Raw genomic sequence first — 72,089 nt, forward strand, 5'->3', positions numbered from 1 at the left:
ACAACTAGACTGCAGTTCCGAAACACAGTCCCCAAAGAACTAAAATCTGCATCTTTTTTCACTGCTATATACAGGTTAGCATACTCAGGTTGAAGAATTAATAATTAATCCCTAGTTGGGGGTAAGCTCCTCATTGAAGAGTGTATGGGGTATGCTCACATTTCCCCATCACTTGCAAAGGCAAATACATAACACAGCACAGATCAATCAAGTTATTAATAAATGCAAAATTAAACTTACACAGTATTTGAATTACTTTAAAAATAAATTTAAAAATCGCAATGCCTTACAGTTGTCTTTGGTGTGTGCCTAGTAACAGTTAGTGAATCGTGATTTTGTAAGGAGATAGCTCCCAATGGTTCTAACCAGACAACAGTTTTTAATTCTTTTGCTATCTTGTTAAACAACCCAAGACATTTTCTTTTATTTGCAGATTGCGAGATGGATCTAGTTATTGTTGCTTAACATCACCTACCAAACCCCAGGTGTCATGGAAATACCAAGCAATAGCAGCTCATAAAGCAACTGCTATTTCCAAATAATCTTAATGCTTTAACATAGAGCCCACAAACTAGCTTAACAGATTCCAGATATATAAAAATATTATGCTCCAGTATTCCCAACGTCCTATAATTGGTTAAGTGGTGAATGGGAGCGAGGGAGGCAAGATCACTTCTCTCTCTCTTGATATCTTGAGGAAATGACTGAGAAATCCCCAGAAGACCCACAAGAGAAAGGTTATGGCAAATTGAAAAACTATTGAAAGAATTGCTTCTAATTAAAAGCAGCTGTCTCTGTTGGCTGAGTGGTGTGCATTGTGTTCAAAATGATCGATTGGTTCCTGTGTCATGTTACTTTTACCGTTTGGGATGAGGGTGTAGCACTGGACCTCCAGTTGCATTGTGCCATATGGGTTAACTTTGTGAGCTTCCGCAGTTTCATACAATTTGTACAGGGTGTGGCTGAGTTAAGCCACTGTCAGTAGTATCTAAAATGTGCCTGTCTGCTTCACTGTAATGTCACTTATCACAGTGTAAGCATTATATCGTGCCCAGTAAAGGCATGTCATATTCATAACTTTTGAAACTTGAACTGTAATAAATGTAGAATTGCCTGGAATAAACTTTTCTTTTAAAAAAATGGATATGAAATATGCTGTAAAAGGTGACCAAGAGTCACCTGACGATCTGTGGATTCAAACTACCACAAAGGATACATTCCAAGCTCAGGAGGTGTCATTACCCATCTCTTGAGACCATCCAGAAGAGATTTCCTGACTTTTATGGGTCGTTCTGAAACCTAAGCGATGATTATCCCAAGCTGCCAGTATGAATGTCTGCAAACAATAGCCCAAGTTGCAGTTAATCCACTGAGGCTCAAGTGCATATTTAGGAAGGGGAACTGAGAGAAACCATATGATAGGGTAAACACGCTCATCTCCCTTTCTAATCTCCGAGTGCTGCTTACAAGATTGCAACAGTAACATTAGACAGGGCAATAACATCTACACCTTAAGACCTAGAAACTGCAACATTGTAAGGTCTCTAAGACTATTCCTGCTCAAGTTCACCGGACCGCATGGTATTGAGACTATAAACAACTAACTTTGTGGCCTGCAGAAAGTCCACCTCTTCGAGAGAATCCTGCAATGATTCTGATACATTACTTTGGTTATTGAATTCACTTAATTATGCTTCAGGAGTGAAGAAACCTCTTCTTAACCAAGCCTGCACCACCATGGAGGGAAGATCTCCAGAGGAGATGAATGAGGTCAGTGCTGGTCTGGAAAATATGATGTTGGCTGATGAGATCAATGCTTGCAGAAGGTAGCAGGAAGTGTCAAGAATTGGCATTCAGCCTCCGCAAGGTCATCCCTGTCTGCAGGTTTGATGATAATATTAGGTTTGGACCTGAGAGAAGCAGTGATGCAAGTTTAGTGTCAGGAAAACAGAGAAAATGAAATGACAATTCCAGGCCAGCAGATTGGAGTAGAAAGGATTAATGGACATCATACTAATAGCTAAAATGCATTATCAGCGATATCATGCCATGTGTCACTGGAACTTCAGAGAGGGATGGGTCTGGAAGGAACATCCTGCTATCCTATGTACATAGTTGCATATAATTAATAAATGTTTGGAAGTTCCAGGATTCCTTGTAACTCTGTTAAACACTCCCTGGGACCATTTATGATGTTACTTCACAGGACACAATGAAAAGATCAAGACAGAGTAAAATGCTAGATGGAGGGATCTGAATGAAATGAGAATTCAGAACACTGGAGAAAGGATTATTAGAATGGTGGGAAGACTCATGGCCTATAAAGTGGGTGCAGAGATGAAGACAACAGAAGAAAAGCTCAGTGTCTTGCCAAGATTAAAATTAAGCAAGATGGGGTTGTAAAGGAATGAAGCTGAGGCCTTTGCTGGGACAGATTGTTTTGGGTCAGAGAGGGGCATACCAGAGTGAAAACATTGCAAAGTTTGGGATTGGAAGGAGGGATGGGATCAGAGGACCATAAAGGGGAAGAAAGATCCAGAGTGGCGTTGTATCCAAGAGTTCTTGAAGCTTGTGACCCTTGACACCTGAAAGGAAGCAAATAAATGTTCTGTTAAATTGCCAGATAAGCTAAAGAATGAAATGAAACACTAGATCAAAACAGCTTTTAGATATAGTAGGCCCGATTTTACCATTGCGTCGCGCCTGTTTTCGGGCGCGAAAACTTGGTAAAGTTGGGCGTGAGGCGATTAGCGCGATCCGCGCCCACATCCGCACAGATGCCCACTTTACCGAGGCCCAAAAATGGCCGTGATCTGAACAGCGCTCGAAACGGGCACAACAACGATTTAAATGTATTTGCATGCATTTAAATTGAATTAATGGGCTGCCCGCCCAATCTGACCAGCACTTGCCCCACTACCATCACGTTCAGATTCAGTGCGAAACAGACATGCTCAGCAAAGGTCTGATTTGGGTGCTCAAGCTTCTGAAGAGGTACATTCAGAGCTTCCGGCGGCTCTTTAACTCAGATCAGTGGTGGGGTGGAGGAGGGGGAGTCAGGCCAGATCATTCTCTGGTAAGGCGGAGGCGGGGGGGGAAGGAGGGAGACCTGATCGTTCTCTGGTGAGGGGGGAGGGAGGTGGGTCAGATATATCTCTGGTGGGGGGAGGGAGGGAGGCCCGATCGCTCTCTGGTGGGGGGGGGGGGGGGTGGGGGGGAGGAGGGAGGCCTGATCATTCTCTGGTAGGGGGTGGGGGTGGGGGGAGGGAGGCCAGATGGATCTCTGGTTGGGGGTGCGGAGGGGGTTTCCGCTGCCGCTCTGCAGGCAATCGATGGGGGGGAAAGGGGGGGGCAGGGGGTCGCGATCGGTCTGGGTAGCAGTTGGGGTGGGTGGATAAGGGGGACAGTTATGTTGTGGGGATGGCGCGATATCCGTAGGGGCCATCACTCCCGCTTTTCGCTCCCAGGCCGCTTTATCCACTTTCTATGGCCCGGGAGCGATGTGACAGGGGTGCGTTTTTCAAGTTTTTTTTTCACTGCACATACGCAGTTCAAAACTCCAATCGGAGCTGCAGTGTTTCGGGCGCGATAAGCCCCGCCCACAGCATGATTCAGACTTGCGATTTTTTTTTTCAGGCTGAGTGCGCTTTGGGGCGCCTGAGGACAGGTTTCCAAGTCGTATCTGAATTGTGCCCAGATTCAGCACTTAGAATCAAAATGGTAAAATCGGGCCCAGTGAGTCAGTTCTGCTGAAAAGTGCGCGTGTAGCAGTGCTTGGAACTGAGCATGGATCACAGGATGCAATGGGTAATGGTTAAAGGAGTACTGAAAATCTCAGAATTTTCTGTAATCCTGAATGTATCTGAAAAATGAAGGGTGGAATAGGAGTTGGAATTTGTAGTGACTGGTCCCTTTAGGGGCACACATCGGGAGCGAGATGTGACCCAATCGCTCAATGAGGAACGAGTGCAGGGATCTTAGTGCAGAGCTGGGGCTTTTGCAGCCAGAGTAGATCGTAGAGCTGGATGCATTAACATTGTGAAAGTACTCTGTATACTCTGTATATATCTTCTTGTAAATAAGTCATTATAGTTTGTTATACCAACTGGTGGTCACCAATCCTTCAGTTACTACTTTGGCAATGCGGTAAGTCATGTGGGGAATTTTCAAAGACCGTTGTGGAAAAACTGCAAAGTGAATCAGTTTAATCGAAGCCTGAAAAAGAGGGAGCAGGAATGCCTCTCTATGAGAAGCTGGAAGCCTTTGATGCGACCACTGAGAACTGGGTACAGCACGTGAAACGGCTGCAGTACTTTTTCAGGGCTAATGGAAAAGAGGGGGAGAATAAGAAGAAAGTAATTTTATTTACCACGTGTAGAACCCAGACACATAACTTGATCCGAATCTTAACATCCCTGGATGCTCCCAACACGAAGACATCTGCAGAACGCATTGATCCAGTGATGGTGAGGGAACGGCGATATAGTTCCAAGTCAGGATGGTGTGAGACTTAGAGGGAACTTGCAGGTGCTGGTGTTCCCATGTATCTGCTCCCCTGCCTTTCTAGGTGGCAGAGGTTGATGGTTTGGAAGTTTCTGTCAAAGGAGCCTTGGTGAGTTGCTGCAATTTACCTTGTGTATGGTACACATTGCTGCCACTATGAGTCTGTGGTGGAGGGAGTGAACGTAGAATGTGGTGGATGTCACTCATCGGGCTGCTTTGTCCTGGAAGGTATTAAGTTTTTTGAATATTGTTGGAGCTGCACTCAACAGGCAAGTGGAGAGTACTCCATCGCACTCTGACTTGTGCCTTGTAGATGGTGAACAGGCTTTGGGTGTCAGGAGAGGTGAGCTACTTGCTGCATAATTCCCAGCTTCTGATCTGCTCTGGTAGCCACAGTATGTACATGGTTGGTCCAGTGCAGTTTCTGGTCAATGGTCACCCCAGGATGTTGATAGTGGGAGACTCAGCAATGGTAATGCCATTAAATGTCAAGGGCCGATGATTAGATTGTCCCTTGTTGGAGATGGTTATTGCCTGGCACATGAGTGACATGAACCTTACCTGCCTCTTGACTGCCCAAGCCTGGATATTGCACAGTAATGGCTTGCAGCCTGCATTATATCCTGCAGATGAGAATTAACCACTGATCACACCCATTTTCAGGGGTATCCAAATTAAATGCCTAAATGCTTTGTTAAAATTTGTTCTTGGGAACTTTGAGCCAATCAGAGCATATTGCGCGCTATAAAAAATAATTGTCCAAACAGCATTCCACTGTATAAGTATGAGGCATTTAAAACCTACGATGATATTTGAATTAGGTAAAGCTAATGGTTTGTTCCAATTAAGTTTTAGTTCTTTCATCAGAATCATATAATATTGTATTATCGATATATAACTTTCATAAACCGTTAATCCCATCTTTAAGAAACCAATACATGAAATTACAGGAAGGGATATATCGCTGTAAAATATTTTTCAGGCTAAAGATATTAGGGATTTACGTATCCCAAATTTGTGAATACCACAATGATGTTGGAGAATTTACAGACCTGTGAGTTGACTATTAAGAACATAGAACATGGATGAAAGAAAGCCTTTCAAGTCATCATGTCTGCACTTTCCAGAGATCATAAGACTATAAGAATTAGGAGCAGGGTAGATAATTTGGCCCATCAAGCAGCTCCACTTTTCAATAAGGCCATGGTTGATCTGATTGTGGCTACAACTTCACTTTCCTGCAAATTCCCCATAACACTTCATTCCTTTTTTGGATCAAAAATCCCTCTATCTCAGCCTCGAATATTCTCAATGACACAGCCTCCACTGCTTTCTGGATAAGAGAAATCCAAAGACTGACAACAGCTCTGGGATATAAAATTCCTTCTCATCTCTGTTTTAAGTTGCCCATCTGTAACCCCAAACATTAATTCCACAAATCCCGCTAACCTACACATCTTGGGACATTAAGGAGCAATTTGCCGTGGCCAACCAACCTAACCTGCACATCCTTGGAGTGCGGGAGGAAACCGGAGAACCCAGATGAAACCCACGCAGACATGGAGAGAACAAGCAAACTCCACACAGACAGTCATCTAAGACCAGAATTGAACCCAGATCACTGGTGCTGTGAGGCAGCAGTGCTACCATGCCGTCCACTAATGATAGACAGTTTTTTGGGAATTAGGAGGTGAGTTACTCACTGCAGGATTCTTGGCCTTTATATGGCTACTCCAGTTCCATTTCTGGTCAATGTTAACCCTCAAGATGTTGATAGTGTGGGGTTCCAGACTGATTCCTGGGTTGGCAGGTTGAACAGATTGATTCCTGGGATGGCAGATCTGTCATATGAGGAGAAACTAAATTGGTTAGGATTATATTTACTGGATTTTAGAAGGATGAGAGGGGATCTCATAGAAACTTATAAAATTCTAACAGGGTTAGACAGGGTAGATTCAGAAAGAATTTTCCCAATGGTGGGGGAGTCCAGAACTATGGGTCATTGTTTGAGGATAAGGGATAAACCTTTTAGAACTGAGATGAGGAGAAATTTCTTCACCCTGAGGGTGGTGAATGTGGGGAATTTACTCCCACAGAAGGTAGTTGAGGCCAAAACGTTGCGTGATTTCAAGAAGAATAATTAGATTTAACTCTTGGGGCTAAAGGGATCAAGGGAGATGGGGGGAAGGGGGGAGGAAATCAGGATATTGAATTTGATGATCAGCCATGATCAAGATGAATGTTGGAGCAGTCTCGAAGGGCTGAATGGCCTACTCCTGCTTCTAGTTTCTATGTTTCTATGCGTGAGGCCTTTAATTAATCCTGTCTCATTATACATTGCCAAGTTCAAAGTAGCCTGTTCCCTGTTTGGTTCTTCTGAGAAACTGCCCCAAATACACTCTATGAGCTCATCCTGCAGGTGGCCTGTGCCAATTTGATTCATCAGTCTATATGAAGATTAAAATCTCTGACAATTATTGCAGTACCTTTCTTACAAACTCTCATTATTTAGAAACATGGAAACATACAAAATAGGAACAGGAATAGGCCATTTTGCCCATTGAGCCTGCTCCACCATTCAATATAACCATGGCTGATCCTTTATCTCAACTCGTGCTCTCTCCCCATACCCCTTGACACCTTTAGTAATTAGAAATCGATCTATTTTTTCTCAAATATATTCAGTGACTTGGCTTCCACTGCCTTCTGTGGTAGAGAACTCCACAGGTTCACCACTCTCTGAGTGAAGGAATTTCTTCTAATCTCAGTCCTAAATGACCTACCCTGTATCTTGTGACCATGACCCTTTGTTCTTGAACCCCCAGCCAAGGGACACATCCTCCCTGCATCCAGCCTACCCAGCCCTGTCAGAATCTTATATGTTACAATTAGAGCCCTCTCATTCTGCTAAACAAAGGCGAATACAGGCCTACTAACCCAATCTTTCCTCACACAACAATCCTGCCAACCCAGGGATCAGTTTGGTGAATCTTTGCTGCAGTCCCTCAATGGCAAATATGCCTTTTTTTTAGGTAAGAAGACCAAAACTGCTCACATTACTCCAGGTGTGATCTCACCAAGGCCCCATACAGCTGCAGTAAGCAGCCAAGCTCCTGTATTCAAATCCTCTTGCAGTAAGCGCTAACATACTATTTGCCTTCCTAACTTGCTGCAACTGTATGCTTGCTTTCAATGACTGATGTACAAGGACACCTGGGTCTCTGTTACAGCAATATTTCTCAATCTATCACCATTTCTTGATTTATACTCTGTCCCATAGTGTAGCTTTGACAGAAGACCTATAAATCACTCCCTGGCGCTGTGAAACCTATTTCCTTTTCTATTTCTTATCTCTAACCAAACTGATTTTACATTTTGATTAAGCCAACCAAAATTATTTCCCACTACTGTACTGATACTGTAGTGTCAGTTTGGATGAAGGTCAGAAATAGCAAAGGAACGAAGTCACAGGTGGGACTGGTTGTAATTCATTTGACAATAGTTATAATATTGTCATTGCTTTATCAGTCTTTAGTAACAGAGATACCCCATCTCTGTTTTCTTTCTTTCTGTCCTTCCAAAACATATTTGCAACCATGTCTCTGCAATGTCTATCCTACACTCATTTAATTCTACCTGTGTTACCAATTCAACCACCTTGTTACAAATGCGGTATTTACTTAAAATAAAAACGGTTTATTTCTTTTTTTTACCCATTGTTCCCTACTTTGACCTTATTTGGTGGTGCACTCATACTTGTACACTCTGTCCCTTCCTGCCACACTGATTATCATTACCCATATTGTTACCCTGCATTATTATTTTATTCTTTCTCTTTAATTTTCCAAATCTCCCCTCGTGAACCTCCTCTCCCCCCCCCCCCCCCCCAACTATTTAGCTTGAAACCATCACTACTGCTAATTATAAGATTCCCCAATGCACTGGTCCCAGCACAGTTCCAGTGCAGGCATTCTCAACGGTACAGCTACCACTTTCCCCAACACTGGTTTCAGTGCTTCATGAGTCGAAACCCATTTCTCCCACACTAACCCTTGAGCCACACATTCAATTCTCATGACTCAGACAGTAATCAAAAGATTATTACCTTTGAGGTTCTTCCTTTTAATTTAGCCCACAGTCACTCATACTCTCTCAGCATGACCTCTTTCTTAGTCCCACCTATATCATTGGTACCCAGATGGGCCATGACAACTGAATCCTTCCCCTCCCACTCCAAGTTCCTCTCCAACCCTGACGAGATGTCCATAACCCTGGCACCAAGCAGACATCATGACCAAGCAGATAACGCAGCCTTTAAGACACACCTCTCTGCTATAGAGAAGATAATTTGTCCCATAACCATACTGTCTCCTTCGACAGCTGCATTCCTTTCTATGCCCAAGCTCCCCCCCAACCTCCACCCAACCTCCTGCAAACAACCACTTCTGGCTGAATGACTCCCTGCATGACAGTGCTATCGTCGGTTTGCTCATCATCCCGAGAGCCCCTGCTCTACTCTACACAAGCTGCAACCTGTTGGACAATTGCAAGGGTGGAGGCTCCTCCATTGCTTCCTTCTGGATATGCATACCTACCTTTCTTAAAGTCACACCTTCCCATCCCTGATCATGGACCAACTTTGGAGTGCCAGCCCAAGTGATGTCACTGCCTCCTTGAACAGAGTCCAGGAAAATTTCCCATCCCTGATACATTAAAATTTGAAGTTTAATTATGAATGTTACAAGTAAGCTTACATTAACACTGCAATGCAGTTACTGTGAAAATCCCTGAGTCGCCACTCTCCGGCGCCTGCTCGGGTACACTGAGGGAGAATTTAGCATGGCCAATGCACCTAACCGGCATGTCTTTCAGACTGTGGGAGGAAACTGAAGCACCCGGAGAAAACCCACACAGACATGGGGAGAACGTGCAAACTCTGCACAGACAGTGACCCAAGCTGGGAATTGAACCCGGGTCCCTGGCATTGTGAGACAGCAGTGCTAACCACTGTGCCACTGTGCTGCCCTTTAAACATTGCAGTGTTCAAAGTTTGGAACACAGCTAATCAACTTTGAGTTGAAGTCGCTCGAGACATGAACTGCAGATGTGATTGCAATGGATGCCACATGTATTCATCAATACCCACATACTACAGCTGCAACACATCTCCTGCCCTACCATTGTTACCGTGTTTTATTTAAAGAATTAAGTTTCAAGTTTAGAAATATCACTCAAGGCTTATCTGCGGTTATATTATGGAGTTTAATTATAAATTCAATAAAATACTTAAATCTCCCCAATGCCAGTGTAATGACTTCAATCAGGCCGTTGAGGTTGGCCAATTGGAATATGAACCCCTGATTAAGGAGTCAACTGATGAGCCAATTAGGGAATCTTTTCCTTGTATTTAAGGGGACAGCATGGTAGCACAGTGGTTAGCATTGCTGCTTCACAGCACCAGGGACCCGGGTTCGATTCCCGGCTTGGGTCACTGTCTGTGTGGAGTTTGCACATTCTCCCCGTGTCTGCATGGGTTTCCTCCACATGCTCCGGTTCCCTCTCACAGTCTGAAAGACGTGCTGGTTAGGTGCATTGACCCAAACAGGCACCGGAGTGTGGTGACTAGGGGAATTTCACAGTAATTTCGTTGCAGTGTTAAAGTAAGCTTTACTTGTGACAATAATAAATAAACTTTAACCGGGAGTGTCAGTTCCTCTGGCACTCCCGAAGGTAGACTGCTGACTGATAGCACTCTGTGTACTGCTGTTGGAATTGTAAATAAAGGGATTTTGGTGAAGGGACTTCCACCTCTGAAGACTTATTACAGTCAGTTTAAACTACTGACTGATCTTGGACAGAAAAAACTCAGAATTCTCCAATCACCTAACTACTCACCTAATTTATGTCACTGGGTTTCAGCTCTCAGGTCTCTTGGAACCATCATTTTTTGTAAAAGTCCAGAAGAGCACTTCCTCCCTCACTACACCAAGATCCTTACTAAACAAATTCCAAACCTGATAGAAGTCTACAAGATTATGAAGGGCATGGACAGAGTGGATAGTCAGAAGCTTTTTCTCAGGGTGGAAGAGTCAATTCCTAGGGGGCATAGGTTTAAGGTGCAAGGGGCAAGGTTTAAAGGAGATGTACGAAGCAAGAGGATGGTGGGTACCTGGAACTCGCTGCCGGGGGAGATGGTGGAAGCAGATACAATAGTGATTTTTAAGGGGTATCTGGACAAATACACGAATAGGATGGAAATAGAGGGATACGGTCCCCGGAAAGGTAGGGGGTTTTAGTTCAGCCAGGCAGGATACTCGGTGCAGGCTTGGAGGGCCGAAGGGCCTGTTCCTGTGCTGTAATTTTCTTTGTTCTTTGTTCAAAGTTAAGCACTCAGTCTCGTTGCATTCAATCTTCAGGTGCACCTTTGAGTGACTTACTTTGAGTGCATGCATCATCATAATTGAGCTCTTGGCAACCATTTAATTTGCAGAAATACATTCTGATCTCCACAAGTGGTCAAACAAAATTCTACATCCTCCCCTCATTCCCATACCTCCACCAACTTTTCTTCACCTTTCACCTGTTAAATAGAATTGCACACAATAAATACAATTCCTGAAGAAGTCAAGTCCCATCCAGTTTCTCACTTGAAGGAAAACAATCATGCAATGTCTCTTTTGCTGTCCATGTATTGTCTTTAAAAATCTAATTGATAGCCAATGGAGCTTCAACTGTTTGAGCTTATTGGGTTTTTGCTTGATTAGTCACTTGTCAAGATATTTAAGAACAAAAAAGAGTGATAACTCTTGATATATCAACAAACAGTTCAGTTAGATAAACTTTATGAGTTATAAAAGATAAATGTTACAAACTGGTTCGCTTCTAATTGACTATAAAATCATTGATGGAATTTCATCGTCTGCTCCATTGCCTACAGCAGTTTCACCCTCATATTTATCTTGGTTTCCTGAGGTATTAAAAGGAGCTGAATTTATTTCTGGCTTTCATTGAACAATAGATAACCCATGCAAATAATTTTGCAGTCAAATCTTCTAGATGTATGGTGTGTCCTTCATACAAAAGGAAGGACATCCATAAACCATCAGTATTAATGAAAGGGTTCTGCTTAGCATTCATGTGCAAGTAATACATTAAAATGCCTCATATCAAAAGATGAGACAAAACTTGACACCGATTAATTTGCTTAGATACATAGCTGCTCTATGTAATTCTGAGTACTTTGTACACAGGAAATTGAGCAGACATTAATTTTAAAATAAGCAATGTTAAAAACGAATAAAGCTTAATTTTAATTTAATGGGCGGAATTCTCCCAAATAAATTCGAAGTGTCAAATTCGCGTGAAAACTGGAGTAATTCACACTGGGTTTTTCGGAGGGAGTTCAGAGAAGAATCTCCCACACTCTGTGCATTACAGAGGCCATTAGCGTGAATATCATTAAAAACTAGGGGGTGGGCCTATTCCTGCTGGAGAGGTCGGCAGCATAGCGCCTCGCGGGCCACTGCGCATGCGTCGATCTGTGAGCGCTGAGATCGGAGCATGCACAGTGGCTCTGCACTGATAGCTTCCTGATTGCAGGCCAGCTTGATCGCTGGACCGCCCCCCCGCCCCACCCCCCCCCCCCCCCCCCCCAGGAGGCACCTTAGCACTGCCCCATGCCTGATTGGCAATGCTAAAGTGCTCCCTGGGCATTGCCACTTTGTCCTTTGGACAGTGCAGGGGGCACAGGGGATGAGGAATAGATGCCGCCGGAAATCCGGCGCTGGGAGACGCAAGCGAGGCGCGAATGCTGGCGTGAACCCCGCGAGTCGGCCGATATAACAATCCCCTCGGCCACTGTGCTAAAAAATTAGCACAGCGGGATGGGAGAATTGCAGCCAATATGTCTATCTTAGCTTAAACATATGAATTTACGCTTTGGACAATGCTGGGGTTTAGCAATTTTTCTTTTGCAAGGGAGAAATCATAGGCTTTTGAAATTTCACTTGTCTTATGTAAAATTCAATCATTTTCATTTTAAGAATGACTTGTAATGAGTTGGATGCTGCAGTGGATTTGCACGGTTTCCTCTAAAGTAGCTGGAGTCAATGCTGAACTATAGTGTGATGTCTTCTCTCTGGTGACTATAAATTACTGTGTGAAATGGGTTTAGATGGCACAGCCAATTTATAATGAACATTGAAAGGCAGCACAGTGGCATTAAATCATTAACCCTATTCAAAGGATAATAAAATTAATAATAGTTAAGCTCACGGTTAGGCTAAGCGGAGGAACAACTTTATTCACACAGAATAGAGGTAACTTATTACATCTGCATCCGGTCTTTGTTTCCCTATTCTGGGAATGACACATATTGACACTGAGATAATGGTTCTACTTTGCATGTAGCTGACCAGAGTAGCGGGGTTTAAATAGCCATGTTTCATTAATAGTCCCGTTAACTGACTACAGAGCCACACATGTACTATACTTCACACGCACCTGCCAGATGGTGGACTAGAGGTAATGTTTTATTTAAAGATTGTTTCAGTCTAGTCTACTCACTTACACCAACACAAAGACGATACCCCAGCAAAAAGTAATCATTGAACGCTGATGTGAAAATTGAGTTGAATGGCTGGAAAGTCGAGTGTTGGCAAGCAGGAAAGTTGAAAAATCCATTTAACAAATCCAATGATCCATAATCATGTAATCTATGAATCATTATAGTAATTATCTGATCATTCTGAGTTGGAAATTGTCCATTGGTAACATTTTCTTAAATTACATTAATCCTCAGCAGAGTGCGTACCTCTTGTAAAAAGCAACAGTTGGATTTTCTTTGCTCCACCTTTGACAACCTTGCCTTCAGCTGCATTCACCTTCAGTTGTTGAATTCCCAAACTAAGCCACTATGTTTTTCTACCTCCCTCTCCTTTTTGCAATAATATTAAAACCTATCTCTTTCATCAAGCTTTTGGATACGCAGCCTTATACATCTTTAATTCCTTTTTTAGAAAAATATGTCGAGGAACCAACTAGAAAATGGGCTATTTAGATCTCATATTCTGCGATCAGAAAGGGTCAATTAATAATCTAATTGTAAAGAAGCCTCGAGGCAATATTTTACATTATGTTTGAAAGTGATGTTCAAACTGAAATTACGGGCTTAAATCTAAGCAAAGAGTATGACACTAAATAGGCAATGACTAGCATTTAAATAATTATTACATGATTTACAACAAACTTACATTCAAACAGTTGTTTGCTGGTACAAAATTTGAGTATTGCTAAAAAAGAGATATGTTAAAGCTTTTCAGGCCACCATCAGGACCAATGGGGGTTAAGCTGCCTTATTTAAATGTCAAACAATCCTTGGCAGTTAACTGTTAGTCACCATCAACTGGTGCATTCTCCATGGCAACACCTCTACCAATCAGAGTTCACTTGCCACCAATCAGCACTCTCTTCCCTTTGAGTATAAATTGTTGTTTTCCCCGTATATTGGTGTTCTGGCAAAGTGTCCTGATGAGTGCAAGACATGTCTCTTTTTTTCTGTAATACTCAAATTTACATTCCTTTGAGGCACAAAAACCCAGCAGGCAAGGTGGTACAACTATGGCTAAGAGAAACTAATTATTGCATTCGATCAAAGGAAGAGGCTGATAAAGTTCTCAAAAAAACAGTAAGTCTGGGGATTCAGACTTCGTAAGAAGTTTAACAACACCAGGTTAAAGTCCAACAGGTTTATTTGGTAGCAAAAGCCACAAGCTTTCGGAGCCTTAAGCCCCTTCTTCAGGTGAATGGGAATTCTGTTCACAAACAGGGCATATGAAGACACAAACTCAATTTACAGAATAATGGTTGGAATGCGAATACTTACAGCTCATCAAGTCTTTAAGGTACAAACAATGTGAGTGGAGAGAGCATTAAGACAGGTTAAAGAGATGTGTATTGTCTCCAGTGAGACTCTGCAGGTCCAGGCAAGCTGTGGGGATTACAGATAGTGTGACATTCTCCACATCATGATTCAGACTTACCCAGACTTACTTTCTTTAGGGGAGGATATCTGATATTCTTACCTGGTTAGGCCTACATGTGACTCCAGGTCCACAGCAATGTGGTTGACTCTCAGCTGCTCTCCAAGGGCAACTAGGAATGGGCAATAAATGCTGGCCATCCAGCAATACCCATGTCCCACGAATGAATAAAAAAATATATAGAACTCAGTAAAGGAAGACCACGGTCTGATAAAGAAAGAGAAAATAGAATATGAAAGTAAATTGACAAGCAACGTGAAAATGGACTGTAAAGGTTTCTGCAGGTATACATAATGGAATATATAGCAGAGACAAAGGTGGACCCACTACCAGCAGAGACAGGAGAATGTATAATGGGGAATAAAGAAATGGCAGAGAAACTAAACAAATACTTTGGGGGGAATTTTCGCATTCTGCCTGCCATGGGAATCGACCATGCAAAGGTCTGTTGATCTCAGGCGGAATTTTCCAGTTTTGGGGCGAGCACAGCCGGAAATTCCAGTGAAAAGCTCTGCCAAGCTGCAGAGGGAGGGTCCTCTTTGGGACCTGGGGGTACAGTAGGCTCAGGTTGTAGGGGTTGACCTCGGGACTCTCCACTGGTCATGTGTTTCAATTAGAGCATCTCATTTTCTAAAATCCAGGGAATATAGGCCTTGCCCACTCAATCTCTCCTCATAGGACAATCGGCCATCCCAGGAAGCAGTCCAGTGAACATTCCTTGTCCTCCCTCTAGGGCAATATATTCTTCCTTTGGTAAGGAGACCAAAGCTGCACAAAGTACTCCAGGTGTGGCCTCACCTGTACAATTGTAGTAAGACTACTTTTATATTCCAACCCCTTTGTAACCAAAGCTAACATACAATTTCCCTTCCCAAATGTTTGCCCTACCTTCATGTTAATTTTCTGTGATTGATGTGAAATGACACCTAGTGTTCAACATTTCCCAAACAAGATTTTGTTTTATATTATTTTGTAACTTCACACTTTGCCACATTGTATTCTGACTGCCATGTTCTGGCCCACTCACCCAACCTATCCCTCTGCAGCCACTTTGCATCCTCCTCATTCTTTACTTTCTCACTTAACTTTGCAACATCAGCAAACTTGGATATGTTACACATGGTGCTCTCATCTAGGTTATTAATACAGATAGTAAATAGCTGAGGTGCAAATACTGATTGTTGTGGTACCCATGTATTCCTGTTCTGTTTTCTGTTCAATAACCAATTCTCAATCCTAATATATTTCCACCAATCCCATGAATCTTAATTTTGTATAATAAGCTCTTCTATGGCACACTGTCCACCACATTCCCAGTTGCCCCTTATCCACTCTATTAGTTAATCCTTAAAAGCTCTGGCATGGTTTTTCAAACATAATTTTCCTTTCATAAGTTTGTGTCGATTCTGCTTAATCATATTATGATTGTCTAGGTCCCCTATTACCAAGTTCCTAATAATAGATAATGACCACAATGATAAATAATAAGGATAGGATCGGATTCTGTTGTGATGACCCTCACAATTAAACAATCTGAAACCTTAAGCTGATAAATGAAGAATGGTCACCTGGGCAAAGTACCAGTGGGCTGCTTTCAGATTGAACTATGTCCCATCTTCAAGATTTTCCATATTGTTGCTGCTGGCACATACCTCTACACACTGTGACATTTACACTGATTTGTGACACACATATGTTACATATTCCAATTAGTGGTGAAGTTTGATTTTGTGCAACTGTGTATGTAAATTTACATTCCCACTGGGTAAAAGATCTGATTAAAAAAAAACACCATCTGAGAAATAGCATGAGGTTGATGTGACATGACAAGTTGCTTATATCATTATTTAAAAAGTTCGAAACTTCATAGTCATTTTCAGGGCATCAGAATTCTAATAAGGTCTAATTATTATTTTATTGAACTCTGCAGACTGAGTTTGGATAGAGTCAGTGGTAGCAGACAGATGTGGCAGGTCTCATGTTAGGGACACTGTACACCACTGTAGGGGTGCAGTCATCTGTCCAGACTTATTGCAATTATAAACATGACTCTTTCACAAAATGTCCTCTGTGAATGAAGAGCCTTAGGCTCTGCCTGTCATTTCTCGTCAAGTACTTCCTGAGGCCATTACATCCTCACCAAGGTCAGAACTTTTCCAACAGGAGAGATTATTTTACAACTCTATTACACTTCATAAGCAGTGATGGGAACAGAGCAATGTGCATTTTTTTTTACCCTTGACATAGAAACATAGGTGACACTTCCTCCCAGTATTCAGAGAACCTTTATTACAAACAGTAGACACTTGACAGGCTTAGAGTATACTGGCATGACTGACTCCTCTGTCTGGCTTCTGACAAATGACAGCTTTGGGACAAGCTCTTGAAAATAAGGATTGGTACTAATGTCAACAATACTTTGCCGCTAGTGTTTAATCTAGAATTTAGGATAGAAAATCATAGCCATCTGTCTCTCTCCCTCTCTCTCTGTGTACTGATTCCTAATTGTTCATTTAATTGGATCTAAATGACTGAATCTAAGTATGACTGCCAGTAGTTAACTCCAAGTGGAAACTATGAACTCGGAGTAATTCTATCATAAGTGGATCTAATAGTCAAAAGCCATTTACAGCTATTATAGACTGGTGCTAATGAGAAAATCTAGCCATAGTCCAAGCACTTCAAAATAACACCAGGATGAACCTCAATTTGACAATTTAATCAAAGTTGAAATGCTTCTGGATCTAGATCTAGTGGCACTGTGTCACATTCACATTCTGTGAATTGTGCCATTTCTTAACAAAGTAGAATTCTTAAATAAAACTTTCTCTAAGCACATTTTGTAAAAAATATTGTTCCTAGTAATATGGTGATACTATTAGAATGGATTATATTCTAAAATAAAAAAAAAACAATTGTTTTAAAATTATGAAAGGCAAAGCAGGATTCAATGGATAATCTCTATCATCTAAGTTGGTGACACCAAAATACAGTTCCAATTGGGGTTAACATTAGCTCAAAATAACACCAATTGTAAAGCTAGCTTGAATGTTTAGATTCATTTAAAGGATATATGGTAATATTTCAACAGTAATATCACTGGATTAGTAAACCAGAGGCTCAGGTTATGTCCTGCGGGCATGGGTTTAAATCCCATTCTGATGGCTGGTGGAATTTAAATTCAAATGATGAATCTGGAATTGAAAGTTAGTTTCAATATTGGTGACTGTGAAACTACCATCAATTGTTATAAAGATGCACCTGGATCACTTCACTTTTGGGACGGCAATCTGTCATCCTTAATCATAGAATTCTACAGTGCAGAAGGAGGCCATTAAGCCCATCGAGTCTGCACTGACCACAATTCCACCCAGGCTCGATCCCCATAACCCCATGCACTTACCTTAACTAGTCCCCCTGACACTAAAGGGCAATTTAGCATGGCCAATCCACCCAATCCGCAACATTTTTGGACTGTGGGAAGAAACCAGAGCACCCGGAAGAAATCCTCACAAACATGGGAGAATGTGCAAATTCCACGCAGACAGTGACCCAAGCCGGGAATCGAACCTGGGTCCCTGGCACTGTGAGGCAGCAGTGCTACCCACTGTGCCACCGTGCTGCCCTGGTCTGGTTACATGTAACTCTGCGCCACAGCAATGTGGTCGACTCCTAACTGCCTTCTAAAATGGCCTAGCAAACCACTCAGTTGTGACAATTATGGATGAGCAACAAATGTTATCTTTGCCAGTGAAGCCCACATGACCCCTTTGAAGGGTCACCCAGACTTGAAACATTGGCTAAATTCTGTCTCCACAGATGCTGTCAGACCTGCTGAAATTTTCCAGCATTTTTTGCTTTTGTTTTAGATTCCAGCATCCGCAGTAATTTGTTTTTATCTTAAAACAAATTAATATTTGTTAAAATATGGTCACTTTGTGCCTAAATATTTAAAACTCATCACCCGTTCTTGCTCACAGTCTGAGAATTGCTCCAGTCACCACAGTTGAACCATGTCTTGCATTTCTTTTCACCCACTTGTTAAGTAGCAATTAATGAAAACATGCAAATTTATTCAAGCTGTCTTTCTGTGCAGTGAATGAATGTTATCAGCACTAAAATTTTCATTAAGGCATTGAGGAAAATTGTTAAAAGTATGAAGTAGGATGGAGATATTGAAAGGATTGATGTTTCTGTTTTAATTGATATGGCGCCATTGCTGCATTCACAGAACTCACAGAATTGGGATGTATCAAAGGAGTGGGAACAGTAAAAGAAGGGGGACCAGCACCAGAGGAATGCCAGTGAGACCCAAGGATGTGGGAAGATGGCTATCCAGTAGGTTAACAGGCACCACTGTTATTCCAGACAACGTGCCCACCTTGTCTCACTGAGGAGTTCAGTGTCAGGGGGCCATACCTCATCAAGGAAAATACAGCTGAATTGTGCCATCTACTGGAATCTGACTGCAGTTAAGGAGTTGCATCAGTTACAGGATGGGCGGAATTTTCCGGCCGCGTTCGAACCGAAACTGGAAAACTCCACCCGAGGTCAACGGATCTTTCCATGGTCTGCCCCTTGCCCGCTATGATTCCTGTGGCGGGCGGAATGGGAAAATTCACCCCAATATCCTGTTTGACATGCAGTTGCCTGAACAGAGGAGAAGTTACAGCAGAAAAGAGACAGAGGATTTCCTGGGAAAGATGTGGCATCATCGATGCTATCCTTATGGTGCTTCAAGTACTTGCTCAACATTCCATGCCCTTCATTGACAAAAAGGTCAGCACTCACTGAATGACCAGATGATCTCCAATCACTGCAAGAATATTCAGTCACAGTGTCCAGGAACTGACCACAATGTTCACTATTCATTTTATATTAACCGTGTGTAGTAGTGGGTGTTACCTGGGGTTTCACTTATACACATATAGAAAGAGACTGCAGGGTGGTTGGGTGATGCATGTTGGTAAAATTTAGCCCTGAAAATTCCAGTACTATCATAGACATCAGTGTTGAAAGAAAATAATTGATTCTTTATTCATATTCATATTCCGGGGTGACAATAGTTTGATCATTTGTGTCCTCACATGCTGCGACACACGTTTAGGTTACCCTACTTGAAACATAATTTGCGGCACCCTATATTAGTCCTACATGGGTTAGCAAAGAAAACGTGTGTGAGAGCCAAGAAGAACATTGAGTATATGTTGCCTGTGCTCCAAGGATTCCAATATTTAAACCATACCCAAGGTCTTTGATAATAGAATCATAGAATCTTACAGTGCAGAAGGAGACCATTCGGCCCATCAAGTCTGCACCGACCATAATCCCACCCAGGCCCTATTCCCGTAACCCCTCATATTTACCTTGCTAATCCCCCTGACACTAGAGTTAATTTAGCATGGCCAATCAACCTAACCCGCACATCTTTGGACTGTGGGAGGAAACCGGAGCACCTGGCGGAAACCCACGCAGACACGGGGAGAATGTGCAAACTCCACACAGACAGTGACCCAAGCCGGGAATCGAACCTGGGTCTCTGGCACTGTGAGGCAGCAGTGCCAACCACTGTGCCACTGTGAAATAAATTGTTAAGAAGCTCAAAGGTAGTTTTAATGGTTATATATATGGATGGGTACAATGTTAGAAGTAAGGTATAATAAAATAAAATCAAAATACTGTGGATGCTGGAATCTGAAACAAAAACAGAAAATGCTGGAAAATCTCAGCAGGTCTGAAATATCTGTGGGGAGAGAATTGAGCCAATGTTTCAAGTCTAGATGATCCTTTGGCAGAGAAATAAGGTATAGTTTTAGATAGGTTCATTTTAATATTTCTGTGTCTGGAGGTGAGCTGTGGATAAATTTCATATTGATAAAATGTTTGGCCATTGATGAGCTAACTTCAGTCCCTGTTGAAACCCAAAGTGATCTGCCCCAGCAACATGTTTAGAAGTCAGAGAGAAAAAGTGGAGCACTCTGTGTTCTTAAGTGTGGCCAAAGTGTGGCAGGTGTTTTTTTTAGCTTGGGGCAGGGGAAGTTCTCTCTCAGTTCTGTTCTGCTCAAGGTTGAGAAAGGCTGTAACAATGGAGTAAACATAAGCCAGCTAAACAGACCCAGAGGTGATAGAAAATAGACTTCAGAATACTGAAGCTAAATGTCTCAAGAATAAGGTATGCTCCGGAAGAAACCAGGGAAGAGAGAAGCCAGAGTTTGTGTTAAAGAAGCCATTCTAACTCACTAGATTTATAGTTTGGCGTGCAGCTCTACAGACCTCAGAGACATGAACGGGTGGTTCCTGAGGGTTCTCTCTCTCCACAAAATCTCTCTGCAAGTTTCAGGGTTGTTAACACAATTGATAGCAAGTATATTTATGGTTGCTAACTGTATTTAAAAGTGGCATTTAAGTCTAAGAAGAATTGTTGGAGTCTAGTCTAGCTTCCTAATGTAATTAGGGATTATAGTCCAGCACCCTAACAAGATCTAGAGAGACAGCAGAATGATGGTGGTGTGTTACATGCAGGAAACAGCCACTTTGCCTCTCATTAGGTTTATCTTAACACATTGTTTTCATGAGCTTTTCCTCATTGTATGATTAGTCTGTGTATATCTGGTCAATACCTCATCATCAGATCAAGCAATATTGAAAACAGTCTGGTTCAGCCTCAGACATCTGCCAGCGAAAGGGATGGAGTCAGATACTCCAGCATATATTCTGGGATACCTCTGGGATATGACCCACCCCACCTGGGGAGAGGAAAATCTGGGTCAATGGCTTAAATCTCCCCAATATTTAGGTAACCATATGCAAGAGACCAAGGATAGATCTTTTGGGGAAAGCAGACGTAAAGGAACAGGAGCAAGAAGAGAGTCAATTGCAAGTGTTACTCTGGTTACAACTGGATAACTAAGAAGGGAACCAGACCACTTCAGTTCATTGACAGTGGTGAGGGATTGGAGAGGATTATACGGTCAAATGCATTAAATGATTGCTTAACATTGACTCATTTCAACTTTGTTAATAAAGTAGTATCAGTGTGGTGGACCTCAGTTGTGCCTTTGTCCTATATGGACCACCATTGTGTGTGCTTGTCATACCTGGACACATCCCCTTCCAGTTTGGGTCCTCCCCTCAGCACCTAGTATAAAGGTGGCTGTCTCCTCCCCCTTGTTCAGTCCAGGTCGGTATTTGTTGGGATCTGCTCCTGATTCTGTTGTGAATAAAAGCCTACACTTATATTGGCATATCGGTAGTCTTTCGCCTTATTGATAGCGCATCAGACAGTATATCCATTTAATGTTGCAAATTTCACTTTGACAACATTTACCACAGATGACTACTCCTGTTATCTGCCAGCTCCCATGACCTTTCCACACAGCACTTCCACTCTTGCTGTCAGTTCCTCTTCCTCCTGCTGCCAACCTTGCTCCTGCATTGCTCCCAATCTCTGTTCTTACTTATTCCCTGGGGCCTGTTCTTTCAGCTCCTGTCTCCTGGCTCCGCTCCTGTCTCTGCTGAAATCCTGGCCACCATCTTGTGGCAGAGGTTGGTTAGTGCAGGTAACCAGGACTTCAGCTGTTATCTACACTGACCAACTTCTGTCACTAAATGGAGCCAATTAAAAAGTGTAGGTGAGTGTCCTGTATTTTTTTTCAACATTTTACATCATACGGTATTGTATATCATATTTTTAAATATATTTAGTGATGTATTATATTTTGCAAGTTATTTCAGCCAGGAATGCAATGTTGCATATGTTTGGTACAACCTTTCAACTTGTACATTTCCTTTTGGGTGAGAAATGTTTGATGGATCTTAACTCAGGCTTTAACATTGATTCCTATGGGAAGCTATGATTCACTTAAACTCGTTCCTCACGATTTTCAGGAATTCAGTCATAACTTAAATGACTCCTGTACTTTTACAGTAGATGATCGTGGTCACATAATGAAACTGGAGAGAGTGCAACTCCTGGGCTCACATCAGTTTTATTGCAGATTCAGTGGGGACTTGGAATGCTTGCAATCAACAGGAGCGATGGTCAGTGACCCCGAACCTTTCTCTTCTACTTATGGTCTGCACTCTTTGCAACATGGGTTTTGGGGTTACAATTGAATGGGAAGTACAATAAAGGAGCAAAGTCGAAAGTCAATGTGCTTGTGGCACTCTTAGTGCTAGCTCCTCTTGAACGTGTGAGCCTGATTTCCTTGCCATCCAGACTACGAAGGGTATTTCCTACATGCTGGGGCCTCTCAGACTCAGGAGGTTCTATGCTGCCTAGACTGTGCCAACTGTGGTTTCAGGTTATTCTCTTTGAGTTCTTGCTCCTTCTCCGTGCTGCTGCTGCTGTTTGTGGCTCCTAGATCCCTCGCTTCTATCCTGCGCTCAGGACTTCTGGTCTTAATCTCTTCTTAATGATGGGAATTATTACACTGCCATAATGCATTCCAGTTAAAATGTGTGACATAGATATGCAAAGTAGTGAATCAACCATTAAACTGGAGGAGTAGTTTTGAACACAAAGTACACCCTGTTGTAAATATTAAATATGGGAAGGTTGAAAACCGTATTAGATGCCAGACGGGCTAAAAGGGAGAGCCTACAACGCCGAATTGACAGATTAATATAATTAGACATGAGGGAAATAATTCAGTGGAATAAATGAGAAAGGAAAATGAACAGGGTAATAAAAGATACGTTATAGAGGAGCTCATACTAAACAGAGGAGGACAGAATCAAAAGTGGGATTCATTGGATACAAGAGAGCATTTAAAGGGATTCTAAGAAGTAGAACACAGTTTAGGTGATAGCTACAAATGAAGGAACAAAGTTTTCTTAAAGGAAAGAGATAAGAGAGACACTAATGGACAGTTGAAAGCCCACAACACTGTTTTGTGAGTTTGGGATGATTCTGACATAAGAAAATGTGCTGTCAGCAAGTTACCTTAATAAAATGATGTTATTTAAGATAAGAACAAACAATCAAAATAAGTTATGGTCTGGGATCGAATTGAAAGATTTGATTTCAGTTTCAAAGATGTTATTAGGTTATAGAATTTGTGAAAAAGGATAGTTTCCAGAGGACCGGGGGAAGGTTATTTGTGTACAAAGGTTTTTCACCGGAAAAGGGGTAAGACAAGTATTGAAGACATTTTAACTGTTGTAGGAATTTTGTGGAAGATTATGCCCAAGTGGTAAAGCCGTGACAGACTTGGCAAAGGAAGGAAGGGCGAGTTAGGAAAAGATAGAGTGGGGAGATGCAGAAGTACAGGCTTTTTCAGGTTTGAAGCAGGCTTTGGTGACAGCCCCAGCTTTGGTCACCAAATCATTCCACATTTTCTGTGAGGAAGATGGTGGAATACAAGCAGCTGTAGTTGCTCAGCAGCATGGGGACAGGTTGAGACCGATAGGGTATTACTCTGCTCAGTTACTCAGTTGCCAGAGGGATGCATTGGTGTGCGAGGGCATTAGCATGTCCCTATTGGCAGTCAGTGTTTCGGAGCCCTTCACCTTGATGGGAAAAATGATCCTCCGTAGCCTGCATACTCAGGAATTTACTCCAGGCAGCCACTGTTCCTTTAGAAGCAGCGGTAATAAAAGTTCAAGCTCACAGGAAAATTGAGAATGAAGTGCAGCAAGGAAATCATTTTGCCGACAGCAAAGGCCTTAGTAAAACAGCATTGGGACTGGACACAGCATGTGAGGTTGGCAGCTGTCACAGTTGAGGACAGTCCAGATATTGATGCAAAACAAATGCAGGAACAAGCAGATGAAGAGGAAAAGGAGCAATGGAAGAGCAGAAAGGTCATGATGGAATATGGAGGAGAGAAAGGAAAATAATAGTTCCTAAAGTAAAACAGCATTTGCTGCTGAAGATTTACCATGGAATAGCACACACGAGCAGGGGCTGAATGCGTGATTTACTGAAGAAATGTTGGTATTGGAAAGAGATGGGGTGAGAGATAGCGAAGTATTGTCAGAGGTGTCTGCAGTGCACCCTAGTGGTGCCAGGATGTCCCTGCAAGATTAAAATGGGAAGTCAACCCAGACCCAAAGGATCCTGGGAGAATTTACAAATAGATTTTATAGGGCCGTTACCACAGATACAGGGAAAGCGTAGTGTTTAGTAATTGTAGACCAGTTTACTCGATGGGTTGACGAATTCCCATATAAAGATGCCACAGCTCCAACAGTAGCTGTGATATTAGCAAATGAGATAATTCCCAGGTGAGGAATGCTTCTTCAGCTGGATTCTGATCAGGGAACTCATTTCACCGGGAGAGTTTTGAAAGAGGTATGTTGGGAATAAAGCAGAGGTTTCACATACCATATCACCCTCAGAGTTGAGGGATGGTGGAGAGGATGAATTGAATATAGAGGGATCTAATAGACCATCTACATTTTTTCAAAAAACAGGTGATCACGCAACAGCAGCACTGAGATTGGACTAAATTGGTGGGAGAGAGTACTCCTAAGTTGCCTTCACCGGGCGATAAGGTAATGGTGAAACTCATGACAGACAAAAAGTGGCTAGGAACTTGCTGGGAAGGGCATTTTGAAGTGATGGTTACAGGGCAGACATGTTTCCTAATTGATGAGAAGCGTGGCCTGCACTGGAGACACTGGACTCAGTTAAAGCCGTTCCCTGGTGGTAAGCCCCAAGACAGCAAACCTGACCCAGCGACTGAATATTTATTAGAATAGTAGAAGTAGAGAGAATCTGATTAGATCAAATTTATTCTGATTGCTAAATTTAAGTTTGTGAGGCCATCTGGATCCTATTACAGATTATGTGCACAGAAGACCTCTGACCTGCTACAGCTACAATCAAGACATAGCTCCAATCAGGATCGACTGAACATCCCCCAAAGCAGAAGCAAGTCAAGTCGCGCGTGCGTGCAAAGTGTGGCGCGATGATTGTGTAAGTTTTGTAAACAAGCTGTATTATTTCCTGACATTGGTCAACAATTGTGTTTGGTTGTAAGACAGAAGTTGTAGAGACTGCTATAATGAATGCATGTGATTATATCATTTTAGTATTGAATGTACAGATTTTGACTCAGGTGGGACCAACAACTGAGGTCCTTCAGTGTTCCTCTCAGGAGGCACGTGTTAATACTTACTTATATGTGGCACACACATATGCCAGATTGATCAGTCAGGTGAAGTGTTTGTGTATGTTCGCACATCCCTATGCATGCAGGAGGGAGAATACTATTACAGCCAATGCCCTTAACATGGTCAGAGTTAGTAATGGTGGATCAAACAGCCCAGAATTCCAAGTATCCTGGACACCCAATACCAGGATTCATCAGTAGAGAGGTAAGGAAAGAATTTCATAACAGTTCGTCTTGTGCGGGGAGGTTAGGTCATATAAACACATATACACCTATCTATATCCTAGGGAAACCAGCTCCTAGTTTAGTTTTAAAACAGCCAACACCAAAACCAAAAGGGATATATTGTGCTAGAAACATGGAAGGCCAAGGGGAAAACTTAGGAATGAGTGAATGTAACCACATGGTAGATCGAACCACCTGGCGGTGCCTGAGCCCACCCAGCAATGACCAATCTTGCAATATTCCTTATTGCTTTCGAGGAGACAACACTTACCCAACTCTCCATGGAACATATTGGATTTGTGGGGATAGGGCATATCCTTGGCTCCCTGTCAGATGGAAGGGGTCGTGTTACCTTGGTTATGTAATCCCATACACATATCACACTCCTAAACTCCCTCCCCTGCCAAGACATTGACGAGTTATTCCAGAAACAGAACGGTTCTTTGGCATATTGTTTCCCCAATATGGAGTAGCTAAAGTGATGCATGAAATTTTGGTTCTACGCTCCATTTTGGAACAAGTCGCCAATGATACAGCAACTGCCCTTGCTAAGGTTAATGATGAGATGGTAGCCATGTGCACTGTGGTACTTCAACACAGATTGGCATTGGATTATATCTTGTTGGCAAGGGGCGAGACTTGTGCAGTGATTGGATCAGAGTGTTGCATGTACATACCAGATAGTTCAGAAAACATAACTAATCTGGTTAATCATATCAGGACAGAGGTGGAGAAACTCAAAGACCCTTAACCATTTACCTTAGGTAGTTGGCTCTCAGGCTGGCTAGGCTCCTTGGGAACATCAATCCTACAAGGGATTGCAATATTCTTCATGGTGATCTTGGCATTGATGGTGCTTGTCAATGTAGTTAAGTGTGCCTGTGCAAGGTGGTCCAAGTCCACAGAAGGGATGGCACCAGTGATGGCAGTTAAGTTGAGCAAGCAAGGATACAAAGGGACCAGTCATCCTTCAGGACACAGGAACAAGTAATGGGACACTTCTATTTAGTGGCCTTATCTTGGGCTATAGCCAAGGGCCAAAAGCAGGAACTGATGGGGGTTGGTATAGAATTTTTAGTATGAGGCCCTTCATTTTAGTTTGACTTTAATAAGTAAACTAGGTTAAGGTAATTATAAAGTGCCTTATATACATAGTGAGAATTCACAATGTGCCTGGAAAAAAATGTGCAAAGGTATTATAAACTGCAAAGGTATTATAAACTGCAAAGGTATTATAAACTGTATAACCACAAATTAACCAAGTATTATATTATAAGCTTAAACTGTATTTTCAATATATATGCATTGTGCGCCTTGGCCAACTTCGTTCTGAATGCAGCATGATGGGAAACAGTGATAAACAGGCCAAATTCTTTTAATACAATGGAGCACAGAAAGACAGCTTCTGTTATCTGTTTTTGGATACACAAAAGGCAAGTTTAATAGGCCTGCTATTTAAGGGAGTAAATTTGTTCATGGGTAGTGAGGCTGGAGCAGTCTGTCAAGCTGATAAAGGAGGCTCCAGTGCCAGCGAAAGAGTGACTCCTTTCACCAATTAAAAATCACAGATGTTAACTGTGGTCTTGGACACTGGTAATGACGTGGGTTAGGTTTCCTAGATAAAGAGGAAGGAACCTACATGCAAAATAAGCTAATAATCTCTATTCCTGTTGACAGGTGGAACGTTATTGGCTCAGGTAATAATGTTGAATATTGTGATTGGGCCCTCCAGTCTGATTGACGAGACTAGGCAGGATATTGAAATGTTCAGAATAATATAGTAAGTAGTCTCACAACACCAGGTTAAAGTCCAACAGGTTTATTTGGTAGCACGAGCTTTCGGAACGTTGCCCCTTCATCAGGTGAGTGTAGAGTTCGGTTCACAAACAGGGCATATATAGGCACAAACTCAATTACATATTTAAATCCATATATGCCCTATTTGTGAACCGAACTCTTCACTCATCTGATGAAAGAACAAGGATCAGAAAGCTCGTGCTACCAAATAAACCTGTTGGACTTTAACTTGGTGTTGTGAGACTACTTACTGTGCCTAACTCAGTCCAACGCCGGCATCTCCACATCAAAAGAATAATAGAATAATTTTACCTTGCAATATTAGCTCAGAGAGGACAATCAAACCTCATTGACTGTGTCTCTCTCCTGATGCATGCATTAGCAAATAAATGCCTTTTCATTCTTTAACTATATACTGTCTTTTGCAGTCTATGTATTGGTTGAGTGAGGTTCAACAAATACAGGGCACCCTAAGGGAAACCTCAGAAAATTCCTCTTACACCGGTCTTAGCCACAGACTGCTGCACCCCATTAGTCATTATTCTCAGGATTCTGTTCAAGTCAGTCTTTACTGTGAGGTGACCAGGCCTCAGCATTGTGAGAGTGACAATGGGAACTATTCTAAGAGATGAGACCCAGATGTACTTCAGCACTCACATGTTTGAGATTTCAATTCAACACCATTAATACTTCATGGTGCTTAAGATACCTTGTTGTTAACATGATCAAACTGGGTAGTGACTGCAGTGAGCCTGAATGCAATGTGTTCTGCATGGAAGTACTCAGTTGGTTCGACTATTCATGCTTCTAAATTGTCCTTTATTTTATAACTGAGGTTGTAAGGTCAAAAATCACAAAGTGGCTGCAGTGAGACTGCATGTATGCCAGTACATTGTTCCTCAGCTGCTAAGTATGCTCTTTCTACAATCATACATGAGTTATCCGTTCTAAATCCCTATCTACCTTTGTGTGTATTGAATAAGCTGCATGTCATTATCACAATGTGTCCCGTCATGGAGTTTTTGGTGCGAGTTTACTGCTCCTGAGATTATGACCTCTTTAATACATGGCACATGCTACAGCACAAACAGTCGCTGAAGTGCACTTGCAGAAAAATAAAACATCTGCACAGGAAAAGTATACAATTAGAGTTGCATAAGCCTGTAATATGTTCCTAGCTTAGACAACTTATGTAATGCATGGTTTCCTTGCTAATAATGACTTTCATTATTGACTCCCCAGAGGTTTTAGTTATTGATTCCAAGGCTTGTTAATTTCAGTGACTTCTCTGTATGCTGTCTTTTTCAACAAGTGGAAAAATATGGTGAGAGTGAGCAGATAAATTCTATCATGTGCACTAGTTTTTAGTTTCATGCATAGTTTACATGAACTAAAAACTGCTTTGTCCAGGGAATGCTTTAAGACAAACACGGGACACGGCGGACAGAGTACCTTTCATCGTCCAGTACTTCCCCGGATTGGAGAAGCTATGACATCTTCTCCGGAGCCTTCAACATGTCATCAATGAAGATGAACATCTCGCCGAGGCCATTCCCACACCCCCACTACTTGCCTTCAAACAATCGCGCAATCTCAAACAGACCATTGTCCGCAGCAAACTACCCATCCTTCAAGAGAACAGTGACCACGACACCACACAACCCTGCCACAGCAACCTCTGCATGACGTGCTGGATCATCGACACGATACCATCATCTCACGTGAGAACACCATCCACCAGGTACACGGTACATACTCTTGTGACTTGGCCAATGTTGTCTACCTGATATGCTGCAGGAAAGGATGTCCCAAGGCATGGTACATTAGCGAGACCATGCAGACGCGACGACAACGGATGAATGGACACCGCTCAACAATCACCAGGCAATCCCCTTTCTGTCGGGGAACACTTCAGCAGTCAAGGGCATTCAGTCTCTGATCTTCGGGTGAGCGATCTCCAAGGCGGCCTTCACAACACATGACAACGCAGAATCGCCGAGCAGAAACTGATAGCCAAGTTCCACACACCTGAGGATGGTCTCAACCGGGATCTTGGGTTCATGTTACACTATCTGTAACCCCCCCCAACTTACTTGGGCTTGCAAAATTTCACTAACTGTCCTGGCTTGAGACAATTCACACCTCTTTAACCTGTGCTTAACCCTCTCTCCACTCACATTGTCTGCACCTGTAAAGACTTGATTACCTCTTAAGGCTCACATTCCAACCATTATCTTGTAATTGAGTTTGTGTCTATATATGCCCTGTTTGTGAACCCAATCCTCCACTCACCTGATGAAGGGGCAGTGTTCCAAAAGCTTGTGCTACTAAATACACCTGTTGGACTTTAACCTGGTGTCGTGAGACTTCTTACTGTGCCTACCCCAGTCCAACACCAGCATCTCCACATTATGCTTGAGGAAAAACAGTGACTTTAGCTCCCACTGAATATGTTGCTACATCTTTTTTTCCTTCACAGTGAGTTTAGTAGGGTCAAGGGGAGGTTTCTATTTGGGAATGGTAAGTACTCACACCGTTAGGGGACATCAAAGATATCTGCCATTGCTGGACTGAAGGAATAGTTACTTAACTAAGGGGAGGCGGTGGCGCAGTGGTATTTTCATTGGAGTAGTAATCCGAGGCCCCAGGTTCGAATCCCACTATGACAAACTAGAATTCAATAAAAATTTGGAATTAAAACTTGAATGATGACCATGAAACCATTGTCGATTGTTGTTAAATCCCATCTGGCTCATCACTGTCCTTTAGGGAAGGAAAAGAAAGTGCCATTCTTACCCGGTCTGGCCTACAAGTGATTCCAAACCCACTGCAATGTGTTGACTCTTAAACGGCTTGGCAAACCACTCAGTTCAAGGGAAGTAGGGATGGGTAATAAATTTTGGCCCAGCCAGTGACACCCACATCCCAGAATGAATAAATAATAACATTTAATTTATATAAATTAAGAAGAATTATTGCTTTTCCACCACACAATAATGCCCCGTGATAATTACATTTCTGTATCTCCACTCAGTGGCTCAATGGTGGAGTTGCAAGTTGACTTTTGGCTCAAATACACATTAGAATTTTCTTTGGGCTTCCTCCCATTCTGTAGCTATGACCGTCATCCTTACCGTGTCTGGTCTGCACATGAATCCAAATCCATAGCAACGTGGTTCGTTGTTAACTGCACACTTCGCTAGCAAGCCAATCAGTCGTATCAGACTGCCGCAGCAAAAATCACTGTGGGTGTACCTTCACTATGAGGCCTGCAGAGATTCAAGAAGTCCAAAAATCCAAGAACCATCTTCGAGGACAATTAGAGATGGGCAATATATGCTGGCCCAGCCAGCGACACGCACATCCTGTGAAAGATTTTTTAAAAATAAGGTAAGGATTAAGCAATAACAATATTATCTGTTTCAGCTTGGCTTTTATACATGCCAAAATAAAATATTAACATGATAACAATTTTGGCAAGCAGTTGTCATACAAGTAAAATGGTGCCAAATCATCACACTATTACTTTGTATCAAATTATCTCTAATCAGCTATATTGCCTGTATAATCGCTCAGATACATGGTTATCATGGAGTTTCTTGAATTGCTAAGCAGTTTCCTTAATTTTTCCCATTTCCCCATATCAAAAAATGCTCCCTAGTGCTTTAGTCATATTTTTTTCCAGGCCTCCCTGAATTTTAAACCACCTCTTTCATCCTTGTGTGGCATGCAAATGAAAACATGAGGTTGTGACCTAATCTGCTAAACCTGTTTTGTATCCCATCCAACTACACCAGCTCTGCTGCATGCTTTCCCAGGACATCTCAATCAGACATCATTTAGTACTGCAAATGGCATAGCTCAGTAATTGTCCACCATGTGCTGTCAAATATGTATTTGCTTAGATATGGGCTCCTCTCAGCCGTGAGATTACACCACAATCCCTCATCAGGCAGCTGCATCACTATTTTTAGGCAATTTGTTTTCTCTATTCTAGAATTCCATGAATCGAAATGTACTCTCTGCCATTATCTTATCGATATAAGTCAATTATATTGCTCTACCTTATTGTACTTATGCTAAAGTCAATGGATACAAAAATTGGGAGAGATGTATAATGGACAGATGATTTAGTGTTGACCTTTTAACATTATTGTCCAAGTCAGAATAATCCTTATTTTCTCTAAGTAGTGGATCTGGGTAGAAACTGCAGCAATTCCAATTATTTCTTCCTTTGAGTTCAAATCCATGTAAAACCATTTATCTTCATATATTCGCCTAGATTTTCATATAGCTTGCAATCAGTCTTCATTCTGACGCTCTTCCTTGTGACAGTGATGGTGCTATGAGATTGCCGATACTATTGCAATTTGCTTAAAGTTAATCAGAGCTTGAAATCCTTATTCATACTGCTTGCTCTGCATTTGCAAAGTCCAATCCTCCATATGGGTGTAAGCATGTGTTTTGCCTGAGGATGGAGGGTAGGCAGATTGTCCATGTGCAGCTGGATGCTGCAGTAGAATGTAGTTCTGCTGATATTCAAGCTTATGGCCAGAATTTCATGTTCCTCCACCGGCCAATTTCCAGGCCATATTTTTGGCCACTTAAGAGCTGTTTGCTGCCGGCTGGGGAGGATTGACCTTGCATGGGGAAAGCCCAAAAATCAACAGACTTAGATTTCGGGTGACAGGTGAGCTGGAACCTCCATCAGAAGCCCCCTTCTAAAGTTGGGAACCTCCTCTGTTAAAGTCTGGTAGCCTCTGGACCTCCCTCTCACCCCGGTCTCTCCCCTGAGAGCCTGATCATCCTCTTTACGTTCCCCAGGCCTTTTGTGCCCTCCCTACCTCCAGTGCCCAGACTTAATCTAAGGCATCCTCATCCTTTTTAGTCCACTGTAACTCTTGTCACTTCAGGAGAACTGCCGGGCCAATCAGATTAACCAAGGCGCTACTTCCTCCCACAAGAGGGACAGAACACCCACCTGCAGCCATTTACTGCTCTTGTGAGAGTGAGATAGCTTTGGGGTACACGGAGTTGGCAGGGGCGTGTACCCCACCGACATTTCGGATGATGGGAAGCAAGGCCCTATTATCTATAAAATTCAGGCCTATGTTTTTTCAGTGCAACAAAATTTTGTAGATACCAAAATGCTCTTCTTGGGCATGAACCTGACTATGTCACCAGTGGGGAAGATCTCATTCTGAGATCTCGCTGGCACAAATCCCGTTTTTGGCTTCTCGTGAGATTTAATGGCCATTACGGGATTTGTGCCTGTAGTCAACAGGTTCGTTAGATCGCAACCACTATTTATTACTGTGTTATAGTTAGTGTTACCTGTAGGATCTACTAGAGTAACTCAACAACCTTACTCCAACAGCACCTCCCACCATTACCATCCATAAGGACAAGAATTGCAATGTTGTAGGAACTCCATCACCTTCAATTCACACACCACCCTGACTTAATTATCATAGTTCCTTCATCAATACTGTATCAAAACTCTGGAATTCCCTACTTATCACTGCTGTCAAAGCAAAATTAGCAGAAGACTGCTTTGGTTGAAAAAACTCACCCTCACATTTTCAGGAAAATGGGACGGCCAGCATATGCACCCTTGCCAGTTATCCACATCTGAAACACAGAATCAGAAGAACATGATAAATCAACACCACATCCTCTGAAAAAGAATAATTCATGCAATCTGCAATGCCAGAGGGGTTAAAAGCAATGTTGCGAATGTCCAATGTATCTTTTAACAACGTGTGTAGATTAGAAATGCTTTTGTCTCAGATCAACAGTTCATTTGCCTCGCAACAAATGAGGAACAGAAACAGAACTGACTGACTAACACACATCTTCCTGCGAAACACTTACATAGATTAATGTAAAGCACACACACGAGTGATGTATGTGGCCTAATAATGGCCAAGACACTGAAGGAAATTTCAGACCTGATAATTAATCCAGGGGCAATTAGTCAATCAAAGATCAAATAATTCATTGTTCAACAGACAGTTTAACCAATGATGGAAGAGTGAGTTATAACCACAAGCACAGTTTGACTGATATCTGCTAAAAGGTTTATGGTTCAATTAAACCAGAGATAACATCATTTAGCTTCGACATGATGGTCATCACCAGGATGAATATTGTGATCAGCACCAACTCCAGTCACAGTGTGAACAGAATATGCAAGTTTATAATCTCAGAAATGATCCAAATGGACATTTCAGTTAAGAATTCACAAATCATTTGGCTGGATGGGGTGAAGTGTGGGGGTGAACTGAGCTTCTTCTTCTCGGCTGCCACACCCTCATCTCATTTGCTGTGGGAATCCAATTGCGGAGAAAAATAGGATTTCTGCTAAACGTCCACTGAGATGATGACAATGGAGTGGGAAAGCCACCAAGGAAATCCACGCACTTATGGTACAAGGCAGTGTTATGAATTCAACACAAACAGGAGCACGAAGTCTAAGGAATTTGCCATATTTCGATAAGGTCACTAGGGTAAGATGAGGCAAAACACAATGCTCGAATTCTTTCTCACACTTACCTGAGCTGCTGTACGTGTTAACAGCTAATATGTGGAATAGTCACTGGGTCATAACTTCCACAGTAAGAAGTCTCACAACACCAGGTTAAAGTCCAACAGGTTTATTTGGGAGCAAAAGCCACTAGCTTTCGGAGCACTGCTCCTTCGTCAGGTAAGTGGGAGTTCTGTTCACAAACAGAGCATATAAAGACACAAACTCAATTGACAAAATAATGGTTGGAATGCGAGTCTTTACAGGTAATCAAGTCTTAAAGGTACAGACAATGTGAGTGGAGAGAGCATTAAGCACAGGTTAAAGAGATGTGTATTGTCCACGTTGGAGATCTCTACTGTCTTCCGAAGATACACAAGGCAAACACACCTGGCCGTCCCATCGTATCGGGCAATGGGATCTTGTGCGAGAGCCTCTCCGGCTACGTCGAGGGCATCCTGAAACCCATTGTACAAAGAACCCCCAGCTTTTATCGCGACACTATGGACTTCCTACAGAAACTCAGCACACATGGAGCAGTTGAACCAGGAGCACTCCTCGTCACAATGGATGTCTTGGCATTCTACACCAATATTCCCTACGACGATGGCATTGCTGCAACTGCCTCAGTACTCAACGCCGACAACTGCCAGTTTCCAGATGCAATTTTACAACTCATCCGCCTCATCCTGGACCACAATGTCTTCACCTTCAGCAACCAGTTCTTCATCCAGACACACGGAACAGCCATGGGGACAAAATTCGCACCTCAATATGCCAACATCTTCATGCACAGGTTCGAACAAGACCTCTTCACCACACAGGACCTTCAACCAATGCTATACACTAGATACATCGATGACATTTTCTTCCTTTGGACTCATGGTGAACAATCACTGAAACAACTATATGATGACATCAACAAGTTCCATCCCACCATCAGACTCACCATGGATTACTCTCCGGAATTGGTTGCATTCTTGGACACACGCATCTCCATTAAGGACGGTCACCTCAGCACTTCACTGTACCGCAAGCCCACGGATAACCTCACGATGCTCCACTTCCCCAGCTTCCACCCTAAACACGTTAAAGAAGCCATCCCCTATGGAGAAGCCGTCCGTATACACAGGATCTGCTCAGATGAGGAGGATTGCAACAGACACCTCCAGACGCTGAAAGATGCCCTTATAAGAACAGGATATGGCGCTCGACTCATCGATCGACAGTTCTGACGCGCCACAGTGAAAAACCGCACCGACCTCCTCCAAAGACAAACACGGGACACGGTGGACAGAGTAACCTTCGTCGTCCAGTACTTCCCCGGAGTGGAGAAGCTATGACATCTTCTCTGGAGCCTTCAACATGTCATTGATGAAGACAAACATCTCGCCAAGGCCATCCCCACACCCCCACTTCTTGCCTTCAAACAACCGCACAACCTCAAACAGACCATTGTCCGCAGCAAACTACCGAGCCTTCAGGAGAACTGTGACCACGACACCACACAACCCTGCCACAGCAACCTCTGCAAGACGTGCCGGATCATCGACATGGATGCCACCATCGCACATGAGAACACCATCCACCAGGTACATGGTACATACTCTTGCAACTCGACCAACATTGTCGACCTGATACGCTGCAGGAAAGGATGTCCCGAAGCATGGTACATCGGGGAGACCATGCAGATGCTACGACAACGGATGAATGAACACCGCTCGACAATCACCAGGCAAGAGTGTTCTCTTCCTGTTGGGGAACACTTCAGCGGCCACGGGCATTCGGCCTCTGATCTTCGGGTAAGCATTCTCCAAGATGGCCTTCACGACACACGACAACGCAGAGTTGCTGAGCAGAGACTGATAGCCAAGTTCTGCACACATGAGGCCAACCTCAACCGCGATCTTGGGTTCATGTCACACTATCTGTAACCCCCACGACTTGCCTGGACTTGCAAAATCTCACTAACTGTCCTGTCTGGAGACAATACACATCTCTTTAACCTGTGCTTAACCCTCACTCCACTCACATTGTCTGTACCTTTAAGACTTAATTACCTGTAAAGACTCGCATTCCAACCATTATTTTGTAAATTGAGTTTGTGTCTTTATATGCCCTGTTTGTGAACAGAACTCTCACTCACCTGACGAAGGAGCAGCGCTCCGAAAGCTAGTGGCTTTTGCTACCAAATAAACCTGTTGGACTTTAACCTGGTGTTGAGAGACTACTTACTGTGTTTACTCCAGTCCAACGGCGACATCTCCACATCATAACTTCCACCCAGCCTCGGAAAATCCTGCCCGCTGGAATTAAAAGAGTTTAAAGAGCACTTACTGCTCCACAAATCTTCGCTGAAACCTCCGCTGGCTGGAGTTGCTTGGGACCTGCAACGAAGGATCCAGCACAGTCCAGCTCTGGCAAACTCAGCGAGGCCACGCCACCTTTTTTTTACTGCATCAGCTGCTGCAAAACAGGCAGGCTTTTAAAGGACGCAGTACAATTGACAAGCCAGGGAGAAGGGAATTGTCCGAGGTAAATGTGTGGGATTTGGCTGCTTTGGAGCATTGCATTGGGTAGGGGCTGGGTCTGGGGCTCAGTCAGGTCAGGCTGGCGAGAGGGTGATTTGGATTGGATCAGTGAGGGGTGTTCGGGTCAGTGAGTGAGGGGGTGGGGGGTTTCCAGTGGGCTGAGGGGTGGGTCAGCAAGGGTGTGGGTTGGAAGTCAAGGGTTGGGGGTGGAATTGGTAGAGGAGTCTGGGAGTCAGTTATATGTTACCCAGGAGTTAGATTAGGATCTTTCTGTCTACCACTTCCAGTTAAGTCGGAAATATCCAAAGTCTCCGACTCTAATTCAGAATTGATGTCTTTTTTTGGAGACTCCCAGGGAGCAGGTGAATTGTCCATTGGAAGTTCAAACTTCCCGGGTAGTTGTGTGTCAGTGCATTGTGGGCTCTGCCTGGTAAAGTAGCGCAGCTTGGAGAATACTTCCAGTTATATGCCATGTATATTGGACCATACTGAAATTGTGAAGGATCAAAAATTAACAGCACGTTAAATGATATATATCATTATTAATCAGTAAACTTGATGGGATTAAGAACTATGCAGGGAGTTGTCCATCTCCAGCATGTGTTGGTCAATATACCTTGCAGAAACTTCACCTCACTCTAAAACTTCACCTCACTCTCAGGATTCTTTGTTACTTTTCCAAACATAGATTAATTCAAAGCACAGACATTAATGATGTATGTGGTCTAATCCTGACAAAAGCATTGAAGGAACTTTCAGAGCTGACAATGAAACTAGAAATAGTAACCAAATGATTAATTGTTTTCAACAGATTGTTTAACCAATTATGCAGACAGACACACAACCACAGCACAGTTCGAACAGTATTTACTGAAGCTTCAACATTAAGGACTTTGTGTCAAGTTGCGAATCTCCAGAATGTGCTGGTTGTTTTACCTCACAGAAACATCATCTCCTTGTTAATTGTTAAGATTGAATTACAGGGTACATACAGCACATAATTAAGCCATCTGGCCCAGTTAACTCGTGTGGTGTTTACACTCCACATTTGTCTTCTCCCATTTCATGTCCATGATGTGGGGATGCCAGCGTTGGACTGGGGTGGGCACAGTAAATAGTCTCACAACATCAGGTTAAAGTCCAACAGGTTTATTTGGTAGCACGGGCTTTCGGAGCGTTGTCCCTTCATCAGGTGAGTGACCTGGTGTGAGACCAGTTCCCATTGCATGTCCCTGATGCGCGATTGATTCACACGGGAGGCTAGGACGTACCCGGGAATAAAGGCTTTTATTCACGACAAATAGGAGCACGCTACTTAACAATATTATCCCAGACTAAAGACTACTAAGAAGTTGCAGTGACTTTTATACTCCTGTAAGAAGGTGGAGCCGAATGGAGTGTACCACATAAACAATAGTAACAGGTGGAACACCCAAACCCTAACCCCAACAGTAACAAGAGTAACATATGTACAAGTACCCATAGTGGTAACCATCTATGGTTCACCACATTCACCCCTCCTTTAAAAACAAAGGCCGGTGGGGTAAGGAGACAATACGAACTGTCCACATGTTCACAAGTTCAGCCGTTTCGGGGGTCCGCACCGTCTCTGCGACCTCCGCAGCACTGGCTCCAGTGCCGGTTCTGGTGACCGTGGTGACGTCCCTCTCTCCGAGGTGGTGTCCACTGACTCCTCCAGTTCCTCTCCCGACTGCCAACCTCGAGATGGCGACAATCCGCTGGACTCAGGCAAGCTGCACACGGGAGTAAGAGGATTAAGTTGAGGTCCCGATGCTGTCCGCGCCGTGTCAGGAGGGGAGAGAATGAGCAAAGGAATCCTAACCAGGGGTGTGGGAGTGACGGGGGTTTCCAGGTCCCCTGCAGGCGCCAGATCTCTGATAGAGACCGTGTCCTCTCGCCCGTCAGGATATGCCACATAGGCATATTGAGGGTTGGCGTGGAGGAGATGGACCTGTTCAACCAAAGGGTCGGACTTGCGGGCCCTAACATGCCGCCGCAGGAGGACAGGCCCTGAGTACGTCAACCAAGATGGCAGTGAGGTCCCAGAGGAAGACTTCCTAGGGAAGACAAACATCCGCTCATGTGGGGTAGCGTTGGTTGCCGTACACAGGAGGGACCGGATCGAATGGAGCGCATCAGGAAGTACCTCTTGCCAACGGGTGACTGGAAGACCCCTAGACCGTAGCGCCAGTAAAACAGCCTTCCAGACTGTAGCGTTTTCTCTCTCGACCTGTCCGTTACCCATGGGGTTGTAACTTGTAGTCCTACTTGAGGCAATTCCCTTAGAGAGCAGGTATTGCCTCAAGTCGTCGCTCATAAACGACGAACCCCTATCACTGGGGATATAACTGGGGTAGCCGAACAGGGTAAAAAGACTCCGCAGGACTTTGATGACCGTGGCAGAGGACATGTCAGAACAGGGGATGGCAAAGGGGAATCAGGAGTATTCGTCAACAACGTTGAGGAAATACACGTTCCGATCCGTCGAAGGGAGGGGCCCCTTGAAGTCGACACTCAGTCGTTCAAAAGGGCAAGTGGCCTTAATGAGGTGTGCCCTGTCAGGCTGGTAGAAGTGCGGCTTGCACTCTGCACAAACCTGGCAGCATCGAGTTATCGACCTGACATCCTCTATGGAATAGGGCAGATTCCGAGCCTTTACAAAATGGAAGAGCCGAGTGATCCCCGGATGGCAGAGATCATTGTGGAGGGCCTATAACCGGTCCTCCTGCACACTGGCACATGTTCCACGCGACAGGGCATCTGAGGGCTCATTGAGCTTCCCCGGACGGTACATGATATCATAGTTGTAGGTGGAGAGTTCGATTCTCCACCTCAAGATTTTATCATTCTTAATTTTTCCCTTTAACGTGTTGTTGAACATAAAGGCCACGGACCTTTGGTCCGTGAGCAGGGTAAACCGTTTGCCAGCCAAATAATGGCGCCAATGCCGTACGGCCTCCACAATGGCCTGAGCCTCTTTCTCCACAGAGGAGTGCCGAATTTCAGGGCCTTGGAGGGTGCGAGAGAAAAAGGCGACGGGCCTGACCGCCTGGTTAAGTGTGGCGGCCAGGGCGAAATCAGATGCATCACTCTCCACCTGAAAGGGGATGGACTCATCGACAGCGTGCATCGTGGCTTTCGCAATGTCGGCTTTTATCCCTGCAAAGGCTAGGCGAGCCTCTGCTGTCAGGGGAAAAGAGGTAGATTTTATGAGCGGACGGGCTTAGTCCGCGTAATTGGGGACCCACTGTGCATAGTACAAGAAGAAGCCTAAGCATCTTCTCAGTGCTTTGATGCTAGTGGGTAGGGGAAGTTCAAGGAGGGGACGCCTACGGTCTGGATCGGGGCCGATGACCCCGTTTTCCACCACGTATCCGAGGATTGCGAGGCGGTGCTTGCTGAATACGCACTTCTCCTTGTTATAGGTCAGGTTCAGGAGAGTCGCAGTGCGTAAAAACTTCTGGAGGTTGGCGTCGTGGTCCTGCTGGTCATGGCCGCAGATAGTGACGTTGTCCAGGTACGGGAAGGTAGCCCGTAGCCCGTTCTGGTCCACCATTCGGTCCATCTCATGCTGGAAGACTGAGACCCCATTAGTGACGCCGAAAGGGACTCTTAAAAAGTGGTAAAGACGGCCATCCGCCTCAAAGGCCGTGCATTTGCGGTCCTCTGGGCGAATGGGGAGCTGGTGGTAGGCTGACTTCAAGTCGATGGTGGAGAACACCCGGTACTGTGCAATCTGGTTGACCATGTCAAATATGCGGGGGAGAGGATACGCGTCCAGCTGCGTGTACCTATTAATGGTCTGACTATAGTCTATGACCATCCGGGGCTTGTCTCCAATCTTGACCACCACGACTTGTGCTCTCCATGGGCTAGTGCTAGGTTGAATGACCCCTTCCCTGAGGAGCCGCTGAACCTCAGATCTAATAAAGATCCGATCCTCAGTGCTGTAACGCCTGCTTTTAGTCGCGATGGGCTTGCAGCCTGGCATGAGATTTTTGAATAGGGAAGGCGGGGTAATTTTGAGTGTTGAGAGGCAGCATGTGGAGCGCGCTGGACAATTTGGAGGCTGCTGTTCTCCCACTGAAAGTGGAGGGAGTGGCCCATCGTACTGCAGGGTCACACTCCTCAGGTGGACCATAAAGTCTAGCCCCAGGAGTACCGGAGCGCAAAGGTGCGGTAGCACGAGGAGCCTGAAGTTCTCGTAGACTGTGCCCCGCACCGTCAGGGTTACCACGCAGCTCCCAAGAACGAGGACAGATCGGGACCTCGGCGCCATGGAGATTGTCTGCCTGACAGTTTGCACACGGAGAGCGCACCATTTTACTGTATCCGGATGGATGAAGCTCTCCGTGCTCCCGCTGTCAAACAGGCAACCTGCCAGGCGCCCGTTTACCTCTATGTCCATCATGGACTTGTCGAGTCTGTGAGGCTTGGCCTGGTCCAGGATGATTGACGCCACTGTTGGATCCCGAGCGTAACTGCAGGCAGTTGAGATAGCCGACGACGAGGACCCCTGCGGCCGGTGTCGACCAAAGTGGCTGCCCCCATGAATCGCACACAGTCGAGGATGTTGAAAACGGCAGCACGCGCAGGTCGCACGTGGCTTGCGCGTCGTCATAGGAAATGGCGGCGCCCGTGGATCGCACGTGGCTGAAGACATCGACGAGTCCGGAGACGAGGAGATGGATCCTGGGGAGTCACACGCAGCACTGCTGGGCCTGGAAGGGGTCTTCGCTCGGCACACCTTTGCATAGTGCCCTTTCTTTCCACAGGCGGAGCAAAACACCGCCCTGGCCGGACATCTTTGGCGAGGATGCTTCGCCAAACCGCAGAAATAGCACCGTGGGCCTCCAGGAGCTGCCGCAGACGTCCGGTCTGAAGTTGGGAGCATCATCACGCAGTTCTGAGGAGCCGCCGAGTACAGCTGAGGCGGCGGCTGTGCTTGCCACGCTGTTCCCGTGTGGTCGGTGGGGTAGGCTTCGAGACTTCTGGAGGCCGTTTCCATTGCGTCAGCCAATTCTACCATCTTAGCCAGGTCCAGTTTACCCTGCTCTAGCAGTCGCAGGCGGATATAGGATGAGCCGATTCCCAACACGAACGCGTCCCGAATGAGGTCGTTGGTGTATTGAGAAGCCGACACCTCCTTGCAGTTGCAGGCTCTGGCTAGCTGTTGAAGTTCGCGCAGGTACTGTCCCATAGTTTCGCTGGGCTGCCGCCGTCGAGTGGCTAATAGGTGACGAGCATGAATTTCGTTTGGCTGTTTGTTATACAGCCTCTTGAGCAAGTCGATAGCAGCTTTATAATTTTGGGAATCGCGAATTGTTGCATACACAGTGTCACTCACCCTGGCGTGGCGGACCCACAATCTGTCGGCGTCGGACTGGACTGCTGCTGAGGCCTCAACGTAATCCTCGAAGCACTTCAACCAATGGTTGAAAGTGTTCGACGCCCCAGCGGCACGCGGATCCAAGGTTAGCCGATTGGGCTTTAGCATCTGCTCCATTTTGTTCGAACAAAATTTTCAGTATTTGTCGTGAATAAAATTGATGCGCGATTGATTCACACGGGAGGCTAGGACGTACCCGGGAATAAAGGCTTTTATTCACGACAAATAGGAGCACACTACTTAACAATATTATCCCAGACTAAAGACTACTAGGAAGTTGCAGTGACCTTTATACTCCTGTAAGAAGGCGGAGCCGAACGGAGTGTGCCACATAAACAATAATAACAGGTGGAACACCCAAACCCTAACCCCAACAGTAACAAGAGTAACATATGTACAAGTACCCATAGTGGTAACCATCTATGGTTCACCACAGTCCCTCAGCTTAGCCTTTCAGCATTTTTTTCTGTTCCCTTTTCTCTCACATATTTGTCTGGTTACCTTTCGAAAGCATCTAAAACTATTTATCTCAAATACTTCCCAAGGTGGCAAGTTTCACATTTTAGTCACTTTCTGAATGAAGGAATTTCTCCTTATTTCCCCATTGGATTTATTAGTAACGATCTTATATTTATGGTTCCTTGATTCGGAATCTCCCATCAGTGAAAACATTCTCTGCCTATTTACCCTGTCCACCCCTTCATAATCTCAAAGACATCTGTCACGTATCCTCTCAGTCTTCTAATTTCTAAAGAAAGTGATTATTATGGTTAATATTTCCCTTTATAATGACGTGACGATTATAAATGCCATGTCAATCAATCTCTCCAACCCTGAAGGTTAACAATTCAAACCAGTTAGTCTCATTTCTGTCGGTAGGAAATTGTTATATGGATTTTAAAATAGCAATTTAAAATGTTTTTAATGGTTTCTTACATTTCCTTTCTCTTTTTCCTCTATTTCTGAATCCAATCTTTCTTTCCCTTCCTTCATTTCTCTTTCTGTACCTGATTTGACAATAATTCATCCACTCTAATAGGAACAGAGGAGCAGGAGTAGGCCAGTCAGCCACTCGAGCATTCCACGTCATTCAACTGAATCGCGACTGATCATCTACCTCAATCTATCTCATTTTCCACACTAACCCCATATCCCTTGATGTCATTAGTATCGAGAAATCTATTGATCTCAATCTTGAACATACTCAGTAACTGAGCCTCGCAGTCCTCTGGGGTTGAGAATTCCAAATGTTCATTTCCCTCTGAGTGAAGAAATTCTTCCTTATCTCAATCCTAAATGGCCCTTATTATCCCTTATTCTGAGACTCTATCCCCTGGTTCTAAACCCCCCCTCCCCCCGCCCCTTGCACAGAGAAGGGGAACATCCTTTCTGCATCTAACCTGTCCAATCCTTTAAGAACTTTGTAAGTTTCAATCAGATCACCTCACATTCTTCTAAACTCTTGAGAAGTCTCCTCAATCTCTTGTCATAGGGTAACCCCAACATTTCAGGAATTAATTTGGTGAACTTCCTCTATTGAAAGTATATTTTTCCTTACATAAGGGAACCAAAACCTCAACACACTGTGCACAGTACACAATATTTCGAGGCTGTCTAAGCAAGATTCTATACAATTGAAGCAAGACACTTTTACTCATGTACTCAAATATTCTTCCAATAAAAGCCAACACAAATTCTCATGTGCAGCTGCAGATTCAAATATAGCAAATGTTCTATCTACAGGTCAGAAGGATAGGAGGTTTGGGATCATTCCATCAAAGGCACGTTCCTCATGGAAACTGACAAAGACATTTGCATGAGCTGGGCTGAGAGGGGATCCCTTGGCAACATCATCTATTTGGGAATGCATGGTGTTGTTAAAACTGAACTCAACTGCATCAATTGTTGAGTTCATATTTTTCAATCTAAAACCCTCCCGGCTACACCATTTCTCCAGCAATCTGTTTAATTTGCTTAATCCTTCTACTTCTATATTCACTAGCATGTGGCACTCAGAGTACTCTTGTGATTACAGCCTTAAAGGTCTTGTTTTTCAATCTCTTTGCCAGCTCCTAAAATCTACTCCAGTAAGACATGATACATAATCTAATTTCTATCTCAAAAGTGGCCAAGTGGCCATCATTGCATGATGCACTCTTAGTCTGTGTTAATACTGTAGTGACTTGTAGATAGTGGACAGGCTTTAGGGAGTCGGGAGGTGAGTCACTCACCATGTAATACCCAGCCCTTCACTCAATCTTGTAGCCCCAGTTTTTGTTTGCTGGTCTAGTCACCTTTCTGGTCAATAATGTCCCACAGAGCCGGTTGTATTCTCCCTTGATGATAATGGAATTGTGTGGTGTGAATATACTTGCAACTTATCAGCCCAAGCCTGAATGTTGTCCAAGTTTTGCTGAAAGTGGCTACAGACTGCTTCATTATTTGAGGAATTGCAGATGGAACTGAACACTGGGCGATCGTCTGTGAGCCATCCAACTTCTGAGCTCATGTTGTTGGAGCACAGCTGAAGGGGATTAGGTCTAGGCCATGGTCCTGTGGAACTCCTGCAGTAATGTCCTGGGGCTGAGATGAGAATCACAGCCAACAGTTATGACTCCAATCAGTGGAAAGTTTTCCCTGTGACTTCTATTGACTTCAGTTTACCAGGGCTGTTTGATACCACACTTGGCCAAAGGCTGCTTTCATGCCAGGGGACATCAAAGTCTCTCTCACTTCACCTCTGGAATTCATTCTCACCAACAAAGTAAATTGCACGTTGAATGTGTGATGTTCAAAACACTATATCCTATTTAAAGATGTTAAGGTCCTCTCTTTGTATATAAAAAAGCTTCTGTATGTTTTATTTCCGTGTCCAATCTTAAAGAGGAATGGCAGAAAACCAACTGGGATTATTTTACAGTGGCTTTGTAACAAGTTGGATTGAGCTATCATTTTTGCATCAGTGTCAGCTATTTGATATTTTACCTATGAAACAGAGGTAACTCTATGAAACAGAGGTTCCTATGATACAATGAAACACACAGTGCTGCAGCACGGGGTGCCGACCGATGAGGGACCTCAAACTGAGAGGTGGCTGTGGGAGCACAAATCAGAGCCTGGCAGCTCTGAATTTGCTGATAGGCTCAAGAAATTTGAATGAGCCTGTTAACAGGCAATGGAGAACAACATTGGGATCTGATTGGTGGCGTCCACTTGGAGTGGGAAAACACTGTCTGTAGCGGTTGATGAGAGCAGTTTGGACAGATTCTTTGATTGTCTGATCTGAGGTTTCTGAAATTTTTCCAATGGTAAAGCAGGCAGCCTGAAGCAACAGCAAGGTCGCCGACCTTACATTGGGGCGCAGATCAGCGATGACCGAGGAGGAAGCGCTGGCCAATGGCCATTGTGGGGAGCAGTGGGGCAACCCTCAACCTCCAGGCCAAGCCAAGCCAGAGCTGAGGTTGGCAGGTAGGAAGCCAACCAACCAACCAACCCATGAAAGAACAGAGGTCGGAGGAGGCCAGATAATGCCAGAGCCAGTAGCAGCCAGACAGCCAGGAGCATGCACGGTCCTCGAGGCCCAAGCCAGAGATGAGCAGTCAGGGCTGGGAGGTGTGAGGGCCAGGCAAGTATGGGCTTGATATTTGGAGAGCAGCGGGATGACTTGACCAGAGGCCAGGGCTGCGAGTGAGAGGGCTGAGTGGCAACCAGACTGGTGAGGGTGAGAGCAGAGGCCAGGTCAGATAGCCAGCAGCAGCAGCCAAGCAGCCAGTGAGCCACCAGCACACCTGCAAGCTTAGGTCACCGAGGGAGCAGATGCAGCTGGGGCGACTCGACCCCCCAGGCCATGGCTGAGGCAGGCAAAGAAGCCACATCAACCAGGGATGGGATGTGATGTCACGAGGGGGCCCGGCTAGGAGGCAGAGTACGGGGTCCCCAAAAATGTAAATCCACCTCTGCAATGAAACAGTATGCATGTCTGGGCACAATTGAATAAAAAACATGTGACGTGCTAAAGAGATTCCTTCCTTTAAAATTGATTAAACTAATCTCCATGTTATTAGACAGTTCCAACATAGTAACTGAACTCAAACCTTGGGGGTCAGGAAATCATGGGTTTGGTGATTGCATTCTTCCCATCAACTATTTCAGCTGTTTCACAATTTCATTAAAAATAGAGAATATTGACTTTTTGAGTCAAATTGATAGTTTGGTGAATACATAGTGGAATCATGCAATTTCAGGCTTCATGTTCACGGCATCTATTTAAGCTGCCTCGGACAAAAAGGAAACATCCTGAAGCTGCGTATTTTTGTTCCATAGTCCTGTTCGTATGAACCTAAACTATCCCCACTGAAAATTAAAAACATCACACTTCAGATTATTACGTTTGTAAAAGAAAAGAACATCAAATTTTCTCTAACTGAATTTATATCTAAAAATTGTGCCATCATGCTCTATTTGCAAAAAGAACAGGGAATTGAAGAGTTTGGGATTTCTTTGCATGGAAGCATTTTTTAAAAAAGTTTATTTATTGGTGTCACATTAACACTGAAATGAAGTTACTGTGAAAATCCCTAGTTGCCACACTCCGGCGCCTGTTCGGGTACACCGAGAGAGAATTTAGCATGGTAAATGCACCTAACCATCACGTCTTTTGGACTGTGGGAGAAAATCGGAGCATCCAGAGGAAACCCACGCAGACATGGGGAGAATGTGCAGACTGCTTAGACAGTGACCCAAGCTGGGAATCGAACACAAGTCCTTGGCACGGTGAGGCAGCAGTGCTAACCACTGTGCCATCGTGCCACCCCAACTCGCGCCAATAGTACGAAAACAGTTCTGAGCATCAAAGGAGATAGTGGGATAAATGCTAGCATAGCATCACTGAGGCCAAGATTGCAGAGTCTGATGTAACGATAGCAGAACAGAGAATCCTGAACTAATGGAGCAAACCTGGCCTGAAACTGAACTTCTTTATGTGGAATAAGTGCTTCCACTTAAACCTGTTAATCCCACTGATATCCTCATGGTGTAGTTATGCTCTTTTTTGCGAAGTGGACTACCACACACAGACTATCGGGAGATAATCTTCCTTTTACAAATTACATCTAAACAGAGATTTTAATAAAAAGGTAGGTGTAGAGAGCGTTCCTGTTTTGCTGACCTCACATATCATTCTCTCAATGCTGCGATTGTTGCCCACCATATCAATTGTACACAACATGATATTTGGCACACAAAATGTACTTATCTGCATTGCTCTTTGGCATAACACCCAGAAAAATGTGTATTACATAGTTCCTATCTACAGTATAATTTTGCAACTAATCCATTATAATCTATTTTATCATCAGGTTTTATATACAAAGAACTCAATTCAATTTCACTTTATTGTCCATACGAAAATTCATTTTGGGTACATTGTTCGTCCATTAAAAAAAATGTATAAATGAATAACAATCAAAGGAAAGAAAATGACTCAATCACAGAGGTATAACTTGAATTTAAATGTATGAATGTAAATGCATTCCAATGTATTGAAATAATCAGTGAGTCCTAGCTTGAGTGCATATCCTCATCCATTCATCAAATGCAGTGAATTAAAAGTTCTTATGGAGAAATGTGTTCAAGAACCGATTTGTCTTGCATCGGAGGTATTGTATCCTTTTCCCTGAATACACCCAACAGTAATACTGAGACAAGGGCTGGTTTTCATTGTTCATGACACTAATTACTTTCATCAGAATTCTTTGAGAGCAGATTTTGTCAAGAAAGATCTGCTCAATAAATACGCTCCCTGCCTGGTTCAATAATCTCTAAACCCTTAAAGAATTTACTTTCCTGAGGCAAAAGTACCCCATTCAAAAAGCATAACACTCTCAGCTCTCGAGAGTTTTATGATTGTGGGATCCATTTGAAAGAATTTCAATTTTACTGGGAGGTGATGGCCTAGTGATATTATCGCTAGACTATTAATCCAGAAACTCAACAAATGTTCTGGGGACCTTGGTTTGAATCCCGCCACGGTAAGTGGTAAAATTTGAATTCAATAAAAATATCTGGAATTAAAAATCTACTGATGACCATGACACCATTGTCGATTGTTAGAAAAACCCATCTTGTTCATTAATGTACTTTAGGGAAGGAAATCTGCCATCCTTACCTGGTGTGGCCTACAAGTGACTCCAGAGCCACAGCAATGTGGTTGACTCTCAACTGCTCTCTGAAATGGCCTAGCAAGCCACCCAGTTCAAGGGCAACTAGGGATGTACCATAAATGCTGACCCTGGCAGCGCGCCTATGTCCCACAAATGAATAAAAAACAAAGGCAGAATAATTGTGTATGTCCCTTGGCCACCACATATATACAGTCTTCCCTCAAATTTAACTTATCATCCACTTTGAGACATAGATACTTACATTTAATAACTATTTCAATGTTCCGCGTCATGAATCGCTATGGGAACAATGTCATGAACTGGCTTTTTTCTAAATTCGTGTTAATTCGTCTTGTTTTCATTCAGTTTACGAAAATTGTGACAGATCATTTTATGAACTTCTCCATTGAGTTCCTATACTTTATTTTGTTATTTCTTATGAGACCCACAAGTACTGTATCATCAACATATATCAGAATCATTATGTTGTCGTGTTCTAATCGACAATCATTTGTATAGGAATGAGGCTATGAATAGGAAGATAGTGCAGCTCAACACGTGGCTAAACAGCTGGTGTAGGAGGGAGGGTTTCAGATATCTGGACCATTGGGGTATCTTCAGGGGCAGGTGGGACCTGTACAAGAAGGACGGGTTGCATCTAAACTGGAAAGGCATAAATATTCTGGCCGGGAGGTTTGCTAGTGTCACACGGGAAGATTTAAACTAGTTTGACAGCGGGGTGGGAATCAAAGCAATGGTGAATTAACTGAAGGGGAACCAGAGAGTAGGGCCAGTAAGACTCAGAGAAAGAGCAGGCAAGGCGTAGATGCAAATCAAAGAGGGTCTGGTGGACTGAAGTGCATTTGTTTCAATGCGAGAAGTGCAGCAGATAAGGCAGATGAACTTAGAACTTGGATTAGTACTTGGAACTATGATGTTGTTGCTATTACAGAGACTTGGTTAAGGGAAGGACAGGATTGGCAGCTTACCATTCCAGAATACAGATGTTTCAGGCGGGATAGAGGGGGATGTAAAAGGGGTGGGGGAGTTGCACTACTGGTTAAGGAGAATATCACAGCTGTACTGTGGGAGGACACCTTGGAGCGCTCATACAGCGAGGTAATATGGGTAGAGCTCAGGAATGGGAAGGGTGTAGTCACAATGTTGGGCGTTTACTATAGGCCGCCAGTGGGAGATAGAGGAACAGATATGTAGGCAGATTTTGGCAAGATGTAAACGTAACAGGGTTGTTGTGGTAGAAGATTTTAACTTCCCCTACATTGACTGGGACTTACTTAGTGCTAGGGGCGTGGATGGGGCAGAGTTTGTAAGGAGCATCCAGGAAGGCTTCTTGAAGTATGTAGGTAGTTCAATGAGGGAAGGGGCCATTCTGGACCTGGCATTGGGGAATGAGCCCAGCCAGGTTGTCGACGTTTCAGTAGGGGAGCAGCTCGGGAACAGTGACCACAATTCAGTAAGCTTTAAGGTACTAATGGATGAGGAAAAGTGTAGTCCTTAAGTGAAGGTGCTAAACTGGGGGAAGGCTAATGACAACAATATTCGGCAGGAACTGAAGAATGTAGATTGGGGGCAGATGTTCAATGGCAAATCAACATCTGGCATGTGGGAGGTTTTCAAGCGTAAGTTGATAGGGATTCAGGTCCGGCACATTCCTGTAAGGATGAAGGATAAATATGGCAAGTTTTGGGAACCTTGGATAATGAGAGATATTGTGAGCCTAGTCAAAGAGAAAAAGGAAGCATTGTCAAGGCTAGGTGGCTGGGAACACACGAAGCAAGTGTGGAATACAAGGAAAGTAGAAAGAAACTTAAGCAAGGAGTAAGGAGGGCTAAAAGGGCTCATGAAAAATCATTGGCCAGCAGGGTTAAGGGAAAATTCCAAGGCTTTTTATACATATATAAAGAGCAAGAGGGTAGCCAGGGAAAGGGTTGGCCCATTCAAGGACAGGGGAGGGAATCTATGCATGGAGCCAGAGGAAATAGGTGAGGTATTAAATGAGTACTTTGTGTCAGTATTCACCAAAGAGAATGACTTGTGGATGATGAATCTGGGAAAGGGTGCGTAGATAGTCTGAGTCGTGTTGAGATCAAAAAGGAGGAGGAATTGGGGTTCTTGAGAAACATTAAGGTAGACAAGTCCCCAGGGCCTGATGGGATTTATCCCAAAATACTGAGAGAGGCAAGGGAGGAAATTGCTGGGGCCTTGAGAGAAATCTTCGTATCCTCACTGGGGACAGGAGAGGTCCCAGAGGATTGGAGAATAGCCAATGTTGTTCCTTTGTTTAAGAAGGGTAGCAAAAATAATCCAGGTAATTACAGGCCGGTGAGCCTTACGTCAGTGGTAGGGAAATTATTGGAGAGGATTCTTCGAGTCGTGATTTACTCCCACTTGGAAATAAGTGGACGTATTAGCGAGAGGCAACATGATTCTGTGAAGGGGAGGTCGTGTCTCACTAACTTGATCGAGTTTTTTGAGTAAGTGACGAAGATGATTGATGAGGGTAGGGCAGTGGATGTTGTCTACATGGACTTCAGTAAGGCCTTTGACAATATCCCTCATGGCAGACTGGTGCAGAAGGCGAAGTCACATGGGATTAGAGGTGATCTGGCAAGGTGGATACAGAACTGGCTCAGTCATAGAAGACAGAGGGTAACAGTGGAAGGGTGTGTTTCTGAATGGAGGGCTGTGACAAGTAGCATTCCTCACAGATCAGTGCTGGGATCTTTGCTGTTCGTAATATATATAAATGATTTGGAAGAAAATGTAACTGGTTTGATTAGTAAGTTTGCGGATGACACAAAGGTTGGGGGATTTGTGGATACAGATGAGGAACTTCAGAGGATACAGCAGGATATAGATCGGTTGGAGGCTTGGGTGGAGAGATGACAGATGGAGTTTAATCCGGACAAATGTGAGGTAATGCATTTTGGAAGGTCTAATAAAGATGGGAAATATACAGTAAATGGTAGGACCCTTAAGAGTATTGATAGGCAAAGGGATCTGGGTGTACAGGTACACAGGTCACTGAAAGTGGCAACGAAGGTGGAGAAGGTAGTCAAGAAAGCATACAGCATGCTTGCCTTCATTAGCCAGGGCATTGAGTTTAAAAATTGACAAGCATGTTACAGCTTTATAGAACCTTAGTTAGGCCGCACTTGGAATATAGTGTTCAATTCTGGTCGCCACACTACCAGAATGATGTGGAGGTTTTGGAGAGGTTACAGAAAAGATTTACCAGGATGTTGCCTGGCATGGAGGTCATTAGCTATGAAGAGTGGTTGGAGAAACTTAGTTTGTTCTCACTGGAACGATGGAGGTTGAGGGATGACGTGATAGAAGTCTACAAGATTATGAGAGGCATGGACAGAGTGGATAGTCAGAAGCTTTTTCCCAGGGTGGAACAGTCAATTACTAGGGGGCATAGGTTTAAGGTGTGAGGGGCAAGGTTTAAAGGAGATGTGTGAGGCAGATTTTTTACACAGTGGGTAGTGGGTGCCTGGAACTCACTGAGCCATTTTGGAAGCTACTAGACACAAACATTGGGCCATCGGAGGAGTTGGATCACAACTTTTAACCAACCGTGCACATGCAATCTTATGCATTGTTGGCACTGTTACCAGTGCTCAGAACTCTATGCTGCATTTTCACTGGAGAAAACGTAGAGGACCTGAGCAGTAAAACTAGAGGGGAGGTGGGGGAAGCAGATACGATAGTGAATTTTAAGGGGTATCTGGACAAATACATGAATAGGATGGTAATAGAGGGATATGGTCCCCGGAAGGGTATGGGGGTTTTAGTTCAGTCAGGCACCATGGTCAGTGCAGGCTTGGAGGGCCGAATGGCCTGTTCCTGTGCTGTAATTTTTCTTTGTTCTTTGAAAAGCAAAGGTGACAGCCCTGGGGAGATCCAGTATTCTACATAACTGCAAATCCACATTTTAAAATATGGCAACAGATGCATATTTATTCGGGAAGTGGATGTTGGATTTTATGTGAATGCCACTCCTTTCATATTATAGACTAGCCTCTGATGGCAAGTGTGCTGTTGCTGGCAATCCCACAATATCATGGCTTTTCCCTTGTTTAAAGCTGCTGTTGGGACTAGAATCTTGACGAATAGTTGTGTGTTACAAAACAATTTTCACCTCTAGTTTTACTGCTCAGGTCCTCTACGTTTTCTCCAGTGAAAATGCAGCATAGAGTTCTGAGCACTGGTAACAGTGCCAACAATGCATAAGATTGCATGTGCACGGTTGGTTAAAAGTTGTGATCCAACTCCTCCGATGGCCCAATGTTTGTGTCTAGTAGCTTCCAAAATGGCTCAGTGAGTTGATCCAGAGACTGACGAAGTCATAAATTTGATTTGATCCCTAAATAAATTGAAAATTATAAAACTGATGGATTTTTACCTGAGAATTGGATTATTATTGGCTTCTTTACTTCTGGCTATGCCACAAGAGATAAAAATCAGCTTTATCCCCTGAAATCCTATCGTACCAGAACACATTACAGTCATTTCAAAATTAGCCAGTTTATCAGAGCCTAATGTTTGAGGCGGTTTTCAGGAGGGTCAGAGCAGGGCGGCCAGTGGAGCTAATGCTTGCAAGCTTCTTCAGTCAAAAGTATATTTCATTGGCAGCCTTGCTGAATTTTGACATCCGTTTAAATTTGCTCGATCCTAGTCATGTTTTTCAGGTCTTTCGCAACCCTTTCTTTTTTTCAAAACAGCGAGTATGTTTGAAGCAAATTTAAATACGTAGTGGTGGTGGCATGATGGTATTATTGCTGGACTAGGAATGAGCAATGCTCTGAGAACCTGGGAGTCCTCAGCATCAACTCCGGACCTCATGAAGCCTCATGTCATCGGGTCAAACATGGGCAAGGAAAGCTCCTGCTGATTACCATGTACTAACCTCCCTCAGTTGATGAATCAGTACTTCACCATGTTGAACACCACTTGGAGGAAACACTGAGGGTGTCAAGGGCAAAGAATGTATTCTGGGTTGAGGTCTTCAATGACCATCATCAAGAGTGGCTCAGATGAATCACTACAGACCAAACTAGTTGAGTCCAAAGGACATAGCTGCTAGACTGCAGGTGGTGAGGGAACAAACAGAAGGGAAAAAATATACTTGGCCTCATCCTCACTGACCTGCTTGTTGCAGATGCATCTGTACATGCCAGCATCAATAGAAATGACCACTGCACAGTCCTTGTTGGATACAAAGTCCCATCTTCATATTAAGAATACTCTCCATCAAGTTGTGTGGCACCATCACCATGTGAAATAGAATAGAGTTCAAGCAGATCTAGCAGCTCAAGACTTGGCAGCCATGAGGTGCTGTGGGCCATCAGCAGCAGCAGAATTGGACTTAACCACAATCTGTAACCTCTTGGCCTGGCATACTCCCCAATCTATCGTTATCACCAAGCCAGGGGATCAACTTTGGTTCAATGAAGAGTGCAGGATGGAATGCCAGGAGCAGAATCAGACATACCGAAAAATGAAGTGTTAATTTGGTGAAACTACAACACAGGATGACTTGCATGACAAGCAGCACGAGCAACAAGCGATAGAGAGAGCTAAGCAATTCAACAACCAACAGCTCTGTAGTCCTGCCACATCCAAGCATGAAGGGTGATGGACAACTAAACAAGTCACTGGAGGAGGAGGCTCCACAAATATCCCTACCCTCAATGATGGAGGAGCCCAGCACATCAGCGCAAAAGATAAGGCTGAAGTACTTGCCACAGCTTTCAGCCAAAGATGCCAGGTGGGTGATCTATCTCAGCCTCCTCTGGAGTCCCCAGCATTACAGATGCCAGCCTCCAACCAATTCAATTCACTCCATTGAAGTGATATCAAGAAACTATTGGAGGCACTGGATACTGCAAAGGCAATGGGCTCTGACAACATTCTGGCAATAGTACTAAAAACTCCTGCTCCAGAACTTGCTGCTCCCAGCCAATCTCTTCCAATACAGTTACAACACTGACATCGACTCGACAATGTGGACAATTACCCAGGTATGTCCTGTACACAAAAAGCAAGACAAATCCAACCCAGCTAATTACTGCCCTATCAGTCTACTCTTGATCATCAGTAAAGTGATGAACAGGGTCATCAACAACGCTATCAAATGGCACTTGCTTAGCAATAACCTGATGCTCAGTTTGGATTCTTACTGAGTTCCTGACCTCATTACAGCCTTGGTTCAAACATTGGTAAATGATATGAACTCAAAAGGTAAGATAAGACTAAGTGCCCTTGACATCAAGGCCACATTTGACTGAGTGTGGCACCATGGGGCCCAAGCAAACTGAAGTCAATTGAATTCAGGTGAAAAACTGAAGCTGTCCATGTCCAATTGCAACAAGTCCTGGACAAGATCTAGGCTTGGGCTGACAAGTGGTACATAATATTCATGCCACACAATGCCAGGCAATGTCCATTTCCAATAAGAGAAAATCTAACCATCGCCCCTTGACATTCAATAGCATTACCATCACTGAATGCCCCCACTATGAACATCCTGGGGCTTATCATTGACCAGAAACTGAGCATGACTAGGCTTATAAATACTGTGACTACAAGAGATGGTCAGGGGCTAAGAATCCTGAAGTGAGTAACTCACCTCCTGACCCCCAAGGTCTGTCCACAATCTGTAAGATACAAATGAGAAGTGTGATGGAATACTCCCTCCTTACCTGGATGTGTATAGCTCCAATAACACTCAAGAAGCTTGACTCCTTCCAGGCCAAAACAATTCACTTGATTGGCACCCCATCCACAAATATTTACTCCCTCCACCACCAATGTACGGGTACAGCCATCTACAAGATGCACTGCAGAAACTCACCAAGGCTCCTTAGGCAGCACCTTCCAAACCCACTATCACTACCATCTAAATGGACAAAGGCAGCAGATATATGGGAATACTTCCACCTGGAAGTTCCCCTTTAAAGCACTCACCATTCTGACTTGGAAATATATTGCTGTTCCTTCACTGTGACTAGGTCAAAATCCTGGAATTCCCTCCCTAACAGCACTGTGGATGTAGCTACACCATTTGAACTGCAGTGGTTCAAGAAGGCTGTTCACCACTACCTTATCAAGGGCAATTAGAGATGGGAATAGATGTTGGCCTAGCCAGCGAAGCCCACATCGCTTGAATGAAACAAATGTCAAAGTTCAACAAAGCAGCCAAGGGCATAGAAACATAGAAACATAGAATGTCAAGGGGCGATGGTTAATTCTTATTTTTAATTCTTAAAAATAAACAAAATATTGCAGCCGCTGGAAATCTAAAACAAAAACAGAGGACGCTGGAAAGACTCAGCAGGTCTGGCAGCATCTATTAGGAGAGAGAAATAGAGTTAACATTTTGAGTCCTTAGACTCTTCGTCAGAACTAAAAGGAGGGATAATGTATTAGATCTGTAAAAACTGCAATGAAAAGTCATAATTTCACAATTAAACAAAGCTTTATTTATTACTCACAAGTAAGGCTTACATTAACACTGCAATGAAGTTACTGTGATATTGTGATCAACAGTGGTAATTATCCATAGTCTACGGAGGCCTAAAGGTATCTCTCCATTTGCGAGAGGTAATTGCCACCACTCAACATCAAGTATGGGGAAAGTCAAGGAAAGAGGCCTCCATAAAGTACCACAAAAAATATTCAGGCAATATTTTGCTTTGCATTTTACAGCTTTGAATGCCTCCTTTTGAGAATAGGCTGAGGGAGCTCGGTCTTTTCTCCTTGGAGAGACATAGGATGAGAAGTGACCTAATAGAGGTATATAAGATGTTGAGAGGCATAGATCGGGTGGACTCTCAGAGGCTTTTTCCCAGGGTGGAAATGGCTGCTACAAGAGGACACAGGTTTAAGGTGCTGGGGGGTAGGTACAGGGGAAATGTTAGGGGGAAGTTTTTCACACAGAGGGTGGTGGGCGAGTGGAATCGGCTGCCGTCAGTGGTGGTGGAGGCAAACTCAATAGGGTCTTTTAAGAGACTCCTGGATGGGTACATGGGACTTAATAGGATGGAGGGTTATAGGTAGGTCTAAAAGGTAGGGATATGTTCAGCACAACTTGTGGGGCCGAAGGGCCTGTTTTTGTGCTGGAGTTTTTCTATGTTTCTATGCCTTTGGTTGAGAGAAGCAACTTGTTTTCCTCCGTTGGTGATTATTTCTTAAATGGAGAACTGCAAAGCTCCCATCCAACCTCAAGTGTATTATTGGAAATGATAAATATCTTTAAACAATCCATTCTTTCAGTTTATGATGACTTCAGGGAAGTCTTTGTTACACTGTGTCTTCTCTATATGTCCCCTTGTAGATGTATGATATTATGTGTTCCTAATTCCCGGCAGCACAAAAACACACAACATTTTTCAAACAGATGCTCCGAGGTTCCAACAAAATCCAACACTGTCCACCTGCCAATAGTCATTAGATCAAAGGCAGCTTGTGAAATACCCATGAGGAAAATCCATCCTCCTCAGGGTCAGTTCATGGTCAACAATTCATTAGCTACTCAACCCCACAATCTGTCTGAGCCAGAGTGAGCTCGAAGAGGAAAACAAAATGTCAAATTATTATATATAGGATAGTTCTATTTTCGCGAGGTGTTAATTGTGCATTGATGTGTTCTGATGAGGCCATCAATCAATTTGCTCTGAACCCTAAAAATGTGGCTTTTTTTTTAGCAAACTCTAAATATGTCATTCTACAGAAGTGCAGAAAATAACAACTCTCATTGTTATAAATAATTTACAGCAGGAAATCGAATGGGTCGCTTGATTCTGTAAACTGCAGTGATATAACACATTGGTTATGTTGCAGTGACACAGTTTTTTTTAGTGTATTGAACCCTGCAGAGTAACAAAACATCCTGCTTTGTATCATTGAGACGGTACACTGTTGAATAAGAAATATGGTCTTGAAATTATACTGTGGGCTAATGGATGAAAGCTTCATATGTTTGCCTAAAATCCCTGTCTCTGCTAGTTTATGGGAGGCATCAACTAATTTATTTCAAACACGTTGCACTGTTAGCATAGCTAAGAAAGAAATTTCAGATGAGTGCAATAAGCTTTTGTTTACACATATCCTGAGGCTTAAGTTAAGGCTGATGGCATTGAGACATTTCTGGAAAACATGTATCTATGCACATTTGTATATGTAATTAAATAATCAAAAATTCAGACCTGCAGAGTGGGATTTAACACTTTAATTTATTCATTCCAGGGATGTGGGTGTCACTGGCTGAGCCAGCATTTGTTGCTTATCCCTAATTGTTCCTTGAACTGAATGTCTCACTCAGCCATTTCAGAGGGCAGTTAAGAGTCAACCACATTGCTATGGGTCTGGAATCAGATGTAGGCCAGACCAGGTAAAGACAACAGATTTCCTCCTCTAAAGGACATTAGTGAACTAGATGGGTTTTTATAACAATCGACAATGGTTTTGTGGTCATCATTAAACTTTTAATTCCAGATTTTTATTGAATTCTAATTTCACCATCTGCTGTGGTGGGATTTGAACCCAGGTCTCCAGAGCTTTACCCTGGGTCTCTGGATTACTAATCGAGTGACAATATCACCTCTATGGCACCACCTCCCCTTCCAGCTAATACACAAACTCAATTCCTATCTTCGGAGTCTCTGGACATCCAATGAATACATTCAGTTTTTATATTTGTATTTCTATGACATCTTTCACAACCATTAGGGGACGAGATTCTCTGGCCTCCCTGCGGCATGTTTCTTGGTGGCGGCAGGCCATGGGGGAACCAGAAGAACCTGCTGGTGGTGGGTTCTTCTGGTTCCCCCACTATCAATGGAATTTCTCATTGATTCCACCTTTCACTGCCAGGAAACCCACAGCAGGGTGCACCATCGGCGGGACTTTAAGATCCCGCTGGTTACAGAGATGTAAGATTTCACCCTCGATGTTTCAAAGAGCTTCAGGGCCCATTTTCTTTTCACTTAATCATAGTCATAGTTGAAACGTAAGCCGGAATTCTCCAACCTCATCTGCTACGGGGATTCTCCGGTTCCACTGCAGTGAATGGAGATTTGGCTGAGCGTCAAATTCTCTGTTCTCACTGGCCGCAGTGGCGGGCGAGCGAGATTGGAGAATTCTGGCTATAGGAAATAAAGCAGTCAATTTGTACACTGCAAGCTCTCAGCAACAACAACGTGGATGACCAGATAATCTATTTTTGTGGTGTCGATTCAGAGATAAATCCCCTACTCTTCTTTGAAATAGTGCCATGGAACCTTCTACATTCACCTGAGAGGTAGAACCAAGGGGCGTTGGTTTAACATTTGAAAAACAGCACCCTTGGAAATGCAGTGCACCCTCAGTATTGCATTGTACTGTGAGCTGTGATGGTTTTGCTGAAGTCCTGGAGTGGGACTTGAACTCGAGATCTTCAAGTTTTTATGTGTCCATATCACTAACCATCTGCCCTGGTCCCCCCCATGCCAACACGGGGTGGCACGGTAGCACAGTGGTTAACACTGCTGCCTCACAGCGCCAGGGACCTGGGTTCGATTCCCAGCTTGGGTCATTGTCTGTGTGGAGTTTGCACGTTCTCCCCGTGTCTGCATGGGTTTCCTCCCACATTCTGAAAGACGTGCTGGTTAGGTGCATTGACCCGAACAGGTGGCGACTAGGGGAATTTCACAGTAACCTCATTGCAGTGTTAATGTAAGCCTTACTTGTGACTAATAAATAAACTTTAACTTTTACTTTACTTTAAGAAAGCCCACCAATGCCTCTACTTTCTCAGAAGACTAAGGAAATTTGGCATGTCAGCTACGACTCTCACCAACTTCTACACATACATCATAGAAAGCATTCTTTCTGGTTGTCTCACAGCTTGGTATGGCTCCTGATCTGCCCAAGACCGCAAGAAACTACAAAGGTCGTGAATGTAGCCCAAACTATTGGTGCAAGCCAGCCTCCCATCCATTGACTTTGTCTACACTTCCAGCTGCCTCGGCAAAGCAGCCAGCATAATTAAGGACCCCGCGCACTCCGGATATTCTCTCTTCCACCTTCTTCCATTGGGAAAAAGATACAAAGTCTGAGGTCACGGACCAACTGACTCAAGAACAGCTTCTTCCCTGCTGCCATCAGATATTTGAACGGACCTACGTTGCATTAAGTAGACCTTTCTCTACACCCAAGCTATAACTGTAACACTACATTCTGCACTCTTTCGTTTCCTTCTCTATGAACGGTATGTTTTGTCTGTATAGTGCGCAAGAAACAATACTTTTCACTGTATGTTAATACATGTAACAATAATAAATCAAATCAAAAAGCAAGTGAGCTCCCAACTGAGTCACAGGTAACACTTGATAGCCAGGTCTGATGCATTAAAGTGTACCAGCTATTGACCTGGTCACAATTATGATGCAAAAACATGAACTTTTCAACACAGTATTTTTGATACATTGAGAAATCTATCAGCTTTTAAACTAACTTTTCTGTCAACGAAAATCCAGTTTTCTGAACTCGCTAAGCTTTCAAAATAGATAATGAGAGGCAGGAAGAAGAAAAAGCAGATTAAATAAATGTTTTTGTTAAGATGGAATTATTAGATCAAGTTAAAATAGAAAGATCTGAATATCAAGATGACAGGAGGACATGCAGAATTACAATTGGAACTGCAGACAACTTACACGATGGTTTGTTCGAATTAACTTTTACATAGATTATATAGCCCAGAAAGAGGTCACATGGCCCAACCAGTCCATGCCAGTTGTTATGCTCCATTTGAGCCCCTTCCCGTTTTTTCTCATCTGTGTGATGTTAGAGTACCTTTAAGAAAGGTGATTTTTTAAAATCATGGTCTCTGGAACTCTCACTGCTTCAGTGTTGCTGCTGAGCTGTCTATCAGATATCCTTTTATTGCTCCTTAAGTGGCTTAAATGGGAGTCTCAGGTACTTTCTGGGATTAGTTTTATGACTCTGCATCTGGTTGGCAGGTCAGATGACAGGAGCTCTTTTTCATTTTCAGCTCTGAGCTGTAAGTTTTAGTTTTTAGAAGGGTCAGCAAGCTGAAAAGAAGTGTTTCGCTCTCTCTCTGTTTTATTTGGAAATTCTGCTGGTTATCTGAAAACAAGACTTTTCTGAAGGGGGAATGTGCTGTTGGTGGCTTGACTAGTGTTTACCTGGGGTTCCGGGAAGCTGTTCTGACTTCACACTGTTCCGGGTGTGTCAAGAGGATGACTAGAATTACAAGACTGAGCGTTTTCAATTCTCTAACCAAAGAACCCAACTCCAGTATCACGTGAGCATTAGACTTTGCTGTGTTGAACTTGTTTAAAGGGTTTTGTCGATGGAAGGTTTTGGTTTGATTGGAATATCTTTGGATATATATTTGTTAAGGGTTATACTTATGATTGATAAAAATTATTGCTAATTTTCTTTCCATACATGTTAACTATATTCTTAATTAAACTTTGTTTGATAAAAGCTCCCTGGTGGGTCATTTGAATCATATCTGAAGTGAAACATATCATGCTTATCCTAGCAAAATTCAAGGTGCAAAACTGATGATCCAGCTGGGCTCCATAAAACACTTTGGAGCTTCACATCTGCCACCATTACTATCTATTCCCCTCTACCTCATATGTATGTTTAGTTTCTTCTTAGAAGCAAATATACTATTCACTTCAACCATGTCCCTGAGTTTCAGATTCTTACTAACCTTAGGTGAAAAAATGTTTGATTTCTTAGTGACTTTCTTACATCGGTGGTCTCTGCATAGAAACCCTACAGTACAGAAAGAGGCCATTCGGCCCATCGAGTCTGCACCGACCACAATCCCACCCAGGCCCTACCCCCATATCCCTACATATTTACCCACTAATCCCTCTAACCTACACATTTCGGGACACTAAGGGCAATTTTTAGCATGGCCAATCAACCTAACCCACACATTTTTGGACTGTGGGAGGAAACCGGAGCACCCGGAGGAAACCCACGCAAACACGAGGAGAATGTGCAAACTCCACACAGTTAGTTACACTCTTCCCCACAAGAGGAGGCATTGGGCGGAATTTTCCCATCCCACCTGCCATGGGAATTGTAGTGGGTGGGACACAGACCATGCAAAAGTCCATTGACCTCGGGCAGGATTTTTTGGCCTTGGGCCGAGCGTGGCCAGAAGATCTCGCCCATTCTCTCTTTCAAAACCTCTCATAATTTCAGCGACCTCTGTCAGATTGTACTTCAGTTTTCTCTTTGCAAGAGCAAAGAATCCCAGCCTGTCAGTCCTTCTCTGATTTCATTCCCACATATTTCTGGTTATCATTTTACCCAGTGGCTTATTGCGAGTGCAAAATTCTTCGGATCAGCTGATAGCTTCTGTACTTCTTTCAAATTGCTGTCTTAAATGTATTCCTTATTAGTTTAACCAGTGACTTTCCTGTAATTTGAAAAGGCATTCGATAAAATGATGGATGCATTGGTGATCAACTGCACCTTTCACACTGTCACAAGCTGTCTGTGAAATGGGCTCGAGATGCAGATGATCAGAAACTCAAAGCTGCAAGTCTGTTCAGACTGCCCACATTTAGCATGACAACCACAATGTGGCAACAGAATTGTAATATCCATGTGGTTTTAAACTTCCTTAGTATCAATTTTGTTTTTGTCAGTTTACTGATGCTGGAATAATTGTATTTCTGACTTCATTATTCATGATCGAAAGAAAGAAGTTTGCATTCGTTAACAAGCAAAATCTTTCAAGGAACTTACAAGATACTGCAACTGAGTAGCATTGCATGGAGAATAATGGGAAACATGGGAACGATCTGAATAAAATAATCATATTGAAGTTCAAATGATTTCTGAAATTACAAATGCAAAGCAGAGTTTATTGAAATCTATTCATTCGATGAGTGGTGATCCCAATTTAAAGTTATGTTACAACTGAAGAATGTAGGTGTGTTACTGGGATGTAACATTACTCTGTTACCATTGCTTTCAATAGGTGATTCTATGATCCAGAGCTGCAGTCACAGAGGGTGCAATCAAATGGGGCCCTTATGAGTTGTTTCGGAGGTGAAAGGGTAGGGCAGAGAACTGGGAAGTAAAGGAAGGAAGGCGGGGGGCTTGAGTGCCTATCTCTTTCTTGATGTTTTGAAATTCTCCCCATGGTCTTCCAGCCCAAAAGCCAATTAAGGCCCTTACATGGTCAATTAAGATTCACTTCAGGACCTCTTCCTAGCACTGCTGACACTCCTTTAGTGATGATGTGGATGGGGTGGTGGGGGGGGGGGGGGGGGGGGGGGGGGGGTAGGTGGGAGGGAGGTGGTACACCATGTCAGTGGACCATCTTGTAAAACCTGGGTGGAGGGAGGTGACCTTACAGGCTCAGGTGGGGATCTCCTAACTGGATACTGCATGGTCCATGGAGGGCCCTCCTGGCACCAAGGGCCTGCTCCGTAGCAACCAATCCTCAGTCCCAGTAGTGGCCATCAGTCTGCGTGACCCTACTGGGAATGAAGATCTGCCGGCACTCTGCTTAACCTTGTGAAAGTGGGATCTCCACCCTTAAAGGAACAGGAGTCTCTATGCAAGGCTGTTAATTGCCTGAGAGCCACAGAAATGAATCAGGACTCCCAGAAATGGCCAAGGTGGGGTTGTCCCTGGTTTATTGGTCAGTCATTTGGGTCACCACCACCCTGACAAAATCCAATCCAGACAGTCCATCAGTCGCTACCAGGTCCTGATACACATTCCCTGTGAGCACTGAACCTCTCTGGAAGTATCAAATTAGGAATCACTCGCCAATGTCTTTTAGATTAACCTCAGTGTGTTCTCCATTGCCTTGTATGCTTTTTGTAATGCTTTCGAAGATGAGTTACAAGGAACAATTAATTAATGCACTGCAGAGAAAGTAAATAATTCAGAAATTAAATTGAATGTTTATTTTTCAAAATGGGTTTAAGCTCTGCAATAATATGGGACTCCCAGATCAAACATGAACTGAACTCTGGCACCTGTACTATGGTTTGCTAACCAAAAGTTGCAAATAGAAAGTGTTCTGAACATAAGCCTTCAACAGCATTACAGTTTAATGGTGAACCTCTGTGTCACTGTACCAAAGCAGTTCGCAAGGATCACTGTGCTGGGACAGAGTTGTGGCCGATTACAGTAATAAAAACATAACATGCTGGAACAACTCGACATTTATGAAAAGGAAAGCTTGGGTTAACAAAATTCATGCTGATTACATTGCTTCTTCACTGGGAACAGTTGCTGTGCTTGGACATCTGGTAACAAGTTCACCTAGTAAGAAGTCTCACAACACCAGGTTAAAGTCCAACAGGTTTATTTGTAGCAAAAGCCACTAGCTTTCGGAGCGGTGCTCCTTCGCCAGGTAAGTGGAAGTTCTGTTCTCAAGCAGGGCATATAAAGACACAAACTCAAACATTGTCTGTACCTTTAAGACTTGATTACCTGTAAAGACTCGCATTCCAACCATTATTTTGTAAATTGAGTTTGTGTCTTCATATGCCCTCCTTGAGAACAGAACTCCCACTTACCTGACAAAGGAGCAGCGCTCCGAAAGCTAGTGGCTTTTGTTACCAAATCAACCTGTTGGACTTTAACCTGGTGTTTGAGACTTCTTACTGTGTTTACCCCAGTCCAACGCCGGCATCTCCACAACAAGTTCACCACCATTCATAGGTACAAAATGATTTGTCAGATAATCAGGTAAATTACCTGAAAGAGTAGCTTGCACAATTTAGAAGTCGTTGTGAGCCTGCTTAATAAAAAATGGGATTTTCACCAAATGTTGTTATTTCTGAGGTAAACTTGAAAAGTGATGCTCCCAGGGTGGCATGGTGGCACAGTGATTGGCCTCACACTGCCAGGGATCTAGGTTCAATTCCGGCCTGAGATGACTGTGTGGAGTTTGTACATTTTCCCAGCGTCTGCGTGGGTTTCCTCTGGGTGATCCGGTTATCTCCCACAGTCCAAAGATTTGCAAGTTAGTTTGATTGGCCATGCTAAATTGCCTCTTAGTGTCAGGGGGATTAGCAGGGTAAATACATGGGTTAAGGGGAGAGGGCTTGGTTAGGATTTTTGTTAATGCAGGCTTGATGGGCTGAATGGTCTCCTTCTGCACTGTAAGAATTCTATGAGAATGACTTGCTTTATGCCGGGTCATAGATCAGTAGAAAAGGCCAGGAGATGAGTTATTTGATATGCAATGTGCTTAATCTATACCTCAGGGTCAAAGCTGGGAGCCTGCCATTGTAAAATTCAGCCAAAAAAACTTCACTTCACTTGAAGTAATCTCTAAATTCATCAAGTTGAAAGTTATTATTCACGGGGGGTAACTACTTCCCCATTCTGACATATAATGTCATCATTGGAGTCAATGACAATAATAAATCAAATCAAAGTTTTTAGGTGTCATACCAAGCTGTGATACAACCAGAAAGAATGCTTTCTATGGTGCATCTGTAAAGGTTTTTGAGAGTTGTAGCCTACATGCCAAATTTCTTTAGTCTTCTGAGAAAGTAGAGGCATTGGTGGGCTTTCTTAAATATAGTGTCGGCATGGATGGACCAGGACAGGTTGGTGATCTGGACACCAAATTTTCATTCCCTGACTGGGAATCGAACCTGAGCCACGGCGGTGAGAGCACCAAATCCTAACCACTAGATCACAGCACACGAAAGTGAGCCACAGTGCGAGCTCAAATGATCTCAAATGGCCAACTAGATAAATTTCCAGGTCCAGATGAATTGTGCCCTAAGTTGCTGTGGGAGGCAAGGGAGGAGATTGCAAGGGCTCTGACCCAAATTTTCACGGAGGAGGTGCCGGATGACTGGAGAACAGCTAATGTGGTTCTGCTATTTAAAAAGGGTTGTAGAGATAAACAAAGGAACTACAGACCAGTGAATATCGCATCAGCGGTAGGGAAACTATTAGAGAAGCCTCTGAAGGAGAGCACCTTTTTCCACTTGGAAAGGCAAAGCTTGATCAGGAATAGTCAGAATGGCTTCATCAGAAGGAGGTCATGCCTAACAAATTTGATTGAATTTTTTGTGGAGGCGACCAGGTGTGTAGATGAGGGTAGTGCAGTTGATGTAGTTTATATGGATTTCAGCAAAGCCTTTGACAAGGTCCCACATGGGAGACTTGTAAAGAAGGTAAATTCACGTGGGATACAGAGTAATTTGATAAAGTGAATTCAAAATTGGCTCAGTTGTAGGAGACAAAGGGTGATGATGGAAGGCTGCTTTAGTGATTGGAAGCCAGTGTCGAGTGGCGTACCACAGGGATTTGTGTTGGGCCCCCTATTATTTGTCATTTATATGTGAAGGGTGCGTAGGATTAGTAAGTTTGTGGATGACACAAAGATTGGACGGGTGGTTAACAGTGAGGCTGAGTGTCTTGCGCTTCAAGAAGATATAGACGGAATAGTCAAATGGGCAGATAAGTGGCCAATGGAATTTAACCCTGAGAAGTGTGAGGTGATACACTTTGGAATGAGTAATTTGATAAGAAAGTATTCAGTGAATCATAGGACACTAGGAAGTTCTGTGGAACAAAAGAACCTTGGTGTGTTTGTCCTCAGATCTCTGAAAACAGAAGGGTATATTAGGAGGATGGTGAAAAAGGCATATGGGACACTTGTCTTTATCAATCGAGGCATTGATTACAAAAGCAGGGAAGTCATGTTGGAATTGTATAGAACTTTGGTGAGGCTGCAGCTAGAGTACTGTGTGTAGTTCCGGTTGCCACATTATCGGAAGGATGTGATTGCATTGGAGGGGATGCAGAGGAGATTCACCAGGAAGCTGCCTGGGATGGAAGTTTTAAGTTGTGAAGGGCAGTTGTGTAAGCTTGGGTTATTTTTGTTGGAGCAGAGAAGGCTGAGGGGCGACCTGATCGAGGTGTACAAGATTATGAAAGACATGGACAGAGTGGATAAGGAGCAGCTGTTCCCCTTAGTTGAAGGATCAGTCACAAGAGGCCATACATTTAAGGTGAGGGGCAGGAGGTTTAGGGGAGAATGTGAGGAAAACCTTTTTTCCCCAGAAGGTGGTGTTGGAGTGAAATCAAAATTAAAGGATACAAGATGGTTACCTGGCACAAAATGGACTCTGGGAAAAGACACTAAGATGTGCTGACTTGGGCACAGACATTGCACAGCAAGTTAAAACCTGTTAGTGTCTAAATTGCTGCAGGAAAGAGATCAGACCTTGAGGCACCTTAACTTGGGATAAAGCAGAACCAAAACAATGAGTTTTTGTAACAAGATTAGTCGTTGATGGGGAAAATAAATGCATAAATGTATCTACTCTATGTATAACGATGTGATAACTGCCGATGTCTGTCCTTGTCTACTCTATGTATAACGATGTGCTAATGTCCATACTTGTCTATTATTTGAAAATGTATAAAGATGCTCAACTGCCATTGTAAAGTTGAGGAGGTGACTGCGTGCACTGCGGCGAGCCCAGCGCTTCTCCAAAAGCTTTGTCCGATAAAACTGCGTTTGAATCTTTCGATCTGACTCCGAGTGGTGATTTTCCCACAACAGTGGTGACGGTCTGGAATGCGCTGCCTGAGAGGGGACTAGAGGTGGGTTGCCTCACATCCTTGAATAAGTATCTGGGTGAACATTTGGCACATCATAACATTCAGGGCTATGGACCAAGTGCTGGCAGATGGGATTAGGTGGGAGTTCTGTGTTTCTAATGTGTCAGTTGGACCTGATGGGCTGAAGAGCCTCTTCTATGCTGCATGATTCGATGATTCTATGATCTCATTGAATGGCAGCGCAGACTCGAATGGCTTACTTCTGCTCTTATGTCATATGGTCTTATAATCTTAAATCAGTTGTCAATATTGTAGCGGGATCTTTCTCTTTACTCCACTTACAGGCCGGTATTTGGGGGTCTGCCGAAAGCTGCGAGTGTCTCTCTCTTACACGCCTCGAAATTTCAACGGCCGGGGAATGCTGCACTGGGGCAACTCCGCAGGAGACAGCGCTGAACCAGGCTCACCGTTTATACCTGACCGGTAACCTGATACTTATATCACACAGCCATCCCAAAACCGCCACCAAGGCCTGAGTGATTCTCTCCCTTGTCAGTGGGACAACGGCCACCCTGCACCCACTCCACTCGAGTAGGTCTCCAAGAGAGAGAACAGAGAGACTCTGTCCTTTTTATCTCCTGACCAGCAGTCTCCCTTGAGTGAGCGGGTTCGAATCGCTCAGATCACCCTCGGTTCTAGGCTCCGAATTTATGGCAAGGGATATTGAAACTGTGACCTCGTCAGAGTGCGCTGATGAGAGAACAAGAGGCAAGACGGACTCCAAACGAGTTTCAAAACTTACAGTGATTTATTTAACAATAGAATCAACCTCTCCAATACCCCGTCACCCACGAATAAAACTTATACTTTATACTATCACTATGGGAGAAATGCTAATGGGTACAACGTAAAATCTTACTTTACACAGTTCAAAACAAGATTACTGAACTTTAAAATTACAATACACCACCCCCTCCCCTTGCCTCAACCTCTATCCTATCCTCGAGAGCTTCACAAGGTTGGCTGGGATACTCACAATTCTAAAAGGGGTTCCTTTGTGGTGGGCTCGAATGTCTTAGTGCAGGGTTGAAACTGGGCTGCTGTTGGTCTTCACCTCTGCACATCAGCTTGCGATTCTGGAAGAGAGCTCGGTCTTGCTTGTCTGAGCTCTCTTGATCTTAACTTCAGCCCAATTTAACAACCAACTTCCCTGCCCCCGTAGGGCTCCCGATCACCGGCAGTCTCGGTTTTAATTAAGTCAAGTCCAAACACAAAAGGCTGGAACTGCCTTGACCCCCGTTGGTTGTTATTTTAATGTTTTCTTAATGCTCCTCCGGAGCTTCCTGTTCGTCTGCTGGGCTCCATCTCCCTTTGTCCTTCTGATGATTTGATCACTGGTGTGTCTGCCTTTCTGGCCACTTGCATATTCAGGGGGCTCACACCTTTTTCTTAGCACAGTCCACAGGCAGGTTATGTTTGTCCTGATGAGCCTTCTGGGAGGTTTTATCAGCCAGCAGCCAGAGTTGGCCACTTTTAAACTGTCAGGTTTCTCCTGAGTCCTTTTAAAATATGGAGGATTGCCCTGAAACTTACAATATAATTATTAGCACAATCAGGGCTGTTTAGCATGTGTTGTGTAATCGCCAAATCACATCTCATGTTGGACAACATGTTTGGAGTTTGCAAGTGCAGGCTGGTTGAGTAAGGTCAACCTTCCTGTTGCAAGCAGCCAAAGAAATGAACTGTTTGATATGATCCCTCAGTCATTGGGTGTATGGTCTATATACCTGGCATCACACTGGCACTGAAATTGATACACTGCATTATTTATTTGTGTGATAGGCAGAATGTCTTTTTTGCTTGACGGCAGCATCCTGTTCATGGTGAATACCACTCATGTTGCTATTGCATAGTCACAGTGTGAAACAGCTAGCTTTACTTGTTGCTCAAACTGTTGAGATACCTTACCTTTCCAGGGTAACTGAAGTAGACTGGGCTATTTCCAGGGCCAAATCTGATGGCTTTGGGCTCGGTCATGAGTTTGTATGATACACAGTGGTCAATGATAAACAACTCGCTGGGGGACCCATTGATAGTCCCAACATCAGGACTCTGTGGGAATTGTCCAGGAAATTTTAATTTCCAAAGGACAATATTCCTGCATCTGGAACCCTCCAAAAATGTCCCAGCTCTGAGTTTGAGTTAGAGGGTTCCAACTCATTTACATGAATAGTTGCCCTGGATATGTTAGGCAGCAAAAACCATACCTCACTCCTGGGTAATGATACAACTGACCTTCCAAAATCCCTTCCTGACACTTTGACTCCCCCTTTACTTTCTGACCCTGCCAGACCCTCCAACCCCCATTAACACCCACCACCCCACAAAACAGACCATTCAACAGCCCTTGATCTCTAATCCTTTGACCACCCCAATCTCCGACCATCCAACCTCTCAACTCCCATCCAAACCCTCCGAATTGCCTCTAATCCTCTGATACCTCCTGACTTTCCAACCCTCCATCTCTCCAATTCCACCCTAATTCTCTGACTTCCCCCAATCCTCCGACTCCACCCTTACTCTCTGACACTCCCAACTCTCCAACTCTCCCTGACTCTTTGACATTTCCCTGACCTTTTGACATACCCATTATACCGCCCTACCCATCTTCAAATCTACAACTTACTAACCTACCACCCTACCCACCCATCTCATTCACACTCACTCACTAATACAGTAAAAATCTTTTTTAAATGTCCCAAGCATTTTGTTGTGTTAGTGAATGAAGACTTACCAAACTATGCTAGCTAGTGCTGTAAAAAGGTGGCATGACTTGGCTTCCTGCCATATGATGAAGGATTACCAGTTCGGAAGGCTGGGTCAAAGGTGTGTAAAAGAAAAGGTGTGCAGTGGCAATCTGATGATGCTACTCCTCGGAAGGTCGGCCCATTGTATATTCATAATCATCAATGTGCAGTGAGATTAGCGGGAAATTAGAGCTACTTTGACAAGGGAATATACATGCATTTTTTATATATTTCAATATAAACTTGTGCTTCCACATTTAAGTCGGACTGTGACTAGTTAAAAGTTATCATATTAATTATAGACTCCCTCCAATGGCACGGTGCAACATCTACACTGGAAGGAAAGAGAGAGAATGGAATGACAGTGTGACAAGTTTACATAGGCAGCTTTTCATTCTAAATGTGAGATTACAAATTGATATCTAAAGTGTTGACAAGAACTGAACACAATTTATACCAGGTGCACACATCCTGTCCACAAACCTGACTTCCTGCTGCCATGAGCTTTAGTCACATTAATGTGATCTCTGTCCATTGTGAATTGGCATGTTATAGTTCCTATTCAATGTTCCTATGTGAATGGCCAGAGTGTAGTCACAGACTCAGACAAAAAGCTGACTCCATGGAGTACATTTCTAAAGTTTATATTCTCCAATTCTCTTTGTCAAGAAAGATAACCTTGACTTTCTTATAATTTTTAAAATGTATTTTGAAAAAATACATTTGACATTTTGTACAAATTTTAATGTATTTAAAAAAAAAGGAATCCTCTTCTATGCCTCCTGCCCATCTCCATCTCTCCTAGTTACTTAGCCACACTTGGGATACTCAGTAATTGAGCCTTAGCTTCTCTCTCTTTCTCCAATGGTTCTATGATGTCTTCAATTAACTTGTTATGATGGTTCCCCCATCATACCTTAGCATTGGAGAGAGATAGGATCAGTCAAGCTAGGAAAGTGTTTATTTGGAGTAAGGGCAATTATGAGGCTATTAGGCAGGAAATTAGAGGCATAAATTGGAAGGAGGTTTTCTCAGGGAAATGTACAAATGAAAATTTGTCTGGAGCTCTACACAGCAACGTTCCAATGAGACAGGGGAGTTATGGTAGGTCACAGGAACCATGGTGCACGAAAGCTGTAACGAATTTAGTCAAGAAGAAAAAAGCCCACAAAAGGTTCAGGGAGCTAGGTAATGTTAGAAATCTAGAAGAGTATACGACTAGTAGGAAGAAACTTAAGAGGGAAATTAGAAGAGCAAGAAGGGGTCATGAGAAGGCCTTGGCAGACAGGATAAAGGAAAACCCCAAGGCATTCTACAAGTATGTTAAGAGCAAGAGGACAAGATGTGAAGGAGTAGGACCTATCAAATGTGACGGTGGGAAAGTCTGTATAGAACCGGTAGAAATGGCAGAGGTACTCAATGAACACCTTGCTTCAGTATTCACAGTGGAAAAGGATCTTGGTAGTTGCAGTGAAGACTTGCAGTGGACTGAGAAGATTGAGCATGTGGACATTCGGAAAGAGGATGTGTTGGAGCTTTTGAAAAGCATCAAGTTAGATAAATCGCCGGGACCGGATGGGATGTACCCCAGCTTACTGTGGGAGGCGAGGGAAGAGGTTGCTGAACCTCTGGCGATGATCTTTGCGTCATCAATGGAGATGGGAGAGGTTCCGGAGGATTGGAGGATTGCGGATGTGGTTCCATTATTCAAGAAAGGGAGAAGAGATAGCCCAGGAAATTATAGACCAGTGAGTCTAACCTCAGTGGTTGGTAAGTTGATGGAGAAGATCCTGAGAGGCAGGATTTATGAACATCTGGAGAGGAATAGTATGATCAAAAATAGCCAGCACGGCTTTGTCCAAGGCAGATCATGCCTTACGAGCCTAATTGAATTTTTTGAAGATGTAACTAGACACATAGACGCGGGAAGAGCGGTAGATGTAGTTTATATGGATTTCAGCAAGGCACTTGATAAAGTGCTCCATGCAAGGCTCATTGAGAAAGTGAAGGGGCATGGGATACAAGGGGACATTGCTTTGTGGATTCAGAACTGGCTTGCCCACAGAAGGCAAAGAGTGGTTGTAGATGGGTCTTTTTCAGCATGGAGGTCGGTCACCAGTGGAGTGCCTCAGGAATCTGTTCTGGGACCCTTGCTCTTTGTGATTTTTATAAATGACCTGGATGAGGAAGTGGAAGGATGGGTTGGCAAGTTTGCTAATGACACAAAGGTTAGTGGGGTTGTGGATAGTGTAGAGGGATGTCAGCAGTTGCAACGAAACATAGATAAGATGCAAGACTGGGCGGAGAAGTGGCAGCTTCAACCCAGATAAGTGTGTGATGGTTCATTTTGGCAGGTCAAA

Source organism: Mustelus asterias, chromosome 5, assembly GCF_964213995.1.
Source record: "Mustelus asterias chromosome 5, sMusAst1.hap1.1, whole genome shotgun sequence".
Lineage (NCBI taxonomy): Eukaryota > Metazoa > Chordata > Chondrichthyes > Carcharhiniformes > Triakidae > Mustelus > Mustelus asterias.